At 37.3% G+C, this 72,089-nt stretch overlaps 2 protein-coding genes across 3 annotated transcripts; one reads left to right on the forward strand and one right to left on the reverse strand.

Moving 5' to 3' along the window:
- Positions 1 to 6,190: 6,190 nt before the first annotated feature.
- On the reverse strand, positions 6,191 to 16,830 carry LOC149801219 (uncharacterized). The gene is made up of 2 exons (XM_089956780.1): positions 16,664 to 16,830; positions 6,191 to 7,779 (listed from the first exon to the last, which is right to left on the reverse strand). The coding sequence occupies exon 2, from the start codon at positions 7,697 to 7,699 to the stop codon at positions 6,191 to 6,193; it is 1,509 nt and encodes a 502-aa protein (XP_089812906.1). The 5' UTR covers positions 7,700 to 7,779; positions 16,664 to 16,830.
- Positions 16,831 to 21,108: 4,278 nt separating this feature from the next.
- Positions 21,109 to 38,166, forward strand: LOC149801220 (uncharacterized). 2 transcript variants are annotated; one of them, XR_016420595.1, is made up of 6 exons: positions 21,109 to 21,482; positions 22,050 to 22,195; positions 26,307 to 26,502; positions 28,452 to 28,559; positions 29,449 to 37,535; positions 37,653 to 38,166. XR_016420595.1 is itself a non-coding variant. In XM_089955279.1 (5 exons), the coding sequence occupies exons 1-5, from the start codon at positions 21,251 to 21,253 to the stop codon at positions 29,865 to 29,867; spliced, it is 1,101 nt and encodes a 366-aa protein (XP_089811405.1). In that variant the 5' UTR covers positions 21,109 to 21,250; the 3' UTR covers positions 29,868 to 38,166. The 2 variants fall into 2 exon arrangements, 1 of the variants encoding a protein (XP_089811405.1); XM_089955279.1 differs by having other exon boundaries at positions 29,449 to 38,166.
- Positions 38,167 to 72,089: the final 33,923 nt, after the last annotated feature.

A 72,089-nucleotide genomic window follows, 5' to 3' on the forward strand; every position in this document is an offset into this window, starting at 1 on the left:
AGGTGGGTTAATTAGCGGATTGTACCTTCTTGCAAGATGTCCGCTTTATTCGGATCCCGCTATCTAGGAGATGATCGCCGTCAGGTGTTATTGCCTGGATCGAGTAAATATTAATATAAAGTGTGGAACTTATAGATGGAATAAACAGAGATCTGAGCAGATATATAGAACAGAATAACACGAGCCCCCTTATATGAAAACAACAATTTAATCAATTACAAAAACAAATGTGATAACACATTACATTAGGAAGATACACTTCTTTCTGAAATAAATCTTTCACCGAATTTCAAACACAAATATATTTATATAAATAGCCGATCTATTTAAATGATAGATGTGGTTCATCATCAAATCGAGTGAACAATCGAAGTCATTGCCTTGTACCACTTCATAACCTGTGCAATCCGGTTCACTCCAACATCACCTTCGTTCGTTCCTCTCGGTCCTTCCGCTCATTTGTTTTTCTCCTCCAACCTCCCTACTGTCTCGCCTCTTTCCGGAGCTCAAACTTTGTGTGGGTAGGTGGATACGTAAGCATGTAGATACGTATATAATTGTATCAGTAGGTATGTGGATACTTCAGTGGATAGGTCACTGTAAATGTCAATGGAGCTATTTCACCTTTTAAAATAAACAGAGAAGCAACTTAAATTTTCTGTCAGTTATTCTACTGGGAATCGATCATTACTCCTCTCTCGTTATGGTCAGATATCATTCTATAGGAATTCAGACAGATACCAAGGCTATCTGGTCAGCTAAACATGGCAGACCATAAACCTAGTTTCATAAGAAATGTACTTCCTAATGGCTATTCGATCCTGACTCGCATTAACAGCACACGAGACATAACAGTTCCATTCAGTTCCATTCTCGTCTCAATTTCACAAATCAATGAATGAAATTCATTACAAGACTTAACTACGCTATTTTCAGCGAATACACACATTCAAGTCTTTATCATATGTGAAATCATCTACGATCGGTGAATACAAACGGATTCTCGTAACTCATATCAACTAAAGTAATGCATGAAATCTTGGAATACCCAGTTTCTATACAAACAAGACGACAACTTCAACCAATTCGTCAAACTTATATAAAGAAGATTATTGTACGAATTCAGATGAACTCACAGTTATACTCATATCAAGAAAATTGATCTACGAATTTAAAAAAATAAATTCATGCAAATATAAGCAAATAAATTCATGCAATTGGTATCAACAAATTACATGAAATTGACGCAGATACATAGTGCTTGAAGATGTGTTCGCTTATACCGCCAGAATTGTGTCCGTTGACTCTCCAGACATCTGGCCCCTTTGATAAATGTTTTACGAGAGAATTTCTTCAAAATTTACTCTCGGGGTCTCTTATAGTTTCACTCTTGCAGGAAAAATGCAGACTGACTAGATTTTTCGATGGGGGCAATATTTAAAGCCCAAGGAATTTCGTGTGTGAAACACGCTCTTATTTAGCGTAACCAATCATCGTTAAATATTTTTACCGCCTTTTATAACTAGGCGCCAAAATTGAGGTCAGCATGACTTATGGAATTCCAAACAACAGATCTGGAAAATTTCAAATCTGACATTTCCGATATAAAATCAAAGTGAAACGTCCCCTTTCTAGTCGTCTAACGGCTAAGTAAACGAAGGCCTAAATAAAAATCACTTCCTCTCCCGACACAGGCATTAGAAATCATTACAAGCGCTTGTCCTCACAAATCTAATTAATTGTTCTCTGGCCCAAAGTAACGTGCTTTTCATAGATCGACAGAAATTTGCATCCTTACATGTACTAACAGCTGCATCGATAGGCGCTCATCGTTAAGAACTTAGTGTTAGAACTGGTCGGCCTGGTGTCAAGATAATGTGACCGGGTGAGACATCATGCTACATGTCCGCGGCATGATGCCCCAGCGCTAGACATCACTATAAACTGCCACAATGCAAACATCATATCAATATGACAGAAACAATTTTAAAGCTACGTTAAAAATCCAACTCTCTCTCTCTCTCTCTCTCTCTCTCTCTCTCTCTCTCACACACACACACACGGATCATAAACAGATAAAGTTTGAGTTCCTTCTTTCTTACGACATATTGTTTAAGACAAGTACATATAACTGGTTAAGTCTTTGAATATATGTTGCCACCTATTAGACTACATCGTTTATAGAGTTGACGATGATATTTTGAGATCCACTGCTCTCTCCCACGAACTTGCATCAGACCACCTATGCATCATATACCATCTTGATCTGTCTGTCCCAGACGCGCCACCTGTTTACACTTCAAAATGTAATATCAGCTCGATTAACAGAACTCAGCTAATCACATACATTAGTTCATACCTAGCAGGTGTACAAAATCCCTCTGCTGAACAACTCCAGTGCTAGATAGGCTACAACCTCGAATGTATAGATAAAGAAGGTGTTCCTTGGTACACCAGCATAAGAAACAAGCTGCATATCGCCAGAACGCCGAAAGGGCTAGAGACAGTGGCTGTCATCTGGTGTGATAGTACATAAGCACAATAATTGTGCTCAGTTCAGTTGAGAAGATTTTATTTATTTATTTATTTAATTATTCATTGGAATTACAAAGTGCTCAGACTTTAGTTTTTCGTACATATTTTGGAATTACTGTGAATTTATTTAAAGACATTTTGGATTATATAACTGTGATACTATCGGCACATCAGCACAATCGATTGGACTTCATTCGGAATGCCACTGGAATTCGTTTGGAATATTCGATAATTTTGGACTTGTGATAGAACGTTTAAGACTATTTAGGATTTAATTCACCATACTGTAAATTATTTTTAATTTTTCACTTTTTATTTTAAGGGGGAAAAAAACGTTGGTTTTCGCTTTTTTCTTTTACTTTAATTACAATACGGTCTTCGCCAAATTATTGAATTAAATATTAATTTTATAACTTACCATAACAATGATCCGCCATCAAATTCCGTATATTTGTCCACTCTAAATCCACAGCTCAAACAAAGACGGATCGTGCTGCGCAGCGAAATGGTTTATAGAACGAAAATGCTTGGACATTTTTGTACGCATGATAAATAATGGCACAAGGCTACCGTGCATTGAATTTAGCAGTTTGTAGAAAAGAAATATAAAAGTTACCTCAGTTTAAAACAAAACAATTTCGGCATCAAAAAATAATAGGCATTTCTTTTTAAGTTTGGATGGAAATAAAGTCTGTTCGATGTGGTATAAGTGAAGCACAGGGCAACTAAATTGTTAATTTGTTGATTTTAAAGGAAAGTTAACGATTTAAGGAAAAAAAGGAAAAGAAAAATACAGAATACGTTTCTTACTCAGGCAGATTCATCTGTACCTTTCCAGGTTTAATAGAACACTGAAAACTAGAATGGGGAGGTAATTCACTTAAACTAAACATTTAAAAAAAAAAACAACAGAAAATGGGCTGACGTTTAATCAAAGCTATTTAATTGTTACAATAGCACTAATCACAAATCAATAGCATGACTCCAGTTGAAATAAGCAGCGGCTACTGATGCACTCGGAATGACAAAGTTTTAAAACTGATTTAAAAAAGTTAGAATTTAAAAATACAAAAAACAATCTTCAAAAAGGACAACTTCTATAACTGTATGGAAGAAATATTAAAAGTCGGTCAAGCAATGTTAAGTGATCCAGTCGCTTACAAACGAGAAAATTGGAAGGGAGATAACATACAGGACATACTTAGCAGAGAAGAGTTATCTCTATACGACAAATCAGATAAACGTATACAATGTTAAAAAGATTTTGAAAAGTAAACAGATTAGCAGCAGATAGTCTGTATTCGCTGAATAGTACGGAGGGGGATTACATATGGCGGTAATCCCCCTCCATAGAAAAGTAGGGACATGTCAAACCGTTTAAAATTTGGAAAGCAGGTGAAAATATTATGCCGTTAAAATATGAAACGATACAGAGAGATAAGTACTAAGGAGAATACAAACTTTAAATTTCTGAAAGATATCGTGATTCCGGATTAGAATAAGTTTGGGAAAGAGCAGCACATTAGAAGATGGAGGAGATAAATGCACGGTTTGAGCATTTTTGTTCATTGCAAAATCAGAAAGAAAAAATGTACGCTAAACACCATCACAAGTAAACAAAAAATGGTATGCATAAAAAAAACGCGATAAGACAACTTTAATATTGACAATGTCCTATGCTGGTAATAGACGACATCACTGTGGATATTAAAAAAGACAAAATTAAAACATAAGAATTTGATTCAAACTACATCTCACAAATGCTGACAAAAATATAATGTAACAGATTGACAGCTAGACAACGAGATTGCCAACAAAAAGAAATAACAAAATTCACGTAATTGTCGATGCGGTCATGGGGATGTTTATATTTCTGTCAACTTTGATTTTTTTTTATTTATTAGTATGTAAATTGTACTATCAAAATTGCATTGTTTCCGAAAAGAAAGGATTATGCTGTAAAATTTAGTACGAATACAAAACTACTAATTATATAGAATTAGTACGAAATAAGCCAATCAATTGATACGGATAGAATTACTACGAAATAAGCCAATCAATTGATACAGATATAATTACAACGAAATAAGCCGAATCAATTGATACAGATATAATTACTACGAAATAAGCCAAACAATTGATACGGATAGAATTACAACGAAATAAGCCAATCAATTGATACAGATAGAATTACAACGAAATAAGCCAATCAATTGATACAGATAGAATTACTACGAAATAAGCCAATCAACTGATACCGATAGAATTACTACGAAATAAGCCAATCAATTGATATAGATAGAATTATTACGAAATAAGCCAATCAATTGATTCAGATAGAATTACTACGAAATAAGCCAATTAATTGATGCAGATAGAATTACTACAAAATAAGCCAATCAAATGATACAGATAGAATTACTACGAAATAAGCCAATCAACTGATACAGATAGAATTACTACGAAATAAGCCAATCAACTGATACAGATAGAATTACTACGAAATAAGCCGAATCAATTGATACAGATAGAATTACTACGAAATAAGCCAATCAATTGATACAGATAGAATTACTACGAAATAAGCCAATCAACTGATACAGATAGAATTACTACGAAATAAGCCAGTCAATTGATACAGATAGAATTACTACGAAATAAGCCAATCAGTTGATACGGATAGAATTGTAATATCTTATGGATGAAGAAAACTCGACTTCACCTTTCACGGCGTGCTGATATATGGTCTATGAATATACATTTTCGCAAACATTTCATGTGGCATCTACTAGTATTTGAACCTAAACTACAGATAAATACGTTACACTCAGTAGTTGGAACATAATAAATGCAGCAGAATAAAACTGACAGAAAAATTAGAAAACTAAATACAAATACCAGATATGCAAATATTGCCTAAAAGAAGGGATCAAACTAGTATTAAATATCAGAGAGAGAGAGAGAGAGAGAGAGAGAGAGATGGGGGGTCGGGAGGGGAGGAGGGAGGGATCAACAAATAATTACAATTGAATATGGAAATAAGTAAACAGAGGTTCACTGTATTTGCACAAGAAAAGACAATTCCACTTTAATTGTGCCAAAGGCAAGGTAGTGCAAAAGTGAAATAGCGTGATATATATATTGAATAAGGCAGATTCACGTGTTAGACAATTAGTTGATATCAGTGGTAACTTGTAGAACAGAGTTCAAAAATGAAGTTCCTGTTTATATGGAAAAACATTATAATTATGTAGATCGTAAAGTCTGAATTGGTCCGGATAATAAGGAACAATGTTTGGTAGAAAATACAAAGCCTTTGAGATGCTCATTTAACACGTCCGAAAGGTTTCCCTGTTCCAGCTAATGAAATGGAATTTAAGTTGGTTTTTTTTTGTTTTTTTTTTCCGGGGGGGGGGGTTGTGTTATTATTTTTTAAGTTAGAAGTACAGCATCTTATATATGTCCAGGTGCCATGTTGAACAATATTGTTGACCCGGGCATTGTACACATAAAGAGAAGAAAAAAATTGACTACACTCAACGAAACTATTGTACATACATACAATTAAACATTTGTGTTAATTACGCTTTAAACTATGACTGACGAATCAATGAACATATATTGATTACACTGTTATAGGAGATTCTGCCAGAAATCAGCTAAATTTGGCAGTGTGGATGGCATCAACTGCTAGTGTGATTTCGCACTGGTACTTAATAAACATCGGAGTTAGATTAATCTGTTTACGGCCTTCATGTTCAGTGTGGATGGCATCAACTGCTAGTGTGATTTCGCACTGGTACTTAATAAACATCGGAGTTAGATTAATCTGTTTACGGCCTTCATGTTCAGTGTGGATGGCATCAACTGCTAGTGTGATTTCGCACTGGTACTTAATAAACATCGGAGTTAGATTAATCTGTTTACGGCCTTCATGTTCAGTGTGGATGGCATCAACTGCTAGTGTGATTTCGCACTGGTACTTAATAAACATCGGAGTTAGATTAATCTGTTTACGGCCTTCATGTTCAGTGTGGATGGCATCAACTGCTAGTGTGATTTCGCACTGGTACTTAATAAACATCGGAGTTAGATTAATCTGTTTACGGCCTTCATGTTCAGTGTGGATGGCATCAACTGTTAGTGTGATTTCGCACTGGTACTTAATAAACATATGAGTTAGATTAATCTGTTTACGGCCTTCATGTTCAGTGTGGATGGCATCAACTGCTAGTGTGATTTCGCACTGGTACTTAATAAACATCGGAGTTAGATTAATCTGTTTACGGCCTTCATGTTCAGTGTGGATGGCATCAACTGCTAGTGTGATTTCGCACTGGTACTTAATAAACATCGGAGTTAGATTAATCTGTTTACGGCCTTCATGTTCAGTGTGGATGGCATCAACTGCTAGTGTGATTTCACACTGGTACTTAATAAACATCGGAGTTAGATTAATCTGTTTACGGCCTTCATGTTCAGTGTGGATGGCATCAACTGCTAGTGTGATTTCGCACTGGTACTTAATAAACATCGGAGTTAGATTAATCTGTTTACGGCCTTCATGTTCAGTGTGGATGGCATCAACTGCTAGTGTGATTTCGCACTGGTACTTAATAAACATCGGAGTTAGATTAATCTGTTTACGGCCTTCATGTTCAGTGTGGATGGCATCAACTGCTAGTGTGATTTCGCACTGGTACTTAATAAACATCGGAGTTAGATTAATCTGTTTACGGCCTTCATGTTCAGTGTGGATGGCATCAACTGCTAGTGTGATTTCGCACTGGTACTTAATAAACATCGGAGTTAGATTAATCTGTTTACGGCCTTCATGTTCAGTGTGGATGGCATCAACTGCTAGTGTGATTTCGCACTGGTACTTAATAAACATCGGAGTTAGATTAATCTGTTTACGGCCTTCATGTTCAGTGTGGATGGCATCAACTGCTAGTGTGATTTCGCACTGGTACTTAATAAACATCGGAGTTAGATTAATTTGTTTACGGCCTTCATGTTCAGTGTGGATGGCATCAACTGCTAGTGTGATTTCACACTGGTACTTAATAAACATCGGAGTTAGATTAATCTGTTTACGGCCTTCGTGTTCAGTGTGGATGGCATCAACTGCTAGTGTGATTTCGCACTGGTACTTAATAAACATCGGAGTTAGATTAATCTGTTTACGGCCTTCATGTTCAGTGTTACTAGAAGCTGTCTACAGCCTTCATATTTTACTCCTGTCTGAATATAAAATATATTGTAAAATACATTTACCAATTTTAAATAGTTATAAAGTATATTTACCTTCCTAAATAGTTATAAAATAGATTTACCAAATTAAATATTTATAAGACATAATAGTAACAATGTAACAATTTTAACATTCCACCAAATCAGGACTGGATGTGTATCAAGGGAAAAAAACAACTGGAGAAAAGAAGAACTTAATGACAGTGAATGAAGCCATTTTACTGTTAAGCAGAAAAGACTTTGTACCTTATACTGGTAATTTCGAACTAAATTATCTTATAGAGGGTTGAAAGATAATAGGTGCTAACTACACGCTTTCGCGTTTTATGATATCGGTAGCGAAATGTTTTCGTGGATTTTAAAATTTTTTAATGGAAGCATTTGTTACCAAGCATCCATTGTGAAATAAAATGTTTCTACTTTGATTGAGTTGCAGTCTATCTTTTTTAAAACAATTATTTGTTCTTTGTGTGTGTATGTTTTTTTGGGTGGGGTGGGGTGGGGGTTGGAGGGCATTCTAATAAAAGGAGATATCAGAATTTAGCATTTTTACCGTCAGAAAATTTATAAACATGCTAGACAAATTTAATTGTAGCATCTGAAAAGAGAAATCTGCGTGGCAAAAGCTATTATTCCGGAGAATTAAGCAAACAAACAGCACATTTCCTTACATCAATACTGTCATGGAGAACAACAAGCACGCTGTATTATGGTCAGTTTGAAAAAAAAAGATGAAGCCGTGGGTCAACATTTGTAGACATATATAAAATTAACAGTACTTATTATCATGTCAATGATTGTTTTCACTGCCTTAGAGTGTAGTAAATTAAATAAAATATTTATTGGGAGCGGAAAATTTTTCTTTCGTAGATTTACTGGCCCGAAGGGACTGATTGTATTCATGATATTCCCTTGGTATTACTGGCCCGAAGGGACTGATTGTATTCATGATATTCCCTTGGTATTACTGGCCCGAAGGGACTGATTGTATTCATGATATTCCCTTGGTATTACTGGCCCGAAGGGACTGATTGTATTCATGATATTCCCTTGGTATTACTGGCCCGAAGGGACTGATTGTATTCATGATATTCCCTTGGTATTACTGGCCCGAAGGGACTGATTGTATTCATGATATTCCCTTGGTATTGTTCTTGAGGCACAGATCTGCTTTACTGGCAGCATAAGTTGACAATTTTACTATTCATTCTATGAAGCTTTATTTTCGATTCCGCAAGAGAAATATCAGCTTCTGATTAAGTATCCACGTAAGTAGCACTATTTTTGTGGCATCTAACTTTGTCTGTAAGAATGGCTTTACTTTCTCGAAATTTGTTTTCCACAGAGCCATAGCTTCTGCTTCTTGTGAATTAAGTTTAAAATAAATAAACCATATGTTAATTTTTAGAAACGTCGGATTATAAAACTGGATTCAAATCTTACAATTAATGTTATTTCAGAATGTAGTTGGATAGTACTATATCTGCTATCAAATGTTACTGAAAACATATTGATATGATTAATCCTAATCCTAATGATTAATCCTAATCCTAATATTGGTATGATTAATCCTAATCCTAATGATCAATCCTAATCCTAATATTGGTATGATTAATCCTAATCCTAATGATTAATCCTAATCCTAATATTGGTATGATTAATCCTAATCTTAATGATTAATCCTAATCCTAATATTGGTATGATTAATCCTAATATTGTTTAACATTTTTGACAATTGCTCATCAGTGTCTGATCAATTTGTTACAAATAAAGAATACAACATTCACATTGTTCCTTATATAATGCAAAATTATTGCATCGTGGACAAAATAGCAATTCAGATTCAGTATGTTATGAAATAGGAATCTTGAAAGGTAATCATAAGGTCGTACAAAATTAATACTTTATTCCAGAGAGGGAGGCGTTGATGGTAGTGGGTGTTTAAGACGGTAAAATTAAGAACAACAAAAACGGAAACACGTGCACAAAGTAGTAACTTTACGGGCATTTCAAATATATATATATATATATATATATATATATATATATATATATATATATATATATATATATATATATATATATTTGAAGTAAAGCTGTTTCAATTACAAACAGGAATTTAAACGTGATGATAACACGTTTAGTCTCCAGCTGAATAACAGGGATGTAAGAATGGTAATATCCACAACGTGTAAAACTACATAAGACTAGAACTTTTACCATCAGTATTTTCCCTTTTATCTGGAAATACACAAGACTAACACTTTTACCATCAGTATTTTCACTTTTATCTGGAAATACACAAGACTAGAACTTTTACCATCAGTATTTTCCCTTTTATCTGGAAATACACAAGACTAGAACTTTTACCATCAGTATTTTCGATTTTATCTGGAAATACACGAGCCTTCACAAATATCCTTTAACTATTCTGTGTTCTGGACAAAATGCTAACAATTTTTAAGTAGCACTTTTTGACCCAAGAAAATAATTTTAAAAAATTAAAAATATGACAATTTTCACCAAAATGCAGACACCTTTTACCGTTCAAACATAATTATGTTGTTCAGATGAATCCTGTAGCAATTATAGGGGAGTCAATTGGCTGTGAATATATTTTGCTGCAAATACAAACGGACTCACCCATTGTCTTCCAAGTATAACTCCAACTGGATTGGTTGGCATTTGTGACTGAATCGATGAAACAATTTATGGAATACCGTTGACTCTTTTAAACTGAGTTGAACGTTACTATCAGTGCCGACGTACCAAAGAAAACAATTCCAAATTATTCATGTGTCCAAACATTCAATTATCGTTGTATTCATTTCTCCATTTTCTAGCTTGTTTTTCCTCTATTGAATTGACCTGATTAATAAAGAAGATACTAGTTCTGCAAAATTAAGACATGTCTTTTTCTTTTTCCTTTAATTATGTCCTGAAATCCATCGATTTTATTTACCCAATCCGATTTTGAAATTATTCGTCGCTATTGAAAATAAACGTGGAAAATCATCTTGCAACTAATCGTTTTAAGTAGCTGAATATCTGTACAGAATCAGCATATACAAGGGGTAAAATCATGTCGAGTTAACTCTCCAGTTTTCCTTTATAAAATGAAAGAGAACGAAGGCAAAGAACACGTTAAGGTTAGCAAAATCACTGAAAAAGATTCTTCACAAATGCCAAAAGATCCAGTTGGAGTTAAACTTGGAAGACAACTTGGAAAACGTTCTCTGGAAATTCAAAAGCAATACTGCAAAGTTTGAAGAAAGCACAAGTACAGTATAAAACATAACAAACGAGGGAAATGATACTTGTTCGCTAAGTTCAAACAAAATACTTAATATGATTGGTGTTTAACTGCGTCAGGTATCTCGTTTATTTGGTCCAAAAGTAAAGATGTTTCTTAGTAAAGTCGTCAACGTCCAGGTGCAAAAAATGTGGGTTTAGCAAGAAACAATCCAGCAAAGCACATCAAGAACATGAAACATCAGAGACTAGGAAACGTTCAGCCATACCAGAGATGTTTTAATTTTTATCGGGCAATAAATAACATGGTGTTTTGACTTACATATATAACCGTTGAGGCACACAAAAATACACTAACAACTCTCTTTATCATGTAAGACTTACACTTGCTCTTGTGGTGATTCACAAAGAGTTTTTGAAGAATTTGTTTAAGCTGTCAATTGGTCGACAATCAAACATGGAATGTAAAGAAAGGTAAAATTAAAATTTACATTGCTAAATGCTTACATTTTTCTTTTGTTTTAGCTTTTACCTGGAGACATATGTCGACTGAAATAAAAATAATTATCAAGACAATTTATAATGGAACAATAAACTCTGCGCATTAGGTAGCAGACAGCATGGTTTTGACACTGCTACCAATGTCCACAATTTGATTCCATCAAAATTAGTTATTGAAAACATTGCACGCTCATTATGACAGGTTTTAAGTCATTTTGCAAGTGACTGGCTGATATTAATGCACTTTTGGCCTGTTTGCAACTGACTACCTGATAACAATATCCATTTACCGAAAATTAATTCTACTCTGTAAATACCATAGGTTTTATATACGGATCAATAGCGTGTCATCTCTGAAAGAGAATGAATACTTCTATGTTCGAAGGAAAATTATATTTCTATTTTTAAAAACAAACCAGAGAATCCTACATCGTTTCAAAGACATGCACCAGAGTTACAATGCCACTAATAACATAAAATGGCGGAGCGACAGAGCAGATGAACGAAGATCCACGCAGACGCGAAGCGTCAGCCAGTGCAAAGCACAACACATTCAACGTAACTGAAATGAGTTATAATTAAACAATCTAAAGTTGGTCTTTCCTACATATAAATATCATAACTTTTATTACCAGATAAATTAGTAGAAAGGCACCAAGTGCACTTCCTTTATATCCTACACTATCAATAGGTAACAGTCTTAATTCGTCAGTGGCGGTGGGCTTCGCAAAAATATTAACGAGATTAAACAAAGATTTGGTCAGAGATATCCAACACAACAGAAGTGTTATAATTAAATCAAATGAAATTCATCCTAATTATCATGGCTGCAGCTTAAGATGGTAAGGAAATAGTAACAGCTGGATTACGTGCTGTAGGAATAACTGCCGGTGTTGCTCTACCTTCGGCTTTGAGTGGCTTTGGCCCAGCAGTGTTAGAATTTGTTGCAAAGCCATTAAGGAAAAACTGATTGAAAATAAAGTTTTAAACATGATGAAATAGTGTCATCTGCCATCAGTACACTTAAGAGTATTGACGACACGATAAGCAGAGCGATTAGAAACAATACAATCTACCATGATAAATTTATTTTAATTATCAAGTGCAACAAATATAAAGAGAAAAAAAATGAATCAGATTTTTTTTACAGCTACAGGAGAAAGAAAAATTAAAATCAATAGGCAAAGGAAGGGAAGAAACCGAAAGAGTAAGATATTTGCGAACTATTTACCAGAAGTACAATCGTTACAACAAAGAATAAAAGTTGACAAGAAAAATATTAATAGTTGGAACCTGTGACTTTGGTACAGCTCTTCGTGGCTTGAATGTATCCTTTACACATATACAGTTATATTACAAAAGAAGTTCTCGCTGAGGGAGACTCTCATAATGCTCTCTACAAATGCGCAGTTAAATGACAAATGAAGGGTTCCATTAGAAAGACGTCTATCTAACCAGTCAAGATGAGAATAACAATGGTAATCTATCCATACCATTGGAATTCATTTGGAACCATTGGAATTCATTTGGAATACCACTGTAATTCATTTGGAACACCATTGGAATTCATTCAGAATGCTCTATACTTTTGGTCTTGTGATAGAATGTTGGTATTGATGACTATTATGAATTTCCGATAAATTAAAAGAACAATTTGTTTTCAATTATGATGACTTTAAACTTAAAAGTCTGTGGGAGGAAGGTCAAATAGGGAGTGACAACCAACGATGACAACGAAGAGAGGATCGATGGTGAATGTCTGAAACACAACACGAAGTTTTAAAATCATTCCCAGTAACAAATGCAGTGTATATTAGTAACAACTACAATAAATTGGTAGCACTCAGTACACCAGGGAACTATGTAGGCATATACTGAATTCAGAACAGTTTGTGGAAGTTCAAAACACAAAAATGCTAAAATATACCTGTACAAAATCAAAACAAGATATTTTAATGGATATTATTTGTGATTGATATAGTCTATATTTTCATACACTGTTAATGATCACTACAAACATTTACACAGACAAACGGAATATCTGCATGTTCAGGTTTATAACTCTGTAATCAAAGATTTCAGATTAAATACCATTTTTCGTGGAGAGGAGGGCATGATGCTTGCGTATCCTTTTGATTTAAAACGACGCGTCCATAAAGTCTTAGAACCTCTGGAAGTGATTCATCTTCTGCTAAGTTTTAGGGTGCATCACAGTTTCACATGTCCTATGATCCGAAGCAATGCCAACTCATTTCCTTGGCAATGATGCGATGTCATCATCCTTGGGTTCAGACCAACAAACCCAATCCAATGTCATTTTTGAACAAATAAATGAGATTAAGTGTGCTCGAAAAAGCACAAGGGATTTTCAAGAGGGAAGAAAACATTTAAATATCATAATATTAGTCTCCTGTACGCATTTTATTACATCGACCAGGCTTGCTTAGTTTGAAAACTACAAATGTAGCGTTTATTTCCACATCAGTCGTTGCAAGATAATTTTGTCCAGTTGTCCAGTTGTCTCGGCACAGAATAACCTAGTTGTGTTGCTGTGCCGTAAAACACCAAAAGCAAACGAAACCATCTCTCTCTCTCTCTCTCACACACACACACACACACATACACTCATCAAGCAAGACGCGTGGAAACTCAAAACAACTCGAAGAAAAAAGTGTAAATCCTTGCTCCATATGTCGAGAGATTGGGCACCGGCACCAGAATGTCCCGAACGTTAAAGAAAAGTTACCACTCTTATCAAGAACGATGAAACCTGCTCCTGAGACAAGAATAATTATGAATATTTATGTGTGTCACATGCAAGGACATTGGTCTTCAGACTCAGTAGAGTTGGGGGGGGGGGACGGAGCTGTTGCCCCTGGCGCCAGAGGTCATGGGGCGCTAAACCCCTTTGGGCCTTCATTGTCGCCCTTGGTGCCATTTACCCTTAGTACGCAACTGATCAGAATGTCGAGAACGTAAAAAAGCAGACGAAGGAGACTGTGGAAAATGAAATGGAGGAGTTTCTGGAACAAGAACAAGAAAAGCAGGTGCAGGGGAAAATAAAGAAACAAGTAACAAATGAGCTTTGTTAAATTAGGTACTTAGCTCCTTCTTTTTGTTTTCTTATGTTACGTGTTTAGACTCGAATAAACAGCAACACAAGAAAGAGTGAAAACAACAAGCTTTGAAAAATTTAACAAATTATTTATATCCCCGGAAAAATACTGTAAAAATTAAGAAAAGAAAAAGAAGTTACGGTTTTCAGAATCAAATCCAAAAATAATCCAAGAATAATCCATGAATAAAATTTAAGAAGTCCTAATACTGAAATGTTCTAATGAATTGAAGTTCGAGTCCCGACGAAGAATCCAAGATGGAAGGCGATGACTTATGCTGTGTCCTCTGCTGTGTTGAAGTCTACAGTTCCTTGTAGAAACACAAGAAATAACACTCCGGTTTTGGAAATCCGAATAAAATTTGTAAGAAATGTCTTTGTTTAAGAATTCTGCATGAGTACTCAAAATATTTCCAGAGAAACAAATTAATCTGTTAGAATCCAGATAATTTGAATAAACATTAAAATGTAATTCCCAAAATGACACAATGGTTTAAAACTTGAATACTGCGTACAACAGATACCCGGATAATGGTCACGTGATCATGTTTACATCACGTACTCTCATCATAACCCTGACAAGAACCAATCATTTTACTCAAAGAATACAATTTAAAAAGTTGTTTACTTCACTAAAATATATTTACAAGTCGAGGGTCAAATAACCAACACAGCTTCATCTCAACCTTATTATTACCACAATAAAAATAAATTTAAAAAAGAACAACTTGTTGACGTGACTGATACTAGTTTTGAATTAAGGTCGGGAACCAGGTTAGCCTTATGTGTTTACAAAAATGAACAGTCAAGATCAAACTATTTTCTGGAAAAAGTATCGAGTTCCTAGTAAACAGAACTACATTATTTTGACATATAATGAAATTAAAAAAATAAAAAGATTTTAAAACATACAAACAATTAAATCAGATATAAATTAAATCAAGTATACATAACAGTTATTGGCAATGAATGATTGGTATCGCTTTTCTGAGGTATATGGTCAATTCTGAAAATGGACTTTTGAAAATGGTAACAAAACAAAAAAATATCCATGGATTCTCTTTTATTAACTGTCACTGTCATGTTCCTTTTCTGAGTCCAACCTGCGCTGTCGTCGTCGTCCTTGTTGTTTGTTGCTGTTGTGGCTGTCATAGTCCGAATTTCCTCTGACCCTTACCACCCCATTTGTTATATTAGGACATTGATCCTTACACCCCAACATAACTTTTCCAAATATAAAAAATGTGCTGGCAAGGGTCAGAGGAAACCCGGACTTAGTCCTACAATGCAAGACATAGCACATGTTGGTTTTGTTTAAGTGCTATGTCTTACTATCCAAATAACGGCCTTGTATAGCGTGTTCCGATGTCGATGACATCGGAATGAGTAGTCAAAGTTTCAGGAATATCTCACACATTTGGCAACATATATCGACACTCTTCCACTAATTTATATGTAATTAATGTACTTGTGCTGTCTTTATCCAGGCGGAATGAAAATATGACAGTAGGAAATGGACGCATTTTCATGTTCCATTGACATACATTTGAATTTGTTGCAATGCGACATAGTCGGGGTATGCCGACGTATGTTTAAGTAAGTTCATGTGGCGGATGTATTTCTTGATCGAAACGAAACGTTACTTTACAGCCCCAATAGGAATAATATATTTTATTCGTTTCATTAAAGAATAATATTTCAACTTAACGCGATTTCGGCATTCCCGGCTTTCATCGCTTTCAATTTGAATTTATTGGAGAAAAGACATCAGAGTAAGTGAAGTCTGACTAAAACATTATGACTTTACTTTGTAGAAAAGCGCCATTATTTTCGTTGCCAGTTGTGTGAAATATTCCTGAAAATTTGACTTTCTTTACGATGTTAGTCGACATCAAAACACACTACACAGCGCTGTTAGTTAGGCGACGCCCAAAACAAATATCAGCGTCAAGGTCTTATCTGTAGGACTAAACTCGGACTGTCTGTCGCCGATGGTTTTATGCTTACTTGCGATTCAGGGCTTTTCCTCTTGGATGTTGCCAAAGACAAGTCATATAACACTCTTCGTTTCCTTAAGATCAGTTAGGATTTAACACACACACAGAGTTTTCGAAGTTAATGTTTCCCCTGACTCGTTTTGTTGACTGCTGACGGTCAGCGTTTTCATGTAACGTTTCCTCTTTTCTTGACCTGGTTGTTGTAAAACAATTGATTCTTCATCATTCCATATTTTTTGCAAATTTATATAACTGTTATTTTTGTATTTCAATGATTATCGTATTCAAACAAAAGCCCAATCAGTGACGTTTGAAATTCTTGCGATGCAAAATAATCTCAGATTGAATTAAATAAATCTGGACTAATTTTGAGAGGCTGGGATGTATACAAAACAACGTGTATGAAGCGCCGTAGCGGACAAACGTTGGTCCAGTGAGAACGTTACAGACGAATTTTTGCAGTGGGTCATAACCGCTTCGGTGGCCTAGTGGATAGAGCGTCCGCCTCGGATGTGGAAGGTCGTGGGTTCGATCCCCGGCTGAGTCATACCAAAGACTTACAAAAATGGTACAAACAGCTGCCTCGCTTGACGCTCAGCATTATGAGGTTAGTGTTAGGAATGGTCGGCCTGGTGTCAGGATAATGTGACTAGTTGAGACATCGTGCTAAATGTCTGCAGCATGATGCCCCAGTGATAGACATCACTATAAACTGTCACACTGCGATATGACGGAAAAAATGTTAAACCTACGTTAAAAATCCAAATCACACACACACACACACACACACACACACATACGCAGTGGGTCATACATTTCACTTCCAGAACAGCAATAATGCATTATTAAGACACTGTACACTGTCGCGAAACTGCACACAGCCAGCCAGTAGCAGCCTTATCGAGGAGGTGCAAAAGGTGACCGAGAAACTATGGAGGGGCCAAACAATTTGAGAGTTTGTTTAAAACAGATTATAACTCTGTGTGTGTGTGTGTATGTGTGTGTGTTGTGTGTGTGTTGGACTCTTAATGTAGCTTTGACAATTTGAGTCATGTCGCTAAGATTTCTGCAGTGTGCCAGTTTATAGTGATGTCTAACCTGGGGCAGACATGTAGCATCATGTCCCACCCAGTCACATTATCCTGACACCAGGCCGACCAGCCCTGATACTAACCTCTTAATCCTGAGCGCCAAGCGAGGCGGCTGCAATTACCATTTTTATAAGTCTGTGGTATGACTAGGCCTTGGATCGAACCCGCGACCTCCCGCATCCGAGGCGGACGTTCTAACCACTTAGGCCACCGAATCGGTCAAATTCGTAAGTAAAGTAGATTATTTTTAAAAATCTGATTTTGAAAACAAACCTGTACTTTTCTATGAATATTTAACAAAATTTCTTCAGTGATATATAAATTGGATTTTGGGGGCACATTGTCCTAAAACCGCCATAATGCTCATCTTCTAAGGAATAAACAATTTCCTTTAACCCAATATCAAAGATGCCTACATCAAACTCATATATATCCACCAAAATGAAAGAAGAAAATAATAATCTAAAATTAGAACGTGGCAAAATAGTTCACTTATAACGAGAGATACTGTAGTCTAAAAGTGTGTGTGCGTATGTGTGTGTGTGTGTGTGAGAGAGAGAGAGAGAGAGAGAGAGAGAGAATAGGAATTAAAGGTAGCAATAACAATTTTCCAGTCACATCGCTACATATCTACAGTGTGGCAGTTTATAGTGATCTCTAGCACCAGGGCATCATGTCGCAGACATGTATCATCATGTCCTACTCGGTCACATTATCCTGACACCAGGCCGATCAGTTCATACACTAACCTCTTAATGCTTAGCGCCAAGCGAGGCAGCTGTTAGTACCATATTTATAAGTCTTTGGTATAACTAGGCCGGGGTTCGAACCCGCGACCTCTTAAATAAGGGGAGGACGCTAAAAACAGTTAGGCCACCCAAGCGATCCAGTTTAAAAGTAGCTCTGGACCATGAACCACTGATCAGAAATGATTTATGTCAGCGCAGCATGAAGAAGTTGCATCTTTGTTGACTACGGAAGGGAACGGCCCTTTTCAGAGCCACCACGGGATTCTAAACAAGAGAATACCTTTCAGTAGTTATAAGTTGGTGGGTGATGTTATATGATTTCCCCCAACAACAACAACTATTATAGTCCTTTGGCCATTGTTATCTAGGAGAAGATCGAACAAACTATAAAATAAAATATGAAATTTATGGATGAAATAACATATATCTGAGCAAAGTTATTGGATATAACAACACCAGCACCCGTCTGTAAAAAATGACAAGTTATTCAATTACATCAACAAAATTAAACTGAATATGCCATTTAAATTATACACTTTCTCTTAGAAAAAGAATTGCAAAATTTATGTAAAATGATATTAGCCGTTCTGTGAAACATATTTCATCATAGAATCGAGTGAATGATCGAACTCAAATTGCCAGCAAATCAGCATAACCTGTTTACTTCTGGTCCTTTCTAAAACAGTTTTGGTGACAGGTTAGTGCTGCCCCCCCCCCCCCCAACCTCTTGGAGTCATCACCCATCATCTGTAACTTGGTTGTAGTCTGTACTCCTCTCCACTGACTGACTAATTTCGCGAGTGAGATTACTTAAAACCTTGAATTTTGCCTGGGAAATACACGCCTTCGTTAGTTTAACCAACCAGGATTAACTTCCTCGTAGTGTCAAAATTAAATAATAATTCAAGACTACAATTACAATACATCTGAATTCGTAGTAAGTTCAATCAAACCATAAACATAATTAATTCGTACTTCATATTATAGAATAAAAGAATACAGCATGTTAGAAGAAAGACTGAATTACTTTCCACAACGTCTTTAAACAATTAAATGCATCGAGGTACTAATCAAAGGTTTTTAAATTATAGTAAGATATATTTTTCTTGCCTGCAAGAGGATGTCAGAATTCTGAAGCCCATTTGAGCAGCAACTTAATCGAGCTCTTTCGCTGTGTATTTATATCCAGTTTTGGAAGGCATGGAACGTGCCTCATAAAAGGCAAAGTCTGTCATATACGCATTCCATTCCCACAAACGGTTTGTCAGTTAGATGAATATCACGTCACGTGTCTTCAGATCCCATGACCTTCGTAACATTAACATATTTCGACCCACGTATGATGTGAATGCACTGCTGATACACGAACGCAGCTGTTGCTTACCTAGTGTGACATATAGGAAGAATTACTAATGTATTTTTTTCTTTCTGCAATGTGAAATATAGTATCCAAGTAATACCAACTGCTTTTATTGAGAATGATACAAATTTAAGTTATAACAATAAAAATTGCATTTTATAAAAATTCATATAAAACTCAATAATATAACTTTATCACTAAGAAATTTACATTTTTTATGAAAAGTTAAAAAAATTGATGAAAAACATGACTGTATTACGACAACAGTAACAATTGTCACGAGGAGTACTGTTTTTGAAGAGCGAGGACTTAGAACAAATTTCTTCACAAAAATTCGCGTTTATTATTAAATTTTCCAAAGAGAACACTTTATACGTGAAAAAATTGATTTTATCATGAAGATTTTGACGGTATTAGCTAGACACATCTTTGTGAAAGAGATAGTTTCTTCATAAACAAGTTATATTTGTCGTGAAAAAGACACTTATATCCATGAAAAAGGTTACCTTTTCCGTGAAGCTTTTCTTACTGAAATATTACTACGGCTTTGACATGAACGGCCCTTGATATTGGTCGTCTCTTATGTGTCCAAAAGGTGTTTTCTGCAAAGTATCTATTTCTTCTTTACAACATTCGGAAAATAATGAGTTCACGTTGTTGTAGTTCGAGTTTCCTCTGACCCTTGCCACCCCATTTTCGATATTTGGACATGTATGTTGGGGTGTAGGGTCAAAGTCCATTCCCTATCGAAAAGTTGGAATTCGACGATCTGGCGATCTTTTGTGGGCGGCTTATAAGTTATACCCCGGCAGGGGTGACGGGGAAAACTGATATCTCGATGAAAGGTCGTTCAAGTTTGCTGGACCGGCTTGTAAGCAACTACCCTATGCCGACACCAGATGGTGTCGGTGAATCCCAACTTTTCCATAAGGAATAGACTCTGACCCTACACCCAAACATAAATGTCCACATATCAAAGATGGGGTGACAAGGGTAAGAGGAAACTCGGACTAACCTGGTTGTCGTACTAAGTCATTAAACTTAATTGTTGTTTGTTTGCAAGAAAAATAAATTCTCTGAAACTCCCATATTTTTACATGAACCACTGGACTAGCAGTAGTAGTTTCGATTTCTTTTTTGCCTGGATCAGTATTAATTTTTCCCCCCTCAAACAATAAATAGCTAACACTCCTCACTGCAGACACCTTTGTAGAATATATCTAATGGCCTTATGTGTCCTAAGGGAGGTAACCAACAGAAATGGTATGCCAATTTAATTGTGCGACGGAACCGGAAACTTATGTTGCTACGGTCGTTGCTAACGCCATCGGTAAGTGACTGGCGGTCAGTTTCCTGGTCTTGTTAGCAATTTGTCTTGAAAAACTACACCATTCATAATGTATTCAAGCAGGGAAACTGCTGCTCTTCGGAGCACAGTGGATACATTAAAACGTGACATTAATGAAATTCTTACAAGCGGAAAATTCTATGTTACGGAGGAAATAGCTCAGGAAATGGAATCAATCAACAATGGCTTGGACCATTTAAAGCTCGACACCAAACTCATGACCACCTCCAAAGACTGGAAAACAGGGCTTGATCCACAACAAATATCAGCACATGCTACAAGTAGGTCGATTAAATGACTTGTAAATTATGCCAATTCTCTGTTTCTTTTTAGTCGGATAACATCAAACCAGCCAACAAGTATAGACTTAGATTCACATCGGTTTTATTTTTAACAAAATATTTTGTTTACTGCAACTGGCAGCAATTAAGCCTAAACAGACACGACGATTTAGATCTTTGTAGAGACTGCAGGCGATATAATATTCCTTTTACTACTACGTGACCGATGAAATATCTAATATAGTGTGGAAATGTCAGAAGAAACTGGCCCTAGTTGGCTATGTGATTTACTCTCAAGACATGATTTAATTTGTTTGTTTTTTCTTTTTACCAACCTATTAACTGGATAATTAATTTCTTCAGAGTCCTTAGGGTTCCCTTTTGGTTACTTTTCACAAATCAAATCATTGCAATAATGATGAACAGAATTCATCCAAATTTGTCATATGAAACGTTTAATTTCAATTTGACTTATTTTAAAACATCTTGTTGATAGTTTGAAAATAATTTTATGATTTATTTTGATAACTTCTTATAATTTCTAGAAAAAATAATTTTTCTTTGCAGATGCAACCACAGTGCTGGACAAAGCTGCAGCATTCTTGTTTGACTACAAAAATAAAATGGGTGCTCACAGCATTGAAACAAGTCAAGAGAATGAGATTCGTGAACTTCATCATTGGGCAAAACACAGTCTGCAACAAATACAAGCAGTAAGCAACTCTCAATCTTGTTTAAATCCCGCTGTTAAGGTAGAAATATTCAAGTTAGATACTTGTCATTTTCAGACTTAGATTCGGTTGAAAATGGCATTTGGTTCATGTTAAGTTGAATTTTAATAAGAAATCATATATTTTGTAAGCTTGACTTTAACAAAATATTTTCTCAATAAATGATATATTTTACAATGAAATGTCAATAAATAGAAATATTAGAAAATCAGGGACCTGTTTTGTGCATGCATATATATAGATTAACGTAGAAATGACTCTTGGTGGCAACACCATAAGAAACAAATACCAGTTACAGACATCATAAACCTTTGGAATAAAACCCATCAATATGTCTGCACTGATACTGAAGATAACAAGTTTAAATGATACTTCTTTGATTGCACATGACAATAATTGAGTATATTTGTATTAATAAACAAAGTCAGCACATGACAGTTTTTCCAGCATTTCTCAACATAAATCCAGGTTAAACTCTGAGAAAACATCAAATTAGGTTCTTATGGGCATGCTAACTGGCATAGCCATGAGTGTCAGCTGAGATTTATTATCTTTTGAATAAATGAGGGCAAATCACATTTATAATGATAATTTGAAAACCAATTTAAAAAATAAAATGTTCATGAGAACCTAATTTGGTGTTTTCTCAAAGTTTAAGCTGGATTTATTTTGAGAAATGCTGGGAACTTATTTGTCCTATGGGGAACATGTTGGTCCTTTTGCATAATAACAGAAGCTAATTAACAGATTATTTGTCTCTGCAAATTAACACTGCACAAAAGACACAGTTATCACTGTAGCATATGAGTGCTGGATCAGCCTAATTTTCTTTTACAATCATTCACCATAGACAACTCCAAAGTTGTTGTTTTTAACTCATCTGTGGACTGTTCTTCAAAGTTTGCTTTGGTACATTTGAAAATAAACCTGCAAATTCTAATAAAAGATACAATTATTCTTTTGTCATTCTTTTTAGAAGATTTTTGTATATATCTAGGTATAGTTTTCTTGGACTGTGAAACTGTTATATGCTATGTTTATTAATGCAAACATACTCAGTTATTATCATGTTCAATTAAAGAAGTGACATTTAAACTTGTTATTTTCAGGACAAGTGTAGACATATTGATGAGCGTAATTCTTGTTTTGAAGCTTTAGTTATTGTTGTTTGCTTACAATGGATACACATATTTTGAACTCAAAATGGAGTAACTCCAACTTCACAAATACACAATTTGTGAGTAATTGATGTTAAGTCTTTCATCAGTTAGTGACTTAATTAACTTCACATAGTAAAATCTGTTTTATGCATATTTGTGTAGAGCAATAAAGATTATTATTCTCATGTATGAATAATGATGCAAACACTTTGCCACCATTCCTAACAACTATTAACCAAAATTATATTATCCCTTGCACATGCCATGTGTGATGTTTATGGACCAGGGTTTACACAATCTTGGAAAGCACTTTAATTTTGGTAGTAAGCTTGAAAAGTTATTGAATCTAAGGCCAGTTACAAATGGTACTGGATAGTGATTGCAGATGCTCAGTAGTACTCGAAAAGTGCTTGAATTTAAAAACAAAACAAATTCATTTCATTTGAAAATATTAGTGCCTTGTGATGGGAAGTGTATTTTCAAATAAGGCTGGAATAAGCACTATCATGCAGAGTTTATGGGTTAGGCCAAATGATACACAATGAGCTCTGTGTTGCATATATTGAAAGACATGGACTCAACTGTGGTCACCTTGAGCCATACAGATAATGTGAACCAAAGTATCAGTCATGGTAATTTAAAATAAAAATCTGAAAATTGTGTTTCCAGACCCATTTCACTTAAAATTGCTCAAAAAAAAAGAAAGAAATGCCAGCTCAATAAAGTATTTTTTCATTTTGTAAAATTGATGAAGAAACATTAAAAAGCTAATGCCAAGTGCAAAATTGCCATGGTCTGGTAACTCTGCTGAAAATATCTATGCATTTGAACTTAGCTCTCAAGTACTTACCATCAGTAAAACTAGGGTCTTACAGAATAAGGTAACCTCCGCTTGATCACTGAGGTGCTTTGAAGTCTTATAGCTGGAGTGAAAGACATAAAAAGAATAAAATGTTGAATGTTGACAATAAGAATAAATTTAGAATATTTTTGGCATGAATATGAAAATCAAGGAGGAATTAGAAACTGTGGCCAGTAAGACTGCTAGCCTCCAAGTGATGCAGATGAAATTACTACACCATTACCTCCCATGCCCCTTGAACTACAATATCTTCACAATTAGGCCTCATTTTAACAAAAATATTTCTACGTTTTTGTTGAAGAATGAAGTACAGTGTAGCTAATCAAATCAAATCACCTAATTCTGAAATTTTGTAACTTTTAAATACCATAAACCACATTCATCCTAATGTTAATTATTATTTGCTAGAAAATTTACATTTTCTGTCCTTGAAAATTCCCTTAAAATTGCTTGAAATTTCTTTTGAAATATTGTTATGAAGTAGATACTATTATTTAAAAGTTATCAAGGGATATGTGTAAAGGATAGGTGTATAAGAATAGGGCAGTGTTTCATACAGACTGAATAATCAGAACCCATGATGTTTTGTTTTTACCATGACTTAATATGACTAATATGAAAACTGAATATGAAACTAAATATCAATTTTAGCTGCTTCTTTCAATATTCATTTGTGAAAAATTGATTGATACATACATTGGATCTTGCCAAATGGATTAACATATTTTTATATACAGCCAGCCAAAATTACATTGGTGTTCCACTCTCTAGCCCTGCAGTCAGAACCAGCCCCAAACTGCATAAATCCACATATTTGCTGTCAAATAAAGTGACAGCAGATCAGGGTCTATGCAGCTGTTAGGAGTAATTGCTAGAGCAAACAACATAGACCTGGATCTTCTGTCCATATTAAGCAATGGTAGATCAGGTTCTATGTTGTTTGCAGTTTGACTGTACTTATAAATGATTATATATGGAATCATTTCAAACATATGGTAACAACGTTTACGTCATTGAAACAAGAATAATTTATCTTTGTTATAGTAATATTCTTTCAAACTTTTATTTCACTCAGATCTTACTCCAATGAATAAAACTTCTCAAGACATCTTCTGCCACTGAATTTTAAAGCAACAGTGTCAATTCTTAATCATAATGGTACTTTTCTAATTACAGTATAAGACTGATTATCCATACTATTTGCTTGTATGGACTGGTACCATTCCACCCCTAAAATTTTACTTATTGCAATATATATGTATCAATAATTGAAACTAGTTTTTTTCATCATGACACCAGTTTACAGTTTGATCAACTGGTCAGAGAGTATATATGGTAACTAAATTATCTTTCTAAATTAAAGGTAAATGTAATTAGAAGAGAGAAAGATAGAGATTCAATAAAAAGAGAGTTTATTTTTGCTATAAATTGTTGCTAAGAGAGTACCACTAGGCAATATCTAATTTATCATATAGAAATCCCAAATTACTCAAACACAAATGAATACTCAAAATAGTCTGTCAGATCAAAGGTATTTCAAATCGAAGCATAGATTCATGTAACTAACAGTCAATCAACACTCAATGGTAAATTAACTACTATTAAAAGTTAATTGCTTACCAGTACAGTCATGAAAAGACTTCATGTCAGATGAGTTGACCTTTAATTAGAACCCTTTGATACTTGTGTTTACAAGTTTATACATAAAATGATATTCCATCACACCTATGTCGTTCACTATTCCATCATGTATAGTCTGTGTAGATCTGTGATAGGTGTTGTATGCAAACAAAAGATCTTATTATGAATTTTAGTACTTAATGTATGTATCTGAATAATATTTTTTATTATTTCTACTTTTCTGTTCTCAAACATGTTAAATGTTAATATTTACTTAACTACTGATATTAATAGAGTCAAGTGTGTGATTTTGTACCAATTTAATCCAGTACTAATTCCATTTACAGTTACACTCTTTGACTAAAATTTGATCATCCAGATGACCAATTATCTTGACAATATTGATCTTAATGGGTTTGGTTAATCAATGTTTTACTGTCTTTAATATTAGGATGTGGAACCTTACACTGTGGGAGCCGCTTCACGTGTCAACCAGTTTGGGGATTACATTGGGGTAACTGACCGCTACACAGGATACAGGAATAACCTGACAAGAGGATCCAGAGAACCATTCAAGCTTGAAGCTAAATGGATGGATAAGAACTTTAGACAAGGATACTGGAGTGGAATCCAAAGATCTCAAAAGAGTAGGCATATATTTTTTATCAATATTTCAGTTTGTTCATCATATGGGAAAAATATAAGTAGTAGCTTACATGTATATAAATCATGTCACTGTCTGGTAGACAAGGACCATGAATATTCCATTTGCTTCCATTTAATTTTTGAAAACTACTATATGGACCTGCTTAAAAGTTAACTGCACAGACCCTGATCTGTCCTTGCATAATGTGCTGTTAGATCTGAGTCTGTTTAGTTTGTTAGGAGCAATACATTGGACAGATAGAATAGACACTGATTAACCAGGTCAATAAATAGGACAGATAGAATAGACACTGTTTAACCAGGTCAATAAATAAAACAAGTAGAATAGATGCTGATTAACCAGGTCAGTAAATAGAACTGATAGAATAGACACTGATTAACCAGGTCAATAAATAGAACAGATAGAGTAGACACTGATTAACCAGGTCTATACATAGGACAGATAGAATAGACACTGATTAACCAGGTTAATAAATAGGACAGAATACGCACTAACCAGGTAAATAAATAGAACCGATAGAATAGACACTGATTATAGAACCAATAGAATAGACACTGATTAACCAAGTCTATAAATAGAACTGATAGAATAGACACTGATTAACCAAGTCAGTAAAATAGAACAGATGAAGAGATACTGATTAACCAGGTCTATAAATAGAACAGATAGAATAGACACTGATTAACCAAATCAATAAATAGAACAGATAGAATAGACACTGATTAACCAAGTCAATAAATAGAACCGATAGAATAGACACTGATTAACCAGGTCAATAAATAGAACCGATAGAATAGACACTGATTAACCAGGTCAATAAATAGAACAGATAGAATATACACTGATTAACCAAGTCAGTAAATAGAACAGATAGAAATAGACACTGACTAACCAGGTCAATAAATAGAACAGATAGAATAGACACTGATTAACCAGGTCAGTTATGCATATGCAGATCAAGGTCAATATTGTTTGTAGTTGCAGCAATGTTAATAGTAGAAGTATTTGTGGTAATATTATTACCAGTTGTCCTAATGTTCACCTAAGAAATGGAATTATTCACAGGGATTGGTATCAAAAGCCCTTTATGAACCCCTGAGTGACTTCCTGGTGATATGCAAATGAGGCCACAAGCCATTGCTTAATAACACTTGATATTAAATGGGACAGCTGGCTAGGTACTTACCAACGCCTTTATTATCTAAGAAAGAGCTTTCTGATGGTGAAATTAGGTTTTGTGAAAGAGGGAATAGGTTTTTTGTTTGCTTTTCCTTCTTATTCCATAAGATTGTAAAAGTTACTTTAAATCACATCATTAGAATGTCAGATTCCTAAGCTTTACATCTTGGTAAATTTTTAAAAATATTAAACTTAAAATTGAATGTAAAGCATGAAAATTATTTCCAAATTTGAAGCAATAGCCTGGAGTCCTATGGTATAGAGTGTCGTAAAATTAGTGATTGCCTAACATGCAGGCTAAAGACACCATTCAAGCAATACTTCATTTATGAATTGGAATTATTCCAAAATTTAAAGTAGCATCAAGACCTTTTTTTAAAATTCCTTGAAGTATATACCAGTATAATTAAATTCATCTATTACAGACACAAAACAAGCAAATTAGTTCACAAAAATTTATGTACTATTGATAAGCAAAATTTTCAGTCAACTCCAGGGTTTCACTTTCATTATGTATGTTTTCACAAAGTGAAAATAAATTAGATCAGTACATTTTCATATCTTGTGTAAATTTAAATATGCTTAAATTGTCGTAAATAAATAAAAATGTTGCAGTGTGCTGTATTAAACAGGTATTATATGTTAATGTCTGGAAGTCATGTCACTGAAATAGTTGTAATTACAATAGTATGTTCTTTTTCTAATATAGATCAATGGAAACAGATCATGTCTTCTTTAATTTGTTTTTAGATTTTCCAAGATATGAAAGAGAAAATGCTACATTGTCTGCTCCTGTCAGTGCCTCTGCTTCAAGTGTCAAATTTGGGTCATATGCACCTCCAAGACGAGAAGTGAAAGGTAATTTCTATTTATATGGCTTACTGTTATCAAGATAATCTGTTATTGCACTTTTGTCTTTAATAATCCATAGACATTTTTGTCCCTTCAGTAATCCATGGATATGTCTCTTCAGTAATCCATGGACATTTTTGTGTCTTCAATAATCCATGGACATTTTGTGTCTCAGTAATCCATGGACATTTTTGTCTCTTCAGTAATCCAAGGACATTTTTGTCTCTTCAGTAATCCATGGAAATTTTTGTCCCTTTGGACAATGCTGTAAAATCTCAGAAAGAAAATATGTATATGCTTCTTTTTGAAAGCAAAGACAAGGTTGTAAACAAATTTTGTTTAAATTAGTGACAAGGTTGCATACATTTTTTTCAAATTATTGACAAGGTTGTATATACATATTTTTTAACTGAGTGGAATATACTTATTTTTTAAATAAGTGACAAGACTGAATAACTAATTTTTAAAACAAGTGACAAAGTTGTATATACATATTTTTTAAATGAGTGACAAGGTTGTATATACATAATTTTCATATTATCAACAAGGTTGTTTATACTTTTTAATATGCATTTATCAATAATAAAATATACTTCACTATATACTAAAACCTGTTTTGTGTGACCTCTGCTGCAACTTGTCATTTGTCATTTATAACCAAAATCATCCTGCATGGATCAATTTTATTATATAATGACCACCTAAAGAATGTTCAAAGTTCATTATTATAATGATGATAAAAATAAATGCTAGTTCAAGTAGGTGAAAGACATGCAAATATATTGTAACTTTTTTTACATTGTAAGAGTTGTCTGCCCTTTGTACCTTCCCCTCTTTCAGCAGTGCCTCAAAACATAGTAGCATAACCTTCGTTGTGATATCTTTATTTCCTCAGGTTACCAAACTGTTGACAGCCTGTTTCCACGCAGTACCACAATGTATGTGGATAATCCAGCTACACGAAGTAAAAAACTGCATGAGTTGAAGACAGCCAATGCCCTGAATGCCATGTCTAGGGATGATAGTCTTGTAGATAAAACCAGCAGGGCTTCAGGTCCTCGTGCTCTCTCCATTCAGGAGCAAGCGGGCATCAACACAACCTTCCCTGGGAATACTGAGTATATGACACGATATGCATGGCCAAAATCTGATATGAAAGCCAGTCATTTCACCATCAACCCCACACCAGACTTCACACTACATGGTCGACCACTTGGTCTGACAACTTATGAGCCCAGCTTTACTGAATACCAGTCGCGCTTTGAATGGCCAGATGGCAACAGAATTGTTAAGTTGCCATGGTTACGAAAGTAATGGTCACCAAAGTTGCTTAAAGCTACTTCTGGTAATATTTTTATTTTTTATATTGTATATTTCTACAAGTTATATGAAGAACTGTGATACTATTCTTGGATGTTGTAATGTGTGTGTTATTTTATTACATCTGTCAGTCATTTACTCTTGCATGAAGGAAAATTAAAAGATAAGGACATGGCTGCACTAATAGTGTTTACTTTTAAAATTTTTCCAGTTGAAATCAGTTTTAGCATAAGACATGTACATCCACCAAGTTTAGTCATGACTCTTTCATTTGCATAATATTGTAAAGGTGCACGACTACAAGCTATTCCTAGTAATGTTAGATATTAAAGCAAGATTTAAACTATTAAACCCCCTACTGTTACAGCTAATAAGAAATTATTGATATGGGTGTGGAAGGGCCGCTACCTCTTCACCAAGTTTTAGTAATTCTTCAAATAAGACTTAACATTTGTGCAAACAACCCCTGAATTTTTAGAAAGTAATAGGCTCCTTGAACCTGATCACTAATTCCAGCAGTACACAAAACACCTGATTTGTTGGCAACTGATGGAGGTAGGAGCTGTAGCAGTATTGCAGTTAGCATACCGGACTCACAGCTAAAAGGTCCTGGGTTTGAACCCTCCCACCAGCCCAGGTTGTCTATGGTGGTTTGTCCTTGGGCAGGACTCATCAAATCAGCCCCGATTATCTATGGTGGTTTGTCCTTGGGCAGGATACTGTACTCCTATCACTTTAGCACTAAATAACCAACCTCTGTTCGCATGCCATAAAACAGCAAACTTCCAAAAATGCTCTGAAATGGCATAATAAAGTAAGTACACAATTTTAAGAGGCCAGTTTACATTATTTCTGAAATAAGAGAAAATCAAGAGAACTGTAAATGACACATGATATGCCCATCATGTGACCTAGGGATTTGACTATTGTATGAAAAGTTGTTGATCCTTAGTAAAATTTTATGAAAATATTAATGGATGGATGCATTGGTCAGTGTTAATCAACTAAAATCATGACAGAGAGGGGCATTCATAGGGTATAATCATTGTACTATACTCTTCTTGACCAGCAATTTGACAGGGATCCAGAATATTTTCAAGTTCTTTTGTCACCATGTGTACTCACTTCAGTACCTTATATATTCATTTGTATGTTGGGTCAAACAACACAGACCCTGATTTGAATTAAGTGATGGCAGATCATGATCTATGCAGTTTGTTGTCGAATCCAATTTATAAGTGAGTATACATGATATTTTATAATAAGTAGCTAAGATACTGGCAAATTCAAATAAATTAGAGGATTTCTATTCTGCTACATAAAGTTAATTTGACCTCATTTCCAATTACATCATAAGCCTGACTTGATGAAGTGGTTTAAAGGGAGTGAGAAAACAACATAATCTGTAGATTTAGCCATAAAAAAATTATAATGGTAATTTTTCTTTGAACTATTGGAAATGATTAACATGAAATATAAACTTCCTTTACCAAGTTACAGATGCACATATCCTTAGAAAGTTGGAGGCCATGTTAAATTGTGAGGTTTGAACTCCCTGCCAAAAATTTTCATGAACAAAAATGTTGAATTGTCAGTTCTGTATGCATACAACCACACATATATCATAGTCATGTGGCATACATCATGTAAAATGATGAATAAAACTTTGATCAAGTAAAAATAATGGATAGAAGATTGAATGAATAAAAAATAAAAGTGGTTTTGAAAAACTTTGTGATTTTTTTATTGCATTTTTCTTTCTAAAGTTGAGATTTTAGTGTTTTACATACCTGTTTAACAAACTACTAAGGTCTATGTTTTTTTAAGAAGGGTGCCCATACAAATTTCTTTGAATGAGCCATTGGATTGGCTTCATTTTTGTCTGTGTTTTACTATTTATTCTGACAGGTTTTTCAAATGCATTTCCTAATGTTTTATATCTGTCGACTGCTCAGTGATTCAAAACTGGAAAAAAATGACATTTTTGCTGTCAGTAATTAAGTTTTACCATCTCTTGGTAAGGGTCTTAAATGTGTAAAGTAGATAAAACTTCGTAAAATTGTACCAAATCTTTTTAAATCTTGTAACATTTCCTCTTGATGCAAATGCTGAATTTATTAATGTATTATTACAACAGCAATGATATATGTATGCTTATATATATATATTCATTCTTTCTTGGAAAAGTACAACAGGAGAGTTGAATGTGGTCTTTGTGTAACTTTCATGTGCCAAAATATTTTTTCTAGTTTATGTTACATTTTATAATTAAAAATTTAATATCAAAGTGGCCTTACAGGCTTAGTATATCTGAGCATAAAAATACTATATATGCATCTATTATAAGGCAAGTCAAACTGCAAACAACAGAGACCCTGGTCTGCTGTCACATGTTATTTGGTCTACTGAATGCTCCTAACAAACTGCAAAGACCTAGATCCGTCAGTTCGTTATGCTCTGAGTCTGTGCAGTTTGCTATTTGACTCGATGCATGAATCAGCATATATGCAATCCTAAACTTTCCTGTGCTTGTCAATAAAGTCTCATTTCATTACATTGGTATTCTTGGTTCAAATGCAACTTTGTCCTGCAGCATTTAAAATTGTTTGATGTCATGAAACTCCTAAATATCAATCAGAACCTTCTTGCACTCTGTAAAATTACAAGGTAGGTGTTTAAAAAAATCAGCCATAATGTCACACTGAGTCAAATAGAAATATCATGACAACTGTTTGTAACAAACTCGGATGCCACAACTCTACTGTAGGTTTCGTGTGTTTGACAACCAGATATGATTGAATTTCTTTGCACCATATCTCTGGATTTTCTGGATCAGAGCTCTCAAAATTTGAATATGGGAATCCATTCCAGACTCTCTATGACATACAGGGGACCTTGCTATAATGCACATCATTATTACATGAACTGGAATATTATGCAATCATGTCATAGTTCCTGATATTTGTCTTTGATGCTTCTTATTCCCTGACACTACTAAAAAAATCATCCAGGCTGACAAATAGACAAAAAATATTCTGTTATTAAATTAAGAAACCTCAAAATCAATGTTCTTACATGGCAGTGATTCATTTTTATGAAGCATGAGTTTGTCTTAAAAATCTTGATTGTTATATAAATTGACTGGTAGTAAATTTGTACCATACATTTGACTGGCACTTTGCCCCTCAACACATTCATAAAAAATGTTTTTATTCTAGGCATATCGTGGTTTGATGCATGTGGTCAGCAGTTATTTACCCCACCTATCGCATGTTTCTCTGTATTAGGGTTTGAAATTAAAATTTACATATTAAACAAGACTGCTTCCATTTGATTAGCATAGCTTTTCAACTTTTCAAGAGGTTAATTCTTAAACTTTTATTCATGATGAAAAGGTCTTTTATAAATTTTGCATCTTTCACTTTATCCCCATTGCGACTCAAATTTTGCATTTCTAATGCTTTCTTTAATGAAAAAAATATTTAACATTGCATTGTTCTATAATTTATTAGAAATAATGGCATGACAGTAATTATGAATTATGTATAATAATTACGTTTTTAATGCTACAGTATTGTGCATGTAGTTGTGATGGTAGATAAATAAGAAAATTACTGATAAATAGTGTACGAATATGTTGATAAAGGAAAGAAAGTTGCAATTCATGAAGGAAAGAAAGTTGTAATTGATATTTTTAGAGTTTCAGTGTGAAATGTTTACATAGGTTGCAATACATAACAAGGACTTTGTGTTACAAATATTTAATGTGATTTATTTGTTGAAATTGTATTTTATGCAATTGTCATGCATAGAAATAGATAGTGAGATTGACACATGTTGATGTAGAATATTACTTAATCAAAATCTGCAAACATTGAAAGTTACTATTGAAGTAAAATCTTTGTACTTTTGCTTTGATTATGTTATTTTGTTGATAGTACATTCATTCAAACATTCACACATTAGGGTTCAATATTTTTACACTTATAACCTTGTGTTATTGAAAATATTACATTAATAAACTATTATTGCTTCTGTAGTTAATAAACTGTCATGTAGTAACTAGTAAATGATACTGCACAAAAAAAATAAAGTGTCTTTTATACTACTGATGTCAGACGGAAATTAGAACAATGATAGTGGATGGACCAATAATGTGCTTCATACACGTTTCTGAGTAATATGTGTATCTTATACACTGGGTAACCTCATATAAATCAAATCTAACTGCAAAAACTGTACAGACCCAGATCTTTGATTGCATAATGTGCCATTAGACCTGGATTTATGCAGTTTGTTAGGAGTATTTAGTAGAACAAGCAACACATGTTGATCTGCCAGTGTGATAGCTTATCAGTTTATCTGCCAGTGTGATAGCTTATCAGTTGATCTGCCAGCCACTGTGATAGCTGATCAGTTTATCTGCCAGTCAGTGTGATAGCTGATCATTTGATCTGCCAGTGTGATAGCTTATCAGTTGATCTTCCAGTGTGATAGCTTATCAGTTGATCTGCCAGTGTGATAACTTATCAGTTGATCTGCCAGAGTGATAAATTATCAGTTGATCTGCCAGTGTGATAGATTATCAGTTGATCTGCCAGTGTGATAGCTTATCAGTTAATCTGCCAGTGAGATAAATTATCAGTTGATCTGCCAGTGTGATGGCTTATCAGTTGATCTGCCAGTGTGATAGCTTATCAGTTGATCTGCCAGTGTGATAACTTATCAGTTGATCTGCCAGTGTGATAGCTTATCAGTTGATCTGCCAGTGTGATAACTTATCAGTTGATCTGCTAGTGTGATAGCTTAATAGTTTCTACATTGTTTGCAGCTGGATCTGACTTATATATGAGTATAAACAGTTTATTAGATTATTAGAAAATAGGACAACAGTGATCATAATTAATTTTTATCAAGGTGGGAATGTCTTGGGCAAAGAAACAAACAAACAAACAAACAAAAAACAAACAAACACACAAACAAACAAACAAACAGTGTTGGACTGTATATAGACTTTTCTTGGTGACATATGCTGAGTCCAGTTTGACAACAAAGCTTCATGTATTTGCATGTCTGCCATGTTCTTCACAAAAGTTGTGTACTTTAGTAAATTGCAATCTTTTGAAGATTTGTTTTGACATTTTTGATTTGGTAATATATTGATTTGATAATATTTTGATTTGGTAATATTTTGATTTGGTAATATTTTGATTTAATATTTTGATTTGGTAATATTTTGATTTGGTACAATTTTGATTTGGTAATATATTGATTTGGTAATATTTTGATTTGGTAATATTTTGATTTAATATTTTGATTTGGTAATATTTTGATTTGGTAATATTTTGATTTGATAATGTTTGATATATTTCTTATGAACAACCTTACCTCTATAAATAATACCTGCAAGAATACAAGCAATATTTATGCTAAATGCACTTATTAACCTTAACCACATCATCCCATTTTTGAATGAATTAAAATAAAATAGTAAATATATGGCTGCATTGAGTTTTCAATTTTGAAAGTTATTCAGTGTTGATCATCTGTATGAGTCCCTCTTCAAACAACATATACTTGGATCTGCTATCGCACAATACTCCAATAGATCAGGGTCTACATTGTTTGATCTACTGATTACTTCAAACAAGCATGATAGACCCAGATCTGCTGGCAAATAATGCAGATCTGGGTTTTGCAGTTTATTGTTGGACCTGACTTATAACTGAATATATATGGTTCTCCTGTCTCGTCCTTGTGTTTCAGGTTTTTGGTCATTTAACTTGCACTTCAACTATTATAACCAAAGCAGATGCACTTATTTTTCACAATATGACTTGGACAATCAGTAGTTTGGAAAATTATTATTTTTGCTTACAGATATCACTAAATTGTCTCATTTATTCCCCTTTGACCTTCACTTTTGGCCTGATTTTAACCTTTGACCTTTAAACTCACCATCCATAAGGGTTTTACACTTGTGTGCAAATCTATCAGAGAAAAAAGAAATAAGTTCATTTATAAAACTTTAAATCAATTCCCCACAAGCAGCCATGACATAGAGCATGTGACCTTTAAATTTCTAGAGATTTTCGATGTCCCTTGTTAAAATAAATTTGCAATGTCAGATCACAGTTCATGTATAGACCTTTCCTTTATTGTTTGAATAGGTGCAGCTATATTTTTATCATGTGACATTCTGCCATTATGGTACTGATATCACCCAGCATTCTGTATCATGGCAGCTATTTTTGCACATTTACTGTAAGCATCATTATTTGCACAAGCATTTAGGTTAACAGTGCATCCCTGTGAAAACAATATTTAGCAAATGATTGCTCTAAAGTTTCATTGTTATTTTACATTTGAACTCTTCATGTTTAATTTTGTATATTGGTTTGTTTTTATCCCAAGACTGTAATTCATGGTATAACTTTTATTTTCATCAGTTGTTTATTTCTTAGTTCTAAAGTTTGAATTTTTTTTATCAAATTGTCTTTAAAAGAAATATGTTATTTAATATTTTGGCCCTTATCAAACATGACAACTATTATAGAAAATGATTTTCATACATCCACTTTCATTTGTATTTTTTTTTGGTATCACATCTGTAGGTACATCATTTAATTATATATACCAATAAATAAATGCACAGATGAACAAATTAAAACTACTTTCATTAATTGATCAATAAATTAAATTATATTCACTCTATATATGTCAAATTTGTAAATGCCATGAAGATTTAAAAGCTACAAAGGAATTTGAACATCAAAGACTTAGCCTACATCTCTCATTTTTAATTGAATTAATATATTAAATTAATTATTATTAAGGTGGTCATTTACTTCTTTACATGGCAAAAACAGATGAAATAAGAATGTTTCTTCTTTCCACAAACTACTTATTTTACAAAATCGTACAAATAAGCTGACATTCCAAAGATTTTTTCTCTCTCAAAGATATTATATAAGAGTAAAAGCTATTTAAATTTTCACGGTAAGGAGAAAAGTAGTAATAATACTTTTATATATCAAGGTAAGGAGAAAAGTAGTCATAATGCTTTTATATATCAAGGTAAGAAGAAAAGTAGTCATAATGCTTTTATATATCAGGGCAGGGAGAAAAGTAGTCATTATGCTTTTATGTATCAAGGTAAGGAGAAAAGTAGTCATAATGCTTTTATATATTAAGGTAAGAAGAAAAGTAGTCATAATGCTTTTATATATCAGGGCAGGGAGAAAAGTAGTCATAATGCTTTTATGTATCAAGGTAAGGAGAAAAGTAGTCATAATGCTTTTATATACAAAGGTGAGAAGAAAAGTAGTCATAATGCTTTTATATATCAGGGCAGGGAGAAAAGTAGTCATAATGCTTTTATGTATCAAGGTAAGAAGAAAAGTAGTCTTAATGCTTTTATATATCAGGGCAGGGAGAAAAGTAGTCATAATGCATTTATATATCAGGGTAAGGAGAAAGGTAGTCATAATGCTTTTATGTATCAAGGTAAATAGAAAAGTAGTCATAATGCTTTTATATATAAAGGTAAGGAGAAAAGTAGTTATAATGCTTTTATATATAAAGGTAAGGAGAAAAGTAGTCATAATGCTTTTATATATCAAGGTAAGGAGAAAAGTAGTCATAATGCTTTTATGTATCAAGGTAAATAGAAAAGTAGTCATAATACTTTTATATATAAAGGTAAGGTGAAAAGTAGTCATAATGCTTTTATATATAAAGGTAAGGAGAAAAGTAGTCGTAATGCTTTTATGTATCAAGGTAAGAAGAAAAGTAGCCATAATGCTTTTATATATCAGATCAGTTGTAGTTGTAGTTGTTGTAGGGCTTAACGCCATTTTTCAGCACACGATAGGCTATACATGGCAGCCAGTATTAATGGTGGAGGAAGAACCTGGGAAAACCCCGGAAAGAACCACCGACCCTCGAGAAGCTACTGGCAAGCTTTCTCACATACCCACATTGGCCAAATCCGAGACTCGAACCTATGCAGACAGAGGTGAGATGGCAGTGATCCTTAACGGACAGCACTTTAGACCACTCGGCCAATCGGGGTCCCATATATATATATATATATATATATATATATATATATATATATATATCAGATCAGATCAGTTACTTGGGCAGTTCAGTCTCATTTCCTTCTACACATAATTTGTAAAAGTTCTCGTTCCATTTAAATTAAATGGACAGCAATTGCTTAGTTTTCCTGCTTGATACTTTTTCAGAAATATGGACCTCAGTTTTGTGAAAACAAATATCTTAATTAATATGCATTTTGTGCTTTACTTATATTCTGATGTACCTATTTTCTGTAATATTTGAGAGTATATTTTGAAAGATTTATGCGGAAATAAAGTTGTTTGATAGCAATAATGCATTATGAAAGTGTTTGTGACATATCCTGGTTTATACAGTCTTTCTAGTGTCAGACATGTAAAATCAGAACCAGTAATCGGTACGTTAATGATGGATGCATGTAGTGACATGTAGTTGTTAGTGGGGAGGTAAATATTAGTCAACTGTCCATAGGAAAGGTCTATTGAAGAAATAGGAGATATTCTCCATACAAAAGCTTTAACAAACACTTAACAAAAAGGGGCATATCAGCATAATAACAAACAAACATTTGAGTATGTCTCACCTTTTAAAATTAACAGAATAACCAACACAGAGACTGCTTTGTCTCACCTTTTACAATTAACAGAATAGCAAGCAAACATTGAGACTGCTGTGTCTCATCTGTTACATTTGACAGAATAACAAGCAAACATTGAGACTGCTGTGTCTGATCTTTTACAATACTGATTACAGGCAGGATATTTAAAAAAATGTTGACAATTTTTCAATGAAAACAGAAAACATTGCTACACCTTCAGCATTTTTAAAATTTACAAACAATCTCATGAAAGAAATCATGTAGTGACTTGCAGAGGTGCCCCAAATCCTGTCAGCAAGGACTATGACAAAAAGGCTCTATCCAGGAGTGGTTACACAATTACTCATACCTGGCAAGCAATATAATTAGTTAATGACCCACTCACAACAAGGATAAGAAGAATGTGATTGACAAGTCAGCTGACAAAGTTTTTAGCCCTCACAGAATGTAGTGGACTGGAACCAGATGTTTGAGCAAAAATGTAACTCAAGTAAAAAATTCAGAGTTACAACTTTTGAAACAATTTGGCAGTTTTAGTTTTTTCTCACTGTTGACCACCTGTAAAGGCTTTTCAGCACATTATTATGGACTTTTTGCTCTAGTTATTGATATGTGGGGTGATATGGACTTTTGTCCTAGTTATTGATATGTGGGGTGATACGGACTTTTTGTCCTAGTTATTGATATGTGGGGTGATGTACCAACAGTGCAAATCGGATCATGATTAAAATCACATTATTAAGCCTAGCATTTCTTTTAAATTTTAATATCTACTGCTAAATTAATTTCAAAATATATCTGTGATTTAAAACTTGGGATACCAGTAATTAGAATGATTACTGATAATCATCTATAATTGATTACTTCTTTCTAAGTAATCACAAAAGTAATTGAATATAAAAAGTCCTGTGGTAAAGTATGTTATATATTTTGTCATCTTTTTTTCTCAGGTCCTCCTTCTGTATAGTTAAATATAAATGTTTTCTGATGGTTTTAACTCTAACCAGTACCCCACGCTTATGGTTTTTTATTTTAAAGTGAGGGAAATTACTCTTGTTGGTATGTCAGGTTGTGGAAAAAAAAGGATTTGCTCATTGACAGTGTCTTAAAATGTAACTAAGTTTGGTTACAAATAATTTTATGATGTTCACCAATGGGTCACAACCTTTGCTACCATAATTTGCTCTTCCAGTCTTGATATAGGACTCCAGAAAAAAAGAAAAAATACATAAGACCCTCATTCTATTATAAACACATGGGTACAATTTTTTATCATTTATTTTTATTTAATAATGGTTCTTTTGTGGACTCAACTCGGACAGGAAGCACAATATTGTCCATCATTCTTTGCTTAGTTTGTTCAAGTGAACCTTTGACCCCAGCAATTTGTTTATTTTTCTATTTTTAAATGTTTTTTTTTTCTTTCGTAGCTGTCTTTATTACAAAGCAGATTCCAATATGCTTTTTTTTTCTTGGATATACAACGACATAGATAATATATGAATATACAGTATATCTAAAACCCTTGAAATGTACGGATAATATTGTATTACTACATGCATATGTTATTTATACGATTAGGAGACCTGAAGTAATATCAGGTAATCTCATAAAATATATTTCATTGCGCATGTAGAAAAGACATTCCAATATCTTTAAATGATGGGTACATAATTTTAGTTACAATAATGATGATAATTTTGATAGTCCTTTAATAATTTCTCTCCATACGAGGTACAATGATCTCTACTATCAATATTGTTTCATAACGTAAACTTTGTATATCAGATGTATAAATGCATTGAACATTTAATGGCTAAGCTTGAATATTGTGTATGATACGCCAGCACCTCTGTTTAGTTTCAGACAAGTAATGTGCATCCAACAAGCCATAGAGTAGACAAGTATACAAAGTAGTTTTATAAAATGACAATAATACAATTACTGGGGTAATTTTAATTTCTGACATAGATACATACATTTACACAACTTTAATTAATCCAGGTGCAAGAGAGGCTGTACTTAATATGCCTGCAGAATATAACTTGATATATGTATGGATCTCAGTACTGGTGTTAAAAATATATGTGGAGCAATACAAACCCAATTAAGCATAATAGATTACGATTTCTTTCTTATATAAGAAAATCTTTTTAAATTTCTGTCTAAATCATCCATGGAAGAAGTCTACAGAACTGACCAAAGATACAGGTAGACCTCAACAGTTTCCAAGTTTTCACCCAAATGCTAAGTTGACTGGGTAGGGAAAGACCCCAGTCTCAATGCCAGTTGCATGAATGCATTTTCTTTTTGGTCATGCACAATAAGTGTAAATATTATAGTGTGAATATCTTAATCATTCCTAGGTTATGGCCTTGGGGCTAAGTTCCCGTGGAATGGATTAATCCAATAATTCCCAGGTTATTGCCTAGGGGCTATGTTTCCACGGAAGGGATTAATCCAATCTTTCCCAGGTTATGGCCTTGGGGCTAAGTTCCCGTGGAAGTGATTAATCAAATCTTTCCCAGGTTATGGCCTTGGGGCTAAGTTCCCGTGGAAGGGATTAATCCAATCTTTCCCAGGTTATGGCCTTGTAGCTATGTTCCCGTGGAAATCGATTGATCTAAGGGTCAATGTCAGTTGCATGTATACATATTTCTTTGCATGTGTACATGCTATATGTCTGCGACCACAGGGGCTCGTATCGTTGCTTAAAACTGACCTGTCATACATGTACTATATAATAACTAGTTAGTATATAGTACATGTATGACAGGTCAATTTTAAGCAACGATACGAGCCCCTGTGTCTGCGACATGATGCCACAGAGCTAGGCATCACTATAAACTGACACACAACAGACATCGTAGCGATATGACTGAAAAATTGTTAAAGCTACGTTAAAAATCCAAATCAGACACAAACACACTTACATGTCTAGCAAATGTCAATGCGGCTATAGGGTGGAAATTTCAGTAGTTTCCAAGATGTGAGCCAAGGGCTATATTTAGACCTTGGGAAAGGGATGAATACCAGTGTCAAGGTCAGTTGAATATACTGACTTTTTTTTTTAATGACCATTAAGTGCATATTGATTCTAAGATATTGGAGTTACTTGAAATGGATATAAAATTTCCTTCCCCAGGTGCAATCAAATCTACACCCACAGAGCCTTCACATAAATGAGTTTCATGCATATAGCCCTAATAATGTAAAAGCTCAAGCACGTTACACACGTACGTGGTGGGTTCGATGGTATGAACTTTATTACAATATCCCCACCTTTCCATAAAAGCTTGGAGATGCAAATTAAATAATGTGTGAGCGCCAACCTGGTTTTCGTGAAAAGAATACCACGAAACACAACTTTTTATACTGCTAAAAGTAAGCAGAAAAATCGGATTTTCCTTGATTTCAGCAAGAGCCTTAGACCAAGTCAACCAAGCAAGAAAAATGTATTCATAAGCTCGACTCAGAAGGCAATGATAGAAAGCCAGGAGTCATCTGCAATCGTGACATCAAAGGTACCACAAAGATTCCTTAATCCTATATTAGTTTTGGTCTACACTAAATATATTAATGATCTTCCCAGGGTAGATCCTTCAAATGAGATTATGTGCCTCGAGAATCAACCCTTGCTCCTCTATAAAATCAATATAGAATTCGGTACGAAAAATCATTGTCAAATATAGAACCAGATGTATCAAACATCTAAGTGAATTTGATGAAATGGACACAATTGTGCCGTAAATTTTAAATATAGTTGCCGGACCATTCTCGTAAAATTCGTCATAAGAGAATTTTCTGAAAACCGATGCCGTTTGAAAGTCTGAAAAAAAAAACGTATACCTGTAAATTTAAAATCTGCCAATGCGGAAGATTCCAATGAGCATTTCCCTCTGAGAGAATTTGAAGATTATCGAGTCCACTGCAGTCTTGGCATGGAGCAACAGTGATACCAGTTCATAATCCTGAAAAAGACCTAACTGACTCTTCAAAAGATCGTCTCATATCGTTAAGAATCGTCTCATATCGTTAAGAATCGTCCCATATCGTTAAGAATCTGCTTGATGCACTTATTAGAGAAGCTTTAATAATCAGGAACATATTATTACCGTCTTCTCAGACTTGGAGAAAGCGTATGACACCACATGAAAGTACGATGCGATGAATGAACTATTCGATCTGGATTTAAGGAGACGCCCAACTAACTTTATCTCTAATCTTTAGGAAGATAGAAGTTTCGGGTTTAAGGTAGACAACGCCTTTCTGAAAGCTATCCTCGGATGATGGGTGTAGCTCAGGGCAGCATATTGTTAGTCTCCCTATTCAACATTAAAATGAATAGTATTGTGAAATGCCATAACACAGACGGATTATTTCTTATAATGTAACTAATCATTGATATGATGTAGTTCAACGAGTACGCATACTATATTGAACATCGACTACAGATGACTTTAAATAGAGAAATGGGCAGAAGAAAAAATATCTAAGTTTGCCATGTCTAAAACTGTTGGTATGCACATCTAACGATTACATCGTATTCATGATAGCCCAAAACTGTATCCTGAGGGTTTTCTTGTTCCTATTGAGGACGATAACTATTTCTTGGAGATACATTTTTTTTTATAACCGTAAACTAACTTTCCTTCCGCATATTTGATACCTCAACGATAAATGTTAAAAAGCCCTGGATTAAAGAAGAGTCGTACGAAATATAGCAGACAGGGAGAGGGTTTTGCAACGGTTATCCGGGTCATTGTTAAGATCTAAATTTAACAATGATTGTGTACGTACGGTCCTTCAAATCATACCTCAGTATACTTGATCCAATACACAATGATTGTGTACGTACGGTCCTTCAAATCATACATCAATATACTTGATCCAATACACAATCAGGGACTTGGACTTATTCTCAGTGCATTAAGTGCCCCTTCAGAAATATCTCTGCAGCTGAGGCCAACAAAACATTACTTGAAATCAGACGAACGAAACGGGCTCTTTTGTATACTAACAAAGTATCTTTTAATTCATTTAATCCCGTGCATGATGGAGACTTTCGTCCCATATACGCCTAGTACACTTAGCAACTAAACTCTCTTCCACCTTTGGTATACGAATTCGTCTTAACTTTGAAAGAGCAAAACCCAAGGTTGAAAATACTGCCTCAAGTTTTACCGCAGAGATTTCATCCATACTTAAACATTTGAACTATACATAAACAATTCATCATCCTTTCGGATTCCCTTTCCAGACTGAAATCTTTAGAATACCTAAAGTTTTACAACCTGAACGTGTTACTATCCCATATATTGCAGAAGCACGAGTTGCTCATACAGTCTTCAAAAATATTCTGGACTGTTGGCTGCTTAGCCACTATGGCATAAATGGTAATGTAGGGATATATATATATATATATATATATATATATATATATATATATATATATATATATATATATATATATATATATATATATATCAGCCAAAGCTGTCTTGTTATCACTCGTTTCCAAATGGAAGATTCCATATACTGACTTAAGATTCTATTTAAATCAACATATTAGTCAAACTTGGTAATATGTGAAGAAAAATGCTAGTAGTGAAGGGGGACACTTTACGTACAATGGAAATTAGCATTACAGACCCCCTTGGGACACTTTACGTACAATGGAAATTTAACATGGCGAAAAATCGTGGGACACTTTACGTACAAGGGGAATTAACATGGGAATAAATCGTGGGAACATATACGTACAAGGGGAATTTAACATGGGAATAAATCGTGGGATACTATACGTACAAGGGGAATTTAACATGGGATTTTTTTTTTTTTAATTTTTAAAAGGGGTAGGCAATTCAAAGACTATCTCTTTTCGAGAAATATGGCTGGCCCTGAAAAGGGCCTTTGGGTTTATGTTAATATGCCCTTAACATAGAGGGCATTTGCGACATCTTCTTTTCCTCAAACTTCGTCTTACAGCAGGGCCATACATCAGAGTCCTCTTGAGGCAACCTTGTCTCTCTATATAGACTCTTCTTATCCACAGGCTGCTGTTGGTCCTGTGGACAACGGTCCACTTGGATCGGACATACATGAGCATGTCCGTCCTGAACATCATTGTTGACACAAGGGTTGAAGATTCAACGTCTGTCCACATGTTGAGGCTCCGAGAATAGGTGAATCAATGCAGTGAACGGCGCTTATTTATAGGGACAGGAAGGATTGAAACGGATTGAGTTCATTCACCAATCCGAACACGCGTTACAGAATTCAGTCAGCCCGCATCCAATCGTAAGAGTGCAGTCTGTGACGTCACGTAGTCTATATAGATTCGTTAGCGCTTGTGTGCAGTCAATCTATGCGACAGTGATTCAACATGACGGAAACTCAGAAAACGATCCATTGGGGTGCACCAGCAGGAGAGACTGCCCAAGGGAACTCGGACTTACTTTCAGAAGAGGTGAATTGGGATTTTGTGGATTTTCTCTCCTCGCAAGAATTTGTTCCGGAACCTTCGTTACCTTCTTCATTACCGCAAGTGGAGAATTTTAGACAGAGACAGAAAGAAGAATTGGAGAAATTTATACAACGACAAAAGGAAGCGGAACAGGCTTTTCTCCTACAGCAACAGCAACAAGAAGAAGAGGTAAGAAAAAAACAACAGCAAGAAGAAGTAGCAGCAAAGAAACAAGAGGGTGAAAATCAAACGGTCACGGTACTGTTGGACATTTTAGCGGAGTTAAGAAGTCTGAAACAAATGTATCAGACTTCTTTATCACGACCGAAGAGAATACGACCTTCCCGAGCTAAACACGTCAACCCTGTGACTAAGCCTACCGTACCACCCTTAGTGATTTCAACCCAATCATCATCATCAACATTACGCAGTCCAGAAGTAGGCCTTGGCCGTGGCAAAGGCATAAGGCAGTTAAAGTTGATTGCTTAAACTCACCCCTTTACCATGAAGAAAAAGGCCCTTTTCAGGGCCACCCACATTTCTCGAAAAGAAATACAATTTCAATTTGCCAATAACTCAAAAAAAAAAAAAACTCACCCATGTTACCCTTATAGTACGTGTCTGTGTATGAGTGCGTGAGTGTAGCTTCTTATTTTAAAATCAAAACTCAAAGACTCTTACCTTATATCATTCATTTATTCTTTTCTCCATTTTTACAATCCAATTCACAACACAACACTTTAATAAAAAGTTCATTGATTTCTTCTTTTCTCCTTGTTTAGTCTCTCTGTTTTTTGAATTTCTTCACCGTCACACTCTTTTCCTCTTCTTCTTCTTCCTCCTCGCTTTCTTCCCTTCTTCTTTTTTTCTCCTGTTTCTTTTTCTTCACCTGTCTTCTTTCTTCCTCAGAAGAATCCCTCTCTTCCTCTGAAGAATCCCTCTCTTCTTCTGAAGAATTCCTCTTTTCTTCTGACTCCTCTTGTTTCTTTTTTGGGCAATCTGGAGACCAATGTCCTTTTTCTTTACAATAATAACAGGTATCTTGACTTTTGTCTTTTTTATCCCCTGTTTTTTTTCTTTTTTGACGGTCTGGACACTCTGAAGACCAATGCCCTTTCTTCTGACAGATATAGCAAGTATCTTGACTTTTATCTCTAAAGGAAGGAGAGTAGTCCGTAGGCTGGTCTGAAGAGAATTTTCTAATGACCCCTCGCAAAGCTCTGACGAAACGTTCCATCTGGTTAGTCTCTTCCATCGTTGTGCTCGGCTTGAGAGTGAAATGAATAGTGAAAGGACAAGACACACACCCTTTTATATACGCTGGTCTGCTATGACTATAAAGTAGTTTATGGTGTTTGAACTTGAGTCATTTGACTTTTTGCTTTCAAGATGAAACGATCCCATTCATTCGAGAAGAAAGAAGAAGAAAGTAAGAGGCAGAAACGTGATCTATCGCCTCGTACCAGGGCTGAAATCTTGGCACAAATTCATGCCAGTGATTTTGAAGAGGACATGAGTGAACCAGAATCCGAACCCTCTAAACCAAGTTCACCACCCTTAGTCAACCCTGAAAAGTACTATTCCATTCGAGAGACGGAAAAGCGCTCCTCTAGAAAATTTAGAACCACGGCTTACAAATACACAGTGAAGTTTAAAGATTTCAAGGCTGAAGTGCCGTTAGAGAAAGCAGAAGTGTTCATCACTGAGGTGTGGGATTCTTTGCTCACTGCACTCAAGCAGCAATGTCAACCCAAAGAAGACGATCGCTTGAGACTTTCCATACAACACGACGGTTTGAAATCCCCTGTTTGGATCGAGTTTAGCACCCCTGCAGAATTGAACGCTTCCAAAGTCATGGACAAGATTCAACACGTGCAACAATCCAATGACCAGTTTGACATCACCGATGGAAAAGCCACATTGGACATGACCCACGTCTCTCCTCCTCAAGGAACTGGACGCAAAAAGATGTTATTGGTGGACGACCTTCGCAACACCAAAAAGAGTCTCGTCCGAATTAATAACTCTCATGACCAGATGTGTTTAGCCCGTGCCATCGTGGTGGGACGAACCTATGCCGACAAGAACGACACGGTAGAATGGAAAAGAACCTGGAACACTATTCAACGTTCCCATCGAGCCAAACAACGAAACGAAGCAGAACTCCTGTTGCAACAAGCTGGCCTGTCCAAAGACACACCCTGTGGCATTCCTGAGATGCAAAAATTGCAAGATGCCCTAGCTCCACGCTACACCTTGAAAGTGCACCCTCAAGAAGTGCGCGGACCTCTGTTGTTTCGAGGCCAAGACTTTAAGGACGGAAAATACATTCATGTCTATTATCACGATGAACATTTCGATACCATTACCAGTATCACCGGATTCCTGAAATACGGTTATTACTGTGAGAAATGTGACCATGGTTATAACAATCGAGAGCAACACAAGCATTGTGGATCGAAATGCACAGGATGTTTGGCCTCTTCACCCTGTCTGAGCGAAGAACCAGTGCCTTGTTCAACTTGTCTGCGCACGTTTGTCAGCCCTACCTGTTACCAACAACATCTGAAAACGCAAGGTTCACAGAAGAAATGCGCTTGTCAACTGCTGAGATTGTGCCCCGCGTGTGGACAAGGCATACGTACCAATAATACCAAGGCACACGTATGTTCAGGAAAGAAAAAATGTCACATTTGTCACCACATCGTGGACTTGGAACACCAATGTTACGTGCAAAAATACCAACCCCCACCAGAGAAAGAGGACGGTCACAAGAAGAAAGGCAATTTCATCTTTTTCGATTTCGAATGCATGCAAGAAACCGGCATTCACATTCCTAATTTCTGCGTGGCTCATCGAGCGTGCGAGAAGTGCATTCAAGAACCTATCTTCAGTCATTGCCCTCACTGCAGCAAGATACCCGGAGGGCGTGAAAAAATCTTTCGGGGACCAAACACGTTAGCCGATTTTGCCCAATGGGTCTTAGACCCCATCGACAAGACGTGGAGCCAAGAGGACATCGAACGTTACGGAGATTGTCATCGTCATGCCACGGTGATGGCTCACAATTTCTCCGGATACGATGGACAGTTTCTTTTGAGGTACTATACGGAACAAGGCACCGAGCGTCCTAAAGTGACTTTGAACGGAGCCAAAATCATTTTCATGCAAGTGGGACAAGTACAGTTTAAAGATTCGATGAGCTATTTGGCCATGCCTTTGAGTCGAATGCCTAAAACGTTTGGAATGACAGAAATGGCTAAAGGGTACTTTCCACACTTTTTCAATACGGAAGCCAATCAACACGCCGTTCTACCCCATTTACCTGAGGCTCACTATTACGACCCCGACAACATGCGTACCGAACAACGAGAAGCTTTCTACGCTTGGTACCAGATTCACGCCTCGGACCCTTTCGACTTTCAGGAAGAAATGCTAAAGTATTGTCGTTCCGACGTGGACATTTTACGGCGTTGCTGTGGAAAATTTCGAGAACTGTTCATGGAACACGGAGGGGTCGATCCTTTGAAAGAAGCTTGCACCATTGCCAAAGCGTGTTCCTTAGTGTATCGACAACGATTCATGCCTGAAAACACCGTGGCTGTCATCAGCCCTCAAACGACCCACTTTGTCAAACGTCAATACTCGGTCAAAGCCCTACGTTGGTTACATTACTTGTGCGACAAGGAAGACAAGTGGATTCAGCATGCCCGCAACGGAGGGGGCGAAAAGACCATCGGAACGTATTCGGTCGATGGCTGGGACTTAGAAAACCCCAAGATCGTGTACGAGTTTAACGGTTGCTTATTTCACGGATGTCCCGTCTGTTACCCTGACCGTGGCACTAAAAATCAGTTTTTGCAACGAACCATGGAAGACTTGTACCAGGACACTTGTCAGCGACGCCTAAAGTTAGAACAGCAAGGATACCAAGTGGTGGAAATGTGGGAACACGAGTACGATCACCGTATGAAAACCGATCCCGAGTTTAAACGCCTCGTGGAAAGTTACCAGTTCATGGACCCGCTGAACCCGAGGGATAGTTTGTACGGAGGAAGGACCAATGCTACCTGTTTGCTGTGCCAAGCCGACGAAGAGAAAGGAGAAGAAATCAAATACTTGGACGTGTGTTCGTTGTATCCCTACGTGTGCAAATATTGTCGCTTTCCTGTAGGGCACCCGCAATTGTTAACGGAACACATCGACCTGAAAAACATTCGACAATACGAAGGCTTGATCAAGTGTAAAGTTTTGCCTCCCACGAACCTATACCATCCCGTCTTACCTCACCATTGTCAAGGCAAACTGATGTTTCCCTTGTGCCGTACTTGTGCCGAAACGTGCAACCAAGACCAACCTTGTCAGCACACCCAGGAAGAACGTGCCTTGACGGGAACCTGGGTCAGCGTAGAATTGTTCAAAGCTCTGGACATGGGATACCAACTGTTAGAAGTGTACGAAATTTGCCACTTTCCCAAGACACAACAGTACCGCAAGGGTGACCCTACTCAGAAAGGCATTTTCGCAGACTACGTGGATGCCTTTTTGAAACTGAAGCAAGAAGCCAGCGGCTATCCTTCCTGGTGTCACACTCCCGAAGACCAAATACAATTCAAAGAGAAATATTACGAACAAGAAGGCATCACTTTAGACCACATCGAGAAAAACGAAGGCAGGAGATCGTTTGCCAAAGTGATGTTAAATTGCTTGTGGGGTAAAATGGCACAACGACCGTGTTTACCCAAGACGGAATATTTGACAGAACCTTCCCGCTACTTCCAGATGATTCACGACAAAACCAAATACATGAAACACGTGGACGTCGTTCGAGAGAATTTGATCTTGGTCAATTACGAAGAAGATCTGGACTTTGTACAAGACGACCCCTTTGGAAATGTCATCATTGCGGCTTACGTGACAGCCCATGCTCGCTTAAAATTGTACGAAGCTTTAGAACTGTTAGAAGAACGCGTCCTGTACTTTGACACGGACAGTTGCATTTACATCCATCACCCGATTCAACATCACCCTAACATCGAAGGAGACCGTTTAGGAGCCTGGACAGACGAGCATCCCGACGACAAGATTCTAAGTTTTGTCAGTGGCGGTCCCAAAAATTACGGCTACGAATACCGGGACAAACAAGGAGAAGTGCACACGACGTGCAAAGTGAAAGGACTGACTCTGAATTATCGTACCAGTCGAGTGGTCAACTTTGGGGTATTGAAAGAAGCCTTGCAATCGGGAGAGGATGGAAACTTTAAAGTGACCACTCACCAACCGAACAAGATTGTACGTTTACCCACTCACCACATCGTCAGTCGACCCTTGGAAAAAGTCTATCAAATCGTGTACCAGAAGCGAGTGCGACTTCCCAATCATTTCACCTTACCGTATGGACACGTTGGTATAAAACATTGGTTGTAAGAGGATAGCCACCCACCAGAAAGATGACTTCGCCACAGCAAGAATCGAGTGAGAAACCCGATGAGAACTCCAAGTTCAAACCCTACCATTTTCCAGTCTTCTTACCTGACTATTGTGATTGTGCCCGTCGATTGGACACGTTTCAGAAATGGCCTACGGATAGGGAAGGATTACCTTCTTCGCATGTTTTAGCTAGAACAGGATTTGTCTACTTGGGACCTGAGTCAGGATTGGGATACGAGGTACAGTGTTTCGCTTGCGGACTGAAGTTACGAATGGATCTATGTATCTATAAAGATTCAGCTATTCTGGAACATACTCGATGGTCTCCGCACTGCCCTTACCTTTCTATGGCCTTTCCACCCATTACACTACGGTACAATGTTGACGGTACCTTAGAGACGGTACCTTCCGAAACAAGACATAAAAAACGTAAAAAAGGAAAGATGTACAAGCTGGAGACTGCATTGAGACTAGTATAAAAAGGGGGCTATGGTCAAGATCGATAGTTCATTGTGACTACCAAGACCGAGCGAACAAGATGAATACTTTGAAAAAGACATCGTTTCAGTTTGGGGATTGTAAAAAAGTTGTATCTTCCTCTAGTGTGACTAATATTGGATGGATAAGACCCAGGCATTGCGACGGAAAATGTCCGGAAGGAAACTGCGATTGTCCATGTGGTTACCATTGTAATTGCGTAACGGAGTTTGCAGACGAGTGCGATTGTGAGCCTTGCGATGGGACCGATGCTGTACCTTGTGACCTGAGCGATGCCGTAAAGCATCATGGGAACTTTGTTCTCACTGCCCCTGTCATGGAAAGTGATGCTGTGCGTGTCAAACCTGAGGGATGCGAAAGCGATGCCGCTCGTCCTCTTAGACATTTTACCGGGTTTAAAGGGGAATGTTCACCTTTACGTCTACCCCCCTACGGATGTCATCCAGCCCTGAGCAAACTCCTGTTCCTGTCACCCAACCCTCATCGAAACGAACCTGTGAAAAACGAATATTCGTTCCCTGTGCGTTTGTCGGAATACTGCGACTTTGAAAATCGTCTTCAATTGTTCAAAGGAAAATGGCCAAAGTATCTGGGAGGACCGACCCCCGAAGAATTAGCCAGAGCCGGATTTTTCTACTTGGGCGAAGGAGATAAAGTCAAGTGCTTCAGTTGCGGTGTGTCACTTCACCACTGGGAACCGCAAGATTCGGCCTACGTAGAACATGCTCGATGGTCACCGAATTGTCATTACTTACCTTTAGTGGGACCGAGACATTGAAGAAACTTTTTACCATAATAATCTGTTCATGGATACTTTACAAGAGAACATTCGTGCTTTGCCTGTGGAGTTGAGAGAACGCATTTATCGAGAACTGGTCAAAATACAAGTAAAACGTAAAGAACAATTGCATCCGATACGTCACCGGTGTTTGAACCACTGGTACCTGAAGGCTATACAAGGACTGATTCAATTGAAAGTGTTCCATTGGACAGACATTGATCAACGATCCTCTAGTTTTAAAAAGGATTGGTTTGGTATGGACGATTGTAGTTACATCATTGTAAACGTACTGCATCGAATTCCAGAGGAAGAGTTAACGAATTACCAACATCTTTCACACAATGTCAACTTGGTGAAAGAGGAAACTTCTGAACGAATTGTAATGTGTAGATTAGTGACTCAACGATTTAAATTCGACACTGAAGTGAAACCATGTTTGTGCAAAGAGTACATTTCTTGTGTTAGACCAAAGAGGATTTAGTATGACCTATTCATGGATACTTTACAAGAGAACATTCGTGCTTTGCCTGTGGAGTTGAGAGAACGCATTTACCGAGAGCTGGTGAAAATACAAGTGAAACGTAAAGAACAATTGCATCCGTTACGTCACCAGATCTTTAACCACTGGTACCTGAATGGTATAAGAGAACTGATTCGTCAGAAATTCTTTCAATGGTCAGACATTGTTCAAAACTTTGAGGTCGCTAATGATCGACATGTTCATGATTATGGTTACTTCGAGATTCACCTACAGCAATACATTGAGGAAGACAAGTTAAAGGATTGCCAACATATTTTACGTGGAATCTACTTAGCGGAAGACGAAACTTCTAAACGAACTCTGACGTTTCGGTTACAGTATGCAAGTTTTAGATTCCCTACTGGAGAACGAAGATCTCTGGCTAGAAAGTACGTCTATTGCATCCAAAAAAAAGAGAATATAAAAACAGGCTGCCATGCCACGGTTTATGTCACATGTCATCCAACAGATTCCGTGGAAGGAACTCAATGACCATATTCAAACCGTGGATCATTACCATCAATTATTACAAGAACTTTATCCATTCAATTTGGGACGACAAGTGGTGTGTGTCTTAGTGACTTGTTTTCTGGGATTTCGTTTACCAGCCGATTCTTTGTGGACTCTTTACGATCAGTATTTACCACCTCCATGGCCTTAAATGGTCACGAAAAACTCCTTTTGCTCAAAGCCTTGCGTTTTCATCTGGATACTTCTCGACCTCTACGGGAAAAAAAGATTCGTCAACTTTTAGCTACCCAAGACGTGTATGACGATGTGTGTGTAGCTTGTGACTTACATCCCCATTGGACAGATGTCCGTGCCTGGAAAGAATGGGATTTTGAGGCTTGGACCCAAGAAGTGGCCCAGTATGCACGAGAGTTGTTCAAGGAAAAAAGTTACTTTTCAACCCGTGTTAGTGACGGTGCCAGAAGAACCCGTCACCCAAGACAGGACTGTCGTGGACAGGCCTGAAAGACCCTTTCGGGAGGACACTTGTGTGACCTTACCCCCTGTTGAACTGGTTAGAACATTACCCAAAACATGTGGTTGTTGTACAGACACTTGTGTTTATTCCACATTCATCGTTATCATGTGCCTTTTATTCTTGTACTTAAGCCTTTGGCTTTTATGTATTTTTGTCTTTCGTATTCATGTTTGAAAAAAACATTCAATAAACGTGTTCTGAAAAAGTATATAAACTCTTGTCTTGTTTGTTTTTCGTGTCACAAGTGACATTTCTCACACCATGGCTACCTCTGCTGTCTCTGCTCCCTCTTCCTCTACTGTCAAAGTCATCGACGAACACTTAGATCGTGCCAGTTGGGAGGCTTTGTATCTTCGCCATCCCTTTAACATGCTCATTGCTGGACCTAGCGGTTCAGGCAAAACCGAATTCGTCAAACGTTTGATCGAACATAAACATCATTTGATCGATCGGCCCCCTCAACGGATCGTGTGGTGTTACAAAGAGTGGCAATCGGCGTACAGCCTCTTGCGAGAAAGTCAAGGCGATTCCATCGTGTTTGTGGAAGGCATTCCTAAAGAAGACGACGGCATCGTCTCTGACTCCCGTCTAACCCATTTGGTCATTTTCGACGACATGTTAGGAGAAGACGAAGAAGAAATTAAACTGTGGTTCACGCGCAAAGGGCATCACCGTAATGCCAGTGTCGTTTACATCACCCAAAATTTGTTTCAACAAAGTAAAGCCCATCGCACCATCAGTCTCAATGCGCATTACGTGGTCTTGTTTAAAAGCCCTCGAGATAAATCGCAAGTGCAAGTCTTAGCCAAACAGTTAGGAACGCCTTGGCTGACTCAGGCGTACGACGATGCCACTCAAACGCCACACGCCTATTTACTCGTCGATTTGAAACCTACGACCCCCGAGGATTTGCGATTTCGTACCCACTTGTTTCACCACTGGTGCCAAGACGGAGGGCCTGTCCTGTACACGTCTCCGTCCTCGACTTCATTTCACTCCCCATGAAAAAAATCTATAAAAACCTCAGACCCTTTTTCGTCTGTCTCACACAGTGTGAACATGACGTCCCTTCAGTCGCATCTTCCCGTCAAATTGATTCGTGCCTTGTATGGCATCAGTCGAGAAAAAGATCCACAAACACGAGCCCGTGTCTTAGAAGCTAGTCTCAAAGAAGTCTTACGATGGTTCACGGTGACGGCACGTCAATTACTCCAAGGAATCATTCAGATTCCTCATCAAACCCAACGCTTTTTCGATCGAAACAAAGTCGCTTTGGTCCAACTGGCCGATCCCCGCATCGACACTCAAACCAAAAAACAAATCATTTTGAAACCTGGAGGGAGCGGTACTCTAGGAGGGGTCATCATTCGCTCTCTCTTAAGATGGGATCCTAATGCCCCCAAAGTTATCCCCAAGACAAAAGTCCAACGAAGCCCCAAGAAGAAAAAGAAAAAGACCAGGTCCCCAAGAAGAATAACTTCTCCAGTGGCGGGACCCTCCTCTTACCAGACACCACCACCATTACCCCGGAAAAAGAAAAGAAGCCCCCAGAAAAAGAAACAGAGAAAAAGTCCTCAGAAAAAGAAAAGTCCACAGAAGAAAACTAGTCGCAAGAGAGGCACTTCGGCCAGGACGCAACCTTACACTCGCAAGCCACGACCTGCCACAGCGTCTCCGGCAGCCTCACGTTTGTCCACTTCTCCGTTGATGTCACCAGGAACTGAAGAGTACTTGGAGACGTTAATTACACCAAGAACTTCTCCGTTGATGACCCCCAAAAGAACTTCCCCAGTGGCAGGACCTTCCAATTTAGTGGCAGTGGCTGCTGCTCACAAAGTACCTTCTCCCAAAATCAAAGTTCAAGAAAGATCGGGCATGTTACAAAGTTTACTGGATTTGTCCAAGCAAGAACTGGCTCGATTTAGTCCGTTACGTACCCCTGCACGACGTGTCATGCCTGTCCTCAAACTGATAAAACGTAAAGACAATCAGTGGCGACGCGTTCCAGTATAAAAAAGGCCTGTGACCGAGTAGGGTATCAGTGTTTTTTTGGTGCTCCTAAAGACTCAAAGATGTCACCCTCCAGAAAACCCCAAGGAAAGAAAAGGAAAGGACTGCCACCACGTTTAGCCAAACATGGGGACCTGTTATCTGTCCTGTCCAAAGCTTCTCCACCCCTACGAAAAAAACTCATTCAAACGGCCTCCAAAGAGGTCATCGATACCGTGTGCGAATGTTGTTTGAACGTTTTGAAAGGCACGATCCCTTTGTCCAAACACCAGAAACAATGCTTGAGCAAACATCGTCACGTTCTTCGCCAAATGGTTCAAAAGAAAATTCCCATTCGTCAAAAAAAGAAGATGTTGGTCCAACGTGGAGGCATTTTACCTCTCTTGTTAGGCCCCATACTGAAAGGAGTCTTGGGAACCATGTTGGGAGGACTGATGGGAGCAAGATAAAAAGGCCTTCGGAAGTCCCAAGATCTCAGAATCGACCGCTGACAACCCCATGGAAGGACGAAAACTAGCTTTAGTGCCTTACAAACGATGGATGGAATACCATCGGTGGCAAGAACAACGCACCCCACATTTACCTCCCAATCCCAATTTGAGCGAGATGTCCCAGTTACAACACGAATTGCAATCCTTGATGGATCGCCAAGATTTGTCCGAAACAGAAAAATCGCAAAAGTACGGTCAACTCTTGCAAAGACTGCAACTCTTTCACCAGAAAGCTTTAGACGAAACAGCTTTACCCACTCTAAAAGATTTTAAGACCTTGATGAAAAGTCCAGCACCATCATCATCATTACCCCCACCACCACTTCCATCCCCAAGGGTCACCAGAGATGCTACCCCACAAAGACCTGAGGAAGAAGAGATGCGCGAAGTGTTTCAAACACCGTCAGCAGCTCCCATTTCGAGTAAGATTGCAGCATCCTTGTTGACCCCGTCCCCCACACCCCAACGAGAAGAAATGAAAGCTTGGGTTAAAAAGATGATGTCCACGCCTCCTTCGACAGAAGTGAAAAAGAAAGAAGGGAAACCAGAAGCGAAAAAAGAAAAGAAAACCAAAGCCATTCCATTGCCACCTCCACCTCCACCACCACTACCTTCGACTTCTACTCCCGTAGCCCATCGGACACGTAAATCCGTTTCCAAACCACCCTTTCGACCCACCCAAAGTAGCATCACCGAAGAGTGGGTGACTTATTAACACACCAACACACAAAAAATAAAAAAAATGGAAAAAGTCTTAGCCAGCATTTACTACGATCCCTCGCATCCTGCAGGTTACGCAGGAGTTCAAAAATTGTATCGTGCTGCCAAAACGCGACTGAAAAGTCTCCGTTTACCTCAAGTGCAACGATGGTTACAAGAACAAGCTACCTACACTTTACACAAACCCATTCGACGCAAGTTTGCCAGAAGTCGCACCCGAGTGGAAGGCATCGATCATCAATGGCAAGCCGATTTAGCCGATGTCTCTCATTTGGCCAGCTACAATCGTGGCTACAAATATTTGTTTTGTGTCATCGACGTCTTTTCCAAATTTGCCTGGGTCGTGCCCTTGACTTCCAAATCCAGCAGCGAGTTAGTGCGAGCCCTGCAACGGGTGTTGAAACAAAGCGGTCGTCACCCTCTTCGATGGCAAACGGACAAAGGCACCGAATTTCTGAACCAAGCTTTCCAAAAAGAATTAAAGAAACGTGACATTCATTTCTTTACCACCGAGAATCCCGAAACCAAAGCCAGCATCGTGGAACGTTTTCAACGCACTTTGAAAGAACGCATGTGGAAATATTTTACGCATCACCACACTCTGAAGTACATCGACATCTTACCGCACCTGGTGCAAGCGTACAACCAATCTTACCATCGAAGCATCGGACGTGCTCCGCAAGACGTGACTTCCGACAACGAAGTGTTGGTGTTTGAGCGTCTGTTCGGTACGTCCCCGACGAGGGCTGTCCCCAAGAAAAGTGGAGAGTTGACCGTAGGAGATTGGGTGCGCATTGGCAAAACCAAACGCACTTTCGACAAAGGTTACTTACCTAACTGGACGACCGAATTGTTTCGCGTCACTGGACGAGTACATGGCCGTCATCCTGCCGTCTATAAATTGGAAGACATGAACGGAGAAGTACTCAAAGGAACGTTTTATTTGCCCGAGTTACAACGTGTCACCAAAAAAGAAGACGACGTGTACGACATCGAAAGCATTCTCGAACGCAGAACCCGTAAAGTGGGCAAACGACGTGTCAAAGAAGTCAAAGTACGTTGGAAAGGATATCCACCCAGTTTCGATTCTTGGATCGACGCTTCGCAAGTCATCGACTATAAAAAGAAGAAGTAACCATCATGCCCTTTCACACAGCAGACGCAGCTACGTCGACCACTCCTTCTTCACCTAGTTCTTCTGTGCAAGATTTACAAAAACAACCCTTGTGGGTGTGGTGTGGAGAACGTGTGCCTAAAACGCAAATCGTCTTTTTCTGCCAAATCTTCGTGGTGTATTGTGTCATCGGGGCAGCCATCGCCAATTTGAGTTTGCAACAAGGAGACAAACAATTGTGGACCATTTTATTGAGCAGTTGCATCGGTTACCTGCTTCCCAATCCCTCCCTGAAATTCTCCTCAAACGGGAACGTTGTGTCCAGTGCCAGTGTCAGTGCCAGTCACCACTCCAACAACCACAACCAGAACCCCATTTTGGGCGGAGACACGCCTCTGACATCCAGTAATATCCCCTCGGACAGCCACAGAACTCTGGAATTATGAGTCACCAAAACCAATTTTACTTAACCTTACCCAGTGACAGTTCCATGGAGGTGTTTCCCAACAACACGTTGTGCTGTTACACGGCCAAATTACCTCAAGCCATCCAGTTAGATCACGAAGCCCATTGGGAAGTGGCTTTAGTAGAAATGATTCACCCGACCCAAGTCCACAATATCACTGCCCAGCAAAATTGGTTTAAGGTGGAAGTTCATGACAAACAATTGCAAGAGGAGTTGGATAAGATTGGCACATCTACCAATAAAACCTATGATGACAAAACTAAAACGACCACCTACAACTTGTTCATTCTCCCAGGCTATTATTTCAGTGGTCATCATTTGGTCAGCGCCATAGCCTCCAGGTTTAATGGCGTGTTCCATAAAGCTTTGAGTAATGTCCAAAAAAGTGTCACCCTGGAATACCACAAAATAGCTCGTCGCTTTCTGATGAAATTTTCTGAGGGGTCCAAAAAATTCATGTCTTTCTTATTTTGTCCTGAATTGTTTGACATATTGGGCGGTGACACGGAGATGAGAATGGTCATGATGAAGAAAAACGAATTGCCAGTCATTTCCGACAACGATATTTTTGCGAGGTATTTTCGTTTCCCGGTAGAACTGAACCAAGGACTGAATTTGATCTTTGTGTATTCCGATGTGGTGGAATACAACGTGGTGGGACACACCTCCGTGCCGTTACTGCGTGTCATTCCTTTCAAAGTGGATTCTGCCACAAACGCTGACGAGGAAGGTGGAAACACTTATCACGTTCACCGCGAATTTGTCCATCCTCACTATTTGCCGGTCAGCAAGTCGTATTTGGACACGGTCAACATTACTATAAAAGGAGATTTGGGACAAAATATTCCATTCACCAAAGGAAAAGTCACGGTGAAACTCCATTCTCGAAAACGGTTCTCTCACGACTCGTAAGTAAGTCATGTATCCAGTGTACCAAGGGGTGGCTCGACAGCGAGGACACGGTTTAGGAGACATGTTAAAATCGGCCTTTCGTTCGGTGGCCCCGGTGTTGAAACCGATGGTAACACGAGGATTGCACGCCTTGAAAGATGCGGCACTGACACAAGGCAAAGAATTTCTCCAAAATGTCATCATCGACAAACAAAACCCTAAAGAAGCCTTCATGAGGGCAGGCAAAAATGTCTTGCTGCAAACGGGTAAAGACATTTTAGGCCGACGAGACACACCTATAAATGCCCTGCACGCTACCGAATCAGGCATTCAGCAAGGACAAGGCAGAAAGAGACGACGCAGAAAACACCCTTTCACCAGACTTCAAGCGAGAAAGGCCAAGAAAAGAAGAACCGTTCGAGACTTAGACGTTTTCGATTATTGAGGAAGAACAAAAAAATGATGCACCGAGAGTCTTGTGCTTGTTCCAAGACGGAACTGGATATGTTTGCCATGCCCCCCACCATGATGACGATGCAAGAATCCCAGTGGGTGGAATTTCACCCGGTCTCCTCATTGACCGATTCCGCTCCCATCGAGTTTGAAATCAAAGGACAGCCCGAAGATTACATCGATCTGAATAGCAGTTACCTGTATTTGAAAGTCAAAGTGATCAAAACTGACAACACCAATCCTGGAGCCAATGATAGGGTAGCGCCCGTCAACAATTTCATGCATTCCTTGTTCAGCGAAGTGGACTTGTACTTGAATAACAAACTGGTCAGTAGCAGCATGGATACTTACCCGTATCGCGCCTACTTGGAAAATCTCTTGACGTACGGAAAAGAAGCCAAGAACACTCATCTGGATGCTTGCGTGGTATGGAAACCTGACACGGCAGGTGAGAACACGTTTAGCGATACAGCCCTGACAGCAGATGACAATCTTCACAATGTGGGGTTTAACACACGTAGAACTAAAATTCTGCAAGGGCGAAGTTTAGAACTGATGGATCGTTTGCATTTGGACATGTGGATACAAGAAAAGTATTTGCTGAACGGTGTGGATATCCGCCTGAGACTGAATCGTAGCAGTGCCGCTTTCCATTTGATGACCCATGCCAATGAATACAAAACTGTTATCCAAGAAGCCAAGCTCTACGTGCGTCGCGTAGAAGTGTTACCTAAAGTGGGAAACGATATCAGTCAAACGTTAAGCAGAACAACTGCCAAGTATCCCATACGACGCGTAGAAGTGAAAACGTTCACCATTCCTGCTGGACAGCGATCCATGATCGAAGATCATCTGTTCCAAGGACAGTTACCCAAGCGTTTGATTGTTGGTATCGTCAAGAATACAGCCTTCAACGGAGTCCACAACGAAAATCCTTTTGAGTTTAAGCATTACAATGTGTCCAAGATCGAAGTCAGTCGCGATGGCAAGACCTTGTGTACCCGACCTTTCGAGCCTAACTTTGCCCAGAAGAATTACTTGAGATCGTACTTGTCCCTGTACGAAGCCACCGGTCAGTTAGGAACCAACACCAGTCACGGCATTACGTACGACGATTATGACGGAGGCTATGCTTTGTGGGCTTTCGATTTCACTCCAGACCAAGGCAGCGACGAGGGACATTTCCACCCTATAAAATCTGGCCAGATTCGAGTGGAAATTCAGTTTGCGAGTGCACTGGAAGCAGGGAACACAGTGAACGTCATCCTGTATGCAGAATTTGATAATACGATAGAAATCAACAGTTTAAGAGAAGTCATCCTAGATTACTAGAAGCCATGGAAGACTGTTATCCCTCTTTACCTAGTGGAGAAACTTTGGACATGAAATGTGAGGAGACTGTGGAAGAAGAAGTGATCATGATGAAGTCGAGATGGCCAGAACAAGAAGCCCATTTAGTCTCCTGTTTTGCCAAACACTTGGTCGACAAAATGACGGAATTAATCAAGAAAAATTGCTATGGATGTCAAAACGATCATCCCAGTCAAATTCAACACGATAAATGCCTGATGTTGAGTCAAGAAGAAAAACTGGACGAGTATCTGGACGAAGCTTGGAGTCTCATCTCGAACAAAGACGTGTTGCACCAGTGGTATAAAGACTTGCGTGAACATTCTTGTCCACCATTAACCACTCAAGAGATCCATCGTATCGAAGCTCTCCTGAATCAGAGTGAGGAAACAGAACGAATAACCGTTTATTCGTCAGACATTTTCAAGCAAAAAGTCAGGATCGAATTGACGACTTATTATTACCTGTGAAGAAGAAGAAAACAACACAAAACAATGGATACCTGGGAACTTTATTACCTTTTGAACCACAGTTCGTATACGTCTTCTTGGAATCCTGTCGTCTGTGCTAAAGATGAACTCCCTCATCGCAAACCTAAAGACCATCAAGCTTATGTGATCAACACGGACGACAGTCATTTCCCAGGAACCCACTGGGTAGCCGTTTACTTTCCTCAAGAAGGATGTGTGGAATATTTCGATTCGTACGGATTGCCCCCTTTGGAAGACGATATCATCGACTTTATGAGAAGAAATGCTCAAACCACCCGATTCAATAACGTGAAATTACAAGGCACAGATTCCTTGGTGTGTGGACAATACTGTGTGTATTTTCTGCATCATCGCAGCCTGGGCTATTCCTTAGAACATTTAGTGACTCATTTTGATCCTCGTTCTTCTGCTAGAAACGATGTGAAAGTAGATCGATGGTTTTGTGACCATTATGCTTATCTTTTGTCTCAAGCTAGGAAACGTAGTGTCCATCAATGGCCTAATGATTTCCAACAGTGGAAATCACAATTTCATTCACAACGTTGTCAGCCTTGTTTAAAGTAGATTGTGCATTGAGAAAAAATGTTTGTGATTTGAAAAAAATTGTTTGATGTTAAAGTGTTGGATTATTGTTTAAAATGTTGTTGTTTAGTGTTAAGTGATTTTTGAATAAAAAATGTTGTGTTTAGAAAAAAAATGCCTTTGTCTTTTGTTTAGCTATAAGAATGTTGGATTGATGCTCTTTCATTTCTTACTATCCCTCTCATGAACGTTGCGGCTCGAAAACCGTGTGGGGATCTTTTCCTTCACGTCCGCGCTTTAACTTTAAGAACCGGGTTGTTCCCAGTCTAGCCATCCATTGTCGACTCATCCTCCTAAGAAGATGTGCTCCAAACTAGCTAAGCTCAACGAAGCCTACGTGAATCTGCATAGGGTCAGACACAGTCTGATACCGAAACCAGAAGAAATAGAGAATGTGAGAATGTTAAAAATCACTGAAGACCTGATAGAAGAGCTCTTCAGAGAAGAAATGAACAGGGAGAAAGAAGAATGGACAGAGAAGTACAGACTTCAGAGACAGCAGCAACAGCAGCAACAACAGCAGCAGCAACCTGAAGCTGACAGAGGCTTTGTCGATTGTCGTATCGACACCAAAGAATTCTTCTTCTCTTTCCGAAGAAGCAGACCTATCGCCAGAAAGTCTATCCTCAGAGGACATCGCATTCTTAGAAACTAAAAAAGAATGCCATAGCAAAACAAAAAACAGCCCTTTTCAGGGCTAACCAATACTCTAGAAAAGAAATAACCATCAATTTGCCAATGTGTGTAGGTAGAGTAGTGTGAAAATAAACACTAACTCTTTTTCAAAAAAATGTGAGGGTATGTGTTTGTGTGTTTGTGTGATTGTGTTTGTAAGTGAAAAAATAGGTTGGTGTGGATAGTAGATTAAAATGATGTTAGTTTTTTTGGCTGTTAGAGGTATATATTTTGGGGTTAGATTGGATTGCTTTGCGTATGTGGATAGTCTATTGAAGTGATTTATAAAAATTTTAGAATAGTGATGGGTAGCATAAAAAAGTAAGTGAGTGTTTCTTTTAGGTCCGCGCGTTGTTGTTATTGTTTAGTTCATGATCTAGGTAAGATGAATTTTATGTTATTAGGGGGATGTTTTCCTTCACGTCCGCGCTTTCAGTATAAATTGAAACTCGTTCGGCAGTCCAGCTACCCTTGTTGATTGATCAACACCAAAAATGAACACGAGACTGGAGAAACTGTTGGAACTTCATGTGCATCTGGAATATGCCAGGCGCATATTAAATGAACTGGCCGCTGAAGCCATTGTCGAGGAGGGAAGGATAAGAGAGGAGGAAAGAAGAAAAAAAGAAGAGGAGGAGAGAAGATATAAAGAAGAGGAGGAGGAAAAGGAGAGAAGAAAAAATTTCAGAATCCCAGAGAGTGAAAATTGGGATTCTGAAGCGACATATCCTGCCTCTGCTCTCTCCCCCCAAAAGGTAAAAAGTAACTGGGGGATAAGATGTGTATGTGGCGCCAGGCCTGGAAGGTGCCACCATTAACCAGGTGTCCATGAAGTTCCAAACAAAACAGCCCTTTTCAGGGCTACCCAATACTCTAGAAAAGAAATAACTATTAATTTGCCAATGTGTGTAGGTAGAGTAGTGTGAATATAAACACTAACTCTTTATTAATAGTGGAAGTGTGTGAGTGTGTGTTTGTGTGTTTGTGTTTGTAAATGGTGAAGTAAGTTTGTGTGAATAGTAGATTATGGGTTTCTTAGCGTATGTGAAGAGTATAGTTAGGGTTATATTATATGAAAAAAGTAGGGGGATGTTTTCCTTCACGTCCGCGCGTTGTTGGGTCATGATCTAGGTAAGATCCATTTTATGTTTTAGGGGGATGTTTTCCTTCACGTTCGCGCTTTTCGTATAAGAACCCACAGTATTTGTCGTTCAAACCATTCTGCAAAGAATAAAAAGAAGATGGCGTCAAACCAAATGGACAAAATACAAACCTTGCAAGACGTTTTAGACAACTTAGGAATAATGGAACAGATGCTAATAAGACTCGTTGAAGACCATTATTCCTATAGTCCCCATCGTGTAAAGATGGAAATTAACAATTTAAGAAAAGCAAAGGACAAGATTAGTGGTGTGATGAAGGAAATAAAGGAGGAGAAGGAGGATGAAGAGGAAAAGATAAGAATAAGAACATGGAACGAAAAAATTGAAAAAGAAGAGGAAAATGAAAAGAAGAAGAAAGAAGAAGAGGAAGAGAAAAAGCAAGAAGAGGAGGAGAAGAAAAAAAAGAAAGAGAAGAAGAGTGTAGGAGATAAGATAAGAACTTGGTGGAGGAAAAGAAGAAATTAGAAGAAGAAAACCCAAAGGCCCTTTTCAGGGCCAGCCATATTTCTCGAAAAGAGATAGTCTTTGAATTGCCTACCCCTTTTAAAAATTAAAAAAAAAAAAATCCCATGTTAAATTCCCCTTGTACGTATAGTATCCCACGATTTATTCCCATGTTAAATTCCCCTTGTACGTATATGTTCCCACGATTTATTCCCATGTTAATTCCCCTTGTACGTAAAGTGTCCCACGATTTTTCGCCATGTTAAATTTCCATTGTACGTAAAGTGTCCCAAGGGGGTCTGTAATGCTAATTTCCATTGTACGTAAAGTGTCCCCCTTCACTACTAATGCTCCATAAACAAACTTAAAAACATCAAACTCACTTTTGGAGAGTGGGGTCAGTGGTATATAAGAAATAGGAGAGACTATGTGATATTGTGCCGATTGCTTATAAGACAACAACCCTATGAGGCGCCGTAGCGGACAAAAGCTGGTCCAATCAGAACGTTGCCGTTGAAATTTTAATGTCGCATGTCCAGAGTTCCAGTTTCACGTGTTGTCTCAAAAATGCTCGTCCTTAAGGTTCCATTTTCAAGTCGAGATTTTAGATTGTATCTGATGAATTAAACAGTAGTGGTTGAAAGTTTTATTTTCTATGTTGAGGTTTTGGATTGTGTCGTTTGAATTACACGGCGGTGGTTGAAATTTCAGTATCATACGTCGAGAATTCCTCATTTACGTATTGGTTCAAAGAGTTTATGCTTAAAGTTCCATTTCATATGTTGAGTATTTAGATTTCATCTGTTGAATTACACCGCGCTGGTTGAAAAATCGATGTCCAATGTCGAGTTTTTAGATTGTATCTTCTGAATTACGCTGCGGTTGTTGAAATTTTAATGTCATATGTCGAGAGTTTCAGTTGTTGAATGACACAGTGGTGATTGGACAGTTTATTGTGCTTGTCAGAATTGTTATTTTTATATGGTGAATGATGTGTTGGTGTTAAAAGTAATATTACACAATTTCCACTTGAACAATTCTTATTGATATCGAGTATTAAGATACATCATTCGTGTATTCAGTTATGAGGCGCCATTACATTTCATACAGTTACAGTTTGAAACTTACCATTCACAGGTCGAAAGTTATTATGAATTCTTCCCTAGAGGTCGCACTCGTGAACGGACCTTGCTATTTTTAAACAAGGAGGCTGCTTTTCATTGCTGTGAAATTCAACAGATGAAATGGGACTTTCACCACAAACAGTTACATACAGCGTATGAATCGGATTCTCGACATATGATATTGAAATTTCAACCACCGCGGTGTAATTAAAAATATACACTGTAAAACGCTGACATAGGAAAGAGAACTTTAAACCACCACTGTATAATTCAACAAATAAAGTCTAAAATCTCGATCTAGAAAATGGAAATTTAAGGACATAAAATTTGATCCAACAGGTGATATAAGATTTCTCAACACACAACATCGAAATTTCAATTGCAACTTTCTCAGTGGGTCAGCTTTTGTCCCCTACGGCGCCTCATACAACCCGACTTCAGCATAGCTTTTGAAGCATGAACGGGAACAGAATGCACACCAGTGCCACTCTGCACTTATAGTGGAATACACTGTTGTTGATTGTGTCGATTTGCACCCCTGGAGAAAGAAGTACTTTGATACGAACTAGACGAAGAAATCACTGGCTTTTTGAGGAAATGCGGTTTGTATAGAAAAAAAAAAAACAACTGAACAGATGCTTAAGATGATTAACGGATTTTTACATATGTTACCCTCTCTCTCTCTCTCTCTCTCTCTCTCTCTCTCTGTGCGTGTGTGTGTGTGTGTAATTATAACATCTTCCATTGTCTATCTTGTTGTGTTTCATGTTTACATTTATTTGGAATGGGTTATCTCCCCTGTGTTTTTGTAAAATTCTGTATTTTTACATTTTTCAAATTTTACTTTTAGTTGGTACCATATCATCTCTATTTTGATGAGTTTGCGTAAAACTATACCATGTACATACTCCAGTATATCTGAGATGCTGGGAAGGCTAGGTTAGCTGACTCAAACACATCAGATATTCACCTCGTGCTATTAATAGGGTTGTTTTCACAGACGTCACAATTAAGTACGCAAATACCCGCAATGCAACACGCGCGCACCTTCCGTCGCCATCTTGAGTTCTTAACAAACCCATGTCAACATTAGTCATCATGTATATTCAAGATAATACGATTCAACCGTCGACAAGGACACTTACTTCATCGAAAGGATACATAGATTATACTTGAAATTAAGTGCCCTATGGCATGAAAATAAAAATAAAGCTGGAAGTTCCCTTGCTTATATCGAAAGACAGAATAGTAAAGTTGAACCGTAATCGTGCATATTGCTATCAAATAGATATGCAGTTATTTTCTTTTTTTTTTACAAACAGACAATATTGACATTTTTAAAGAGTTTCGTATCATATCCCCAAGCTTGTCATCTTGAAAGAGTATTTCCGGACAATGAGTTTAGGGATACAATAACAGTTACGAATTAAAATTTCATAGCATGTGTTTTTATGCCAGAACAGGTATGTACAAATACTTCGCATCTAAAGTGTTTGTGCCAGAGACAGTTGACAAACCAATTTTATTAGTATGGTCAGATATTGTATTTGTGGTGGAGATGATGGACGTAGAATGATATTGAACAGTGGCGTCACGGGGGGAGGGGGGTGCGGACCGCACCGGGTGACACCATCAGAGGGGGTGACACCCAAATGACTGTCTATAAAATTTTCGACTTTTGTGCAGGAAGTGTGCCATGGGGGTGACAACATGAGTTACTGTACATGACTGTCTATACAAATTTAGAATTTTTGTGCAGGAAGTGTTCCATGGGGGTGACATCATGAGTTATCGCACTGGGTGACACCAACCCTAGTGACGCCACTGATATTGAATGAAAGCGATAACCATTCAAAGAAGTTTCATCTTCAGTGTGTTCAAACGATGCACGTGCCTAATGGAACATGACTTTGTGTCGAATGTCAAAACGAAGTATTCCTGAAATGCTTTAGAAATATGAAATTATATTTTAACAATTAGTTTTTTTTTAACTTGAACGATAACCAAATAATTTTCAGCCCACGAAAACTGAAAATCATTACATGTTGTTACTTGTTTGTGTATCCATCTGTGTATGCGTTTGTTTATTAACCGATCTAATTTGTTTGTGAAAGAATAACAAAGATAGTTGAAATTTAAATGTTTTACTTTAAGAAAACAAGTAGAAAAGTCACGCATTCGGTCTTGTACGGCTGACAGGAACAAAAGAATGTGATGTATTATTATATTCTTACGCACAAAATGAGACGTCTTCGTAATTATGCTGGAAGAACAATGTTATTAGGTGCCGGTTTGCGGGGCTAAGGATTCAACATGGCGGATGTGCAAGTACACACGTTTTGTGACGTCACGTGAAAACAACGGATATAATTCTCTATGAGCTTGTCGCAGTACCAGAATATATGCGTTTAAATAATACAGTTTTATGATTCACCCACTGAATGACAGTCAGTACTATCCACACTTCTCATGATATTTATAATCTTCCTTGTTTTTAAAAAACAACAATGACCACTTGTCAGTGGATTTCAGCTTTGTTGCACGTTATACAATCACAAGAGCAGGATTCCTTCAGAACAGCAGTACCAATTGTTTACAGGTGGTTTTACATCTGATCCGACTTCATTTCCCTAGGCACTCTTTAAACAAGCTAACATTTTAATTGTTTAGTCCCTCTTATATGCTATTTTATTATTATATCTAGACGTGTAGGTTCCTTAAAATTCTACGAGGGGGATCAAGCAAGATCTGTTTGCTGCACCTTGACCGTCTGCTTGATGCACTTTTTATGCGCATATAAATAAAAACAAGCATAAAGAACAGGGCAAATCTAACAATTCTCAAGCACACAAATTGAATTGTAAGCACAACATTCGGGTACGTTCATTTTACGGTTTTAAATTGTTAGTTGAAAGAGCTATTTAGTTACTGCGAAATGTCGCCCTTCGCGTTTGACCGTGTCGTATGCCCATCATGACGGCCCTGGGCACGTGAGTATATCCAGAAATAACTTAAAAAGTAGAGAAGGGTTATAATCGTTTACTGTTCCGAATTTAGAGAAAACTGAATTTGAGAGCATATGAACAGAAACATCAAGCATACTATATCATCGTTTAAAGAACCCACATTGAGCCATAGTGAATTCAGGAACTTTTAACCTAAGGCGACCAGGGCCTACGACCTTTGGATTTAAGCTCATACGGACTTGCAATCTGATTAAAGTCATATCTCCACTGTCCTGCGTGATGATGTGACAGCAACCGCTTAGGGGTAATGTTCTGGTGACCTTTGAGTTAGCCAATGTATATGCAGCTTTCAGAAATTAGAAAGTGAATCAAATCGTGCGGCACAAACTGATGCAGTTCTGCTTATCAGTCTAACGCGAAGATATAACGCTTCATCTGATTAGCTGATAAAATTATTGATTATGGTAATAACATAGGTCAACAGAACATGAACCCTAAGCGGTCGCAGTCAGATCTTCACGTAGGACAGTGGAGATCTGATTTTAATCAGATTGTACGGACTTGCCTGTACCCCAGGGTAAATATCCATATAGTGTTATGAAAATATGTTGAATTAATCTAGACAAAGCCAAGTTTCATTCTTTACCTACGGTGTTCGTGACGTTGGACCTTTGGGTCTCTAAACATTATGGTTTCACACCTTTCCAAATAACAGTGGTCTATGAACTGATTTAGCGACAGACAGTACTATCATTGCACCCCGTAAATATTTTGGGTTAAATAAAATTAAAAAAATAGTTAAATAAACAAACAGATAGCTATTGTGCTGACCACTGCTATTAGGATTTGGGACATTGCTCGGCTACTCCGATGTAGTTGTAGAAACCATCTACAGCAGGGGTGTCAAACTCGAACCACCCTGAGGGCTACATGAGGGCATTTTCGATGGTCCAAGGGCCGCACCACCTTTGTTATCTCTCATGACAGCTTGTGACGCCAATCATTTTGTGAGCCACACGATACGGTTTGGCGGGCCGCATGCGGCCTACGGGCCGCGTGTTTGAGACCCCTGATCTACAGACAGGTTTGAAGCATTCGGACCGCCTCAGCTATTTCTGCGAGACATCGGACAGGGTAAGTAACCGAACAATTATAAATTTTGTTCTCCAGAATTTTTTCGAAAACATAAAGAATACCGTAATCTGTTCCGACCACCTTATCTATTTGCATGTTTGTATTGACGATAGAATTTACATAGAAGCTACGACTAAAAAATAGTTCGATGCATTCGCCAGTGTTTTTGTCAAATATTGTTTCCTAAATAGCTGAAGTGGTCTGCATCGGCATACATTCGAGGTACGAATTGTAGAATTGACTTCAAAGTTGCTTTTGGAGATTAGCCTTTGGGAAAGTACACCACACAATATTGACAATGCTTCGTTTGTAACTGTGACTCTTCCCCCCCCCCCCCCCCCACCATACTGTGTCATGTTAACAAATATATTTCTCAATGGAGGCAAATTACATCCTAGGTCCATTTCTCGACTTAACGGAAAAAAAGTCATGCACGGAACATGCAGCCATTAGCTGCATTATGGTCCATCTTGGCTATTTACGAAGCAAGAAGTCGCGAATGCGTTGAACTAATTTTACATTGGCAACTTCTCTGTCAATCATATGGTTAATCCAGTCGTATAAATAGCTAAGGCTGTCCTAATAGATAGCGGGGTGGGGTGGGTGGGTTTCTGCGCGAAACATTCTGGTGAACAAACTACAGATTTCTTCTTCTTCTGCAAATTACTACGCTGCCATATATCTGAGGCTTAATTTTGTTCGGCAAAAATTGTCGAGGTATTACGATTGTGGTAGTTCGGCAGAATAGCGGAAATGAAGCAAAAGAAAACAAACAAGAACCTAACAGGTTTTTTGTTAAGGATCCGAAACGAAACAAATGTTATTTTTCTATGAAAGGAAAATGACTAAACCCATATTTAGAGTGCAGTCCAGTACTCGACCAATCGCAATTCATATGTTGCTTAAGCAACCTAAACGTACGGTTTTGAACATCTGCCTTATGGAAGAATTAAACTGAATAGTTCTGTATGGTTATTGTTGTATCTAATCGATTATATTCATATTCGTTGTTTTTTTTTCTTTCTTCTTCGATTAAGTTTGGTTTGTTCCAGTAATTGTAGCAATTTGATCAACTCTGATCTGGACGTGCATTAGATTGCAAGTTTCGAAACTCCCTCCCAAATTTTCTGTTTAAAACAACAATATTTCACTGAAACATGTTATGCTGACACGCCAGTTCCTATAAAAATCTGTTCTCAATAAATTTCATTTTAAACAAATTAAAAAGAAATTCGAAGGTTTCCAACTAAATGAAGATGAATATAGTATGAGACTTATACTACATAAAAAGGACATAACTTTAGTTTAGTTCATGTCCAGTACTGCAGCATTCCTCCCTGTCCAGAACCTCAGGCATACTCAGAAATGCAGTCATTGGTCAATTCACCAGGCTCCAATAGGTAGGTTAATATCCGCAAAATTAAATTATCACATTCGAGTTGTTCTTTACGACTAGCAAGTTTCAACTTTCTAAACTTGTAAAGACGCTGTGAAAGCAGTCTGACATAGTCCTTTACGAACACCGAAAAGAAAATAATTATAGCAAAGTTATTCAGACAGATTTGTTTCCAACTGCCATAAAATCGTGGAATGATTTCTATCCATTGCACCCTTTTATGTGGGAATTGATGTATTGTCATTGTATGGAGATGCAAGCAGGAAGCAGACATTGATGAAGTTCCTGAAGGTGATGTCAGAATCATAGCCCTTGGAGTAACATTCTGAATCAGGATAAATTTGTAACATAAATTGTTATACTCCTTAAAAGAGAATACAGTCACTCGGAAATGAAATTTAAATACCACCCTTAGTAAAACTTTAAATATAGTATGCAAGAACAGTGTGAATTCAAAAGCAGTTCTATTAGGTGATATGAAAGCCTCACTTTGCACACATTTGCATTCTCTTTGAAACTCAACAACTGAAAACCACAAACTCTTACCTTAGGATCAACAAATTCCACCAGTACACTGGCAATTCAACTTCATAGGTTGACTATATTTTTAAAAAAAAATGACTGTAGCTTCATACAAAATGTCAAGACTAGAGCCAGTTCTTCTCATGACTATGAATGTCAAGACTAGAGACGCTTCTTCTCATGACTATGAATGTCAAGTCTAGAGACGCTTCTTCTCATGACTACGGATGTCAAGACTAGAGTCACTTCTCATGTCTATGAATGTCAAGACTAGAGACACTTCTCATGACTATGAATGTCAAGACTAGAGACACTTCTTCTCATGACTGTGAATGTCAAACTAGAGACACTTCTTCTCATGTCTATTAATGTCAAGACTAGAGACACTTCTCATGATTATGAATGTCAGGACTAGAGACACCTCTTCTCATTACTATGAATGTCAAGACTAGACACACTTCTCATGTCTATGACTGTCAGGACTAGAGACACTTCTTCTCATGATTATGAATGTTAAGACTAGAGACACTTCTCATTTCTATGAATGTCAAGACTAGAGACACTTCTTCTCATGACTATGAATGTCAAGACTAGAGACACTTCTTCTGATGTCTATGAATGTTAAGACTAGAGACACTTCTTCTCATGTCTATGAATGTCAAGACTAGAGACACTTCTTCTCATTTCCAAGAATGTCAAGACTAGAGACACTTCTTTTCATTACTATGAATGTCAAGACTAGAGACACTTCTTCTCATGACTATGAATGTCAGGACTAGAGACACTTCTTCTCATGTCTATGAATGTCAAGACTAGAGTCACTTCTTTTCATTACTATGAATGTCAAGACTAGAAACACTT

The sequence above is a fragment of the Sinohyriopsis cumingii genome, chromosome 4 (genome assembly GCF_028554795.1).
Source record: "Sinohyriopsis cumingii isolate HCF-2022 chromosome 4, ASM2855479v2, whole genome shotgun sequence".
Lineage (NCBI taxonomy): Eukaryota > Metazoa > Mollusca > Bivalvia > Unionida > Unionidae > Sinohyriopsis > Sinohyriopsis cumingii.

Coding starts and splice junctions, on each gene's coding strand:
- LOC149801219 (XM_089956780.1), bottom strand. CDS start 7,699: ATGTTTATTAAGTACCAGTGCGAAATCACACTAGCAGTTGATGCCATC.
- LOC149801220 (XM_089955279.1), top strand. CDS start 21,251: ATGTATTCAAGCAGGGAAACTGCTGCTCTTCGGAGCACAGTGGATACA. Junction 26,503..28,451: donor AATCCAAAGATCTCAAAAGA/GTAGGCATATAT, acceptor ATTTGTTTTTAG/ATTTTCCAAGATATGAAAGA. Junction 28,560..29,448: donor TCCAAGACGAGAAGTGAAAG/GTAATTTCTATT, acceptor TTATTTCCTCAG/GTTACCAAACTGTTGACAGC.